The following is a 72,089-nucleotide window of genomic DNA, read 5'->3' as shown; positions in this document are numbered from 1 at the left end:
ATATTGTTCTCAATATCAAAAACTTGCTTTAAACCTAGATTTAAAAGTCGACAGTTTTATAACGAAATCTATCGACGCTACTCCAATATCGACAATTTTAAACTCAACGAAAACTGGTCTAACGAAATTATCACGATCCATCAATGACTTCACAATTGTTCTCTACAATTTTATCCAATCTCGAATCTTTAAAACGTTTAAAAAAATTGCTTTCGAGAGAGTTATTTTACAATCGAATCCAAACATTTCTCTCTTTTGCCTTAAAATACATCAACGCTCAGAATCGAAGCTTATCTTACCAAACTCAACGTCGAAAGATTCATTTTCCTAGATTTAATCAAAAAATTGCTCCCACGAAAATTTTATTCTCGAATTTTTATTCTTCAGAGTTGCAAAGATTCGAGGCTCGTATGTAAACGCAAGATCGAGGAAGAAGAATTTGGCGCGCGCGATTCGAAAAAAGTAGGAAGCCATCGAGAAGAAATTCAAGAAAGAAAGAAAGAAAGAAAGAAAGAAAGAAAAAAAAGAACGAGCGAGGAAGCAGAGTGTGGAGATTCGAGATTTGAATCCGGGTATTCGCGAGATAGCGACACGAGGAGTGATAAGGCACGCTTCCCGAGTCCCTCGGGAAGAGCCTTTTCCTTCTGTCTGCTTCTGAATATGATTTCTTCTCTGTATCCGGGATACAGAGGCAATAGTCGCCTTACCTCCTCCTTCTTCCTCTAATAGATTCTTACCCCAACGATTCGCTCGTAATCACCAGCTTACAACGGTTCCTCCCTCTTGGCTTATCGCCATTTCCACGATTCTCCACGTTGCTCTGGAAAGAAACTACTATATACGAAAAATAGTACAGTAATTAATACTCTATTGCAATCGAAGGGAATATACCAAAAAAAAAAAAAAAGAAAAAAAAGTACAATAACAAACGATAAATAAAGAATATCTCTCTTTTTCTCTTACGAAATAAAAAAATTTTTATTTCGTAAGAGAAAGAGAGAGATATTTAAAGTCTATATACGCGAGCGTATAAAATATTTGTACGAGAGGAAGAAAAATAGTATGGAAGGAGTGGAGAAAGGGGGGAGGTCCGACACGAGTTGACACGAGCACGCGACCAACAAAAAACTCGACCGAGTGCTCCTACTCTTAATTATCTTGTTAGTCGTGCCCACTACTTCTCCAAGCCAGCCACCCAATTCTCTCCTCTTTCACACTTAACACGAGATCCATTTCCAATCGAGATCGATTCTTTCCTTTATTCGTATCGATACCATTGCTTGGTGTCATTTTTTACACAGAGGAATTTTAATTATCAACGAGTTTATCGAACAGTTATCGAACAGTGTATATTTTATACACGCTTACGGAAAAATATCGAAGTGGAGAAGAATTTTAACCGATGAGCGAGCAATATGGGTATTCCGTCGTCTTTTAAAACGCGTAACAACAAGGTCCGCATGTCGAAATAGCCGCGTTATTAAACGATTGCCTCAATTCAAAGGCAAATTAACGGACAACGGGCTTAAGTCGACTGCTTGCTAACATGCAAACGGCCCCGTCCAATTGAGGACCACCCAAACTGCCCCTTTTATCTCGAGACGATTCGTATCCCGATCCTATTCATCGACCGTTCCAGAATGAGCGGCCACTTGGCAACCGGGCCATTCCCTCTCCCTCTCCCACTCCCTCCCTTCTTCCCTCTCTTTCTTTCTCTCTTTTCGATTTCGAAACACGAAGTCGAGCCGTTTATGCGATATTTCGAATTGTTTTCCATATATGTACGATTAGAAGATTTTGTAGATGATCATAGGGATAGTATAGGAATAGTTATAAAGAGGTTTCAGAATTATCTGGATTTTTTCAATCAAGAAAATTATATATATAGTTTTCTTTAATAATAACATGCAATCTTTTTTATATCGCATAACCTAACATATCAGTTTGTATCTCGATTCAAATTTTATATACTTAGATCGGAATCATCGTACATATTATTAATTACGATGTGTATAATGAGTAATATGTTAAATATGTGTCGATATTTAAAATAATAGACGATAAATAAGAAATTTAATAGAAATGACTCGAATATTACTTTCTCTAATTCATGTATCTCGGTAATCGTTACGAAAAAATCCTTTTGATCCGAAAGGATGGGTGGAAGGGGAAAAGTGGAAAAGTGGAAAGTGCTGGTAAGACGGCGGCTCAGGCAAGACAGAGGCAACTATAAGGCGCGTTACGATTATGAGGGTGTTTAACGCGCGTTCACTCGACTCGAATTATTCTCACGAGGTCGATAAACCTTCCTTGAGAATGGTTGGTTTAATTAAAAGAGCCACGCATGCGGGATCGACCTAAAAACGATCGACATACTTGGACATTTTGGACGACGGATAAATATGCAAACTGGTAACTTTTAACCTAACCTAAAAATGATCTTGACTTCACGCGTATTGGACGACCAATAACCTCGATATCCGCGAATTCTTTCCTCTGAATAAAAGTGATCTAACCTAAAAAATATTTCTTTCTTTCCTCTTTATGTATAAACGATTCGTTTATTATTTTTGATATTTTTATCGGTGTATTAATAGTGTTTCGTTGTTTTTTAACAGATTTATTATTTTTAATTAATGTTATATAAGAATGTTAACCTTAAGAATTTGAATATATGGCGCAGATATGGCGAAAGTTTAACATCTCTTTCGGTGACAAACTGCCTTCGAAGCGAGAATCTAACGAAATCGAAGACGATTTTAGGAGTATTCCCGTGTAACCTGCCAAAGGTTCGAGGATTCGTCTCGACTCTGCCAACTCCCCAGAGCTCGTTCTTCTTTTACTTTTCCCAAATAAAACGACAGCTAATCGATAGTCCGTCAAGTTCCCTTCTTTTTGTCTTCTATTTTAGACGATGATTTTTCTTTTTTTTTTTCCTTCCTTCCTTTTTTTTATTCACCCGCAAAGATTTTCTTTCATTTTTCCAAAATTTTCGTAAATCTTAATTAAATCGTCGCTCTTCTCGATTTTTTAAATTTATTTTCATCGTTCATTTAACTTTATAAAACTGTTTTCTTTCTTTCTTTTTTTTTTTTAATCAACATATTTTCAATCGGATAATGCGAAAAAAATTCTTACGTATCGCATCAATTTTTTTTTAAGTATCGTTATCTGCCAAAATCTAATTCAAAAAAATTCTATTTAAATATAATATTTCTTTATTTATCATAAATTACTTTACAAATTCATCTAATTCAAAAAATTCCATCAACTATTCTATCCAAGCATAATATATTTCTCTGCATAATATTCATCAGACTTTACCTTCTTATAAACACAGAAAATCAACACTGTGTAATATATTCAAAATATCATACGCTCGACGAGTCATCAGATTTTGCTTTATCATCGATCAAGGATTAGCTTTCACCCGAAGAGAATCAATCTATATTGGAAAATCTACATTCACCTGCCATTTACTTTATCAAAGATCACCTTCAATCAACCGAGGAGGGGAGGGGAGGAGAGGAAAATCAGTGGTGCGCGAAAATCGACGACAGGGGTGTACAACGCATACACGGAAAGGAGGCACGAGGAGGAAGACAGGAGGAGGAGGAGAAGAAGAAGAAGAAGAAGAAGCAAATGGCAAGAGGAGCGAGAAAGGTGAAAGAAGGCGAAGGAAAGGTTGGCCGGCGGTGGCAAGGCGGAGCGTGGAGGTGGCGGGGGCGGAGCGAGGCGAGTTTCAGAGGCGTGATGTATCGACGGAATTTCAAAGTAAAAAAGACACGAGGTTCAGGAGACGAGGTACACGTCTTCCTTGTGGAGAAATTGCACGGGATACTTCGGCCGAACGTGAGTGTGTCTCCGCACCCTTCTGGTATTATTCCCCCAGCTGCTCCTTTTCACTCCGACCTTCGTCTTCCTTTTTCCTTTTTTCGCTTTCGAAATCGATTTTCGTGATCGCTCGTGAAGTAAATCGATCGTGGTCGATTGTCGTTATATCGTGGGAGGGAGGAGAGTAAGAGAAGTAAGAGTGGGGGAGAAGTGGGAATGAGATTACGATGCGCGCCATCTATTGGAACAGAGGAATCGAAGGAGTGAAAATGTGAACAGAGAGAGAGTGGAAAAAATTGTAAATGATTTATCGGTGACGAATAATGTGATCGAAAAAAATGGGACGAGGATCAAAGGTAAAAGGTGGATAGTGAATCGAATTATCGAACGAAAATGGCGAAGAGTGAGGTAATTTTCCTTCTCTTCGCGCGAGAGAAAGAGAGATAAAGGGACAGGATGCATAATCAACGGTGGAGAATCACTACGATTTAAGGAATTTTCGAAATTTGGATCGATGATAATCGATGCAAGAGAGAGAGAGAGAGATGAGAGTAGCGATGCATAATCCATCGGAAGGGATGAGAAATCGACGGTGAAGGGTGTGATGGCGCGCGGAGCAAGTGGAGAGAAGCGTAAGGGTAAGGGAGGATGAGGGTGAAGGAAGGAGAATGGGGACGAGAACCGCGATCCATCAAGAAGACACAAGGGTTTGGGGTGATGTATCCGAGGATAGGTTGACCTCTGCGCCGGACACTATAAAATCACTCTTAAACATTCCTTCCTAAAGCGATCGTGAGCTTTGGAACGAAACTGGACTGGACTGCCTCCTCTCCAATTTTCGAATTTTTCCTCCATCCTTTACGATCAATTTATTATCCGCGATCGCGAGATAATTAAATTGGAAAACTGTGGATGAGCTAGGAAAGTGTCGTAACGCTCGAAACTTTTGTTGTTGATGTTTGGAAATGCTCAAATATACGAGGAAAATACGAAAAAAATGTATCGCGATATAGTTATTAATAATTTTTTCTTAACGATGAAAATTATAAATGAAGGTTATGAAAACTATTTATCGATCGTAAGAAATATCGTAACTCGAAGTTCGTTAAACTTATCATTATGAAAGATAAGAAACGCGCGAAATGATAATCTAACTAAATTATACACATATTGTATACACATATTATAAATTAATAAATACATACTCTACACGATTACATATGTATCATCGAAATTAACTAAGCTATCATCCAAACATATTAATCATAACCATACTTGCTTAAAACTTACGAGTCTACCTACCATTATCGAGCGAAGCTTTGTGTATCCACAAAGAAAACCACCTCTCCTCCTTACCGACACGCGTGGCAAAAGCGTGGATCTCGTATACGGCGAACGAAATATCGGATGGCGTTCCGTTGTATCGTTCTCGTCTCATTGAAAACGCCGCCACCGGCCACCCTCCTCCCGGCGAAATGTCACGAAACGTCGGAAATTGGAAAGCTTATTCATATTTTTTCGATAGACGATAATGCGGCGGATCGGCCACTTTCATTCCATCGCATACGCATGTAATACGCGTGGGATGAGGGCAGGATGGGTATTTCCTTCTCCCCTCCCCGCGATCCGTCGATTCCATTCGCGAAACAGCGTACGCTTTCCATCAACCTTGCAACGTGTATCGAAGTAACGGAAACGGAAGGCGGATCGAGGTGTTTCGCCGGCGAGGTTCGACGAGACAATGGCGAACGATCAACGATTTCCCCTTGTTTTGTTCTCCTTGCTCTTGCTTCCCCTTCCAAAATAGAAACATTAATGGATGTTTACGCGTGGAACGCGTGTCTGTAGAGAGAGAGAGAGAGAGAGAGAGAGAACGGGAATTCGTACGTTTACAATTTTCGAAATAATTTTTATTGAGTAAAATAAATATTTTATACGTATTTTTTTTTTTTTTTTTTTTCTATTGAAAATTCAATACCGATAATAACCAATTATTTTGTACGTAATTTTTCTGTACCTATATACACGATAGATTTGTACAACAGAATATTATTTTATAACATTGAATGGAATAATTCGATAGATGAAATTTATATTTACAAAAATTTTTTTTCTTTAGAAATAAAACGAATGTTATCTATATATCTTTTAATTTATTTTATCGTTCTCTCTTATTCAAAGTAAACGATCTGATTGACAATAATAAACGAGGATAAGTGAGAAGAAGTGGATGTTTCTTTTTCATTTTTGTTTCTTTTTTTTTTCGTGCAACCAAAACACGAGCGAATTTCGATGACGCAGCGATGGATGGGTCGCGCTGTGTACGGAAAAAGGGTCGTAGGAAGGGAACGCGGACACGAATGCGATTATACGTGGGCGTAGAACGAGCATTGGAAATTAGACACACGTTTCATTTCCTGAAGCGACTGCGATTTCCGTCGTGGCTTCAAATATTGGAAATATCGCGCCTCGTTCAATTTCAACCGCGAGATCATCGATTCCAACCGATTTTATTGACGAGTCTGAAAAACGTTGACCAGAAACGTTGTTGGTTCGATCCGACTCGTCTCGATTCAATAAAATATAAGTGATTTAAATAAGTATGTGTATATATATATATCATTAATATTAAGATTTTATTTTACCAATTCCTGATGCAAATAATTCATTTTAACGATGATATGAAATTTGTTTTTTCCAGGAAGAGATCTTTCAAGATTTGAGAAAAATAATGGAAGATTTCGCCAGATTTCTCATCGTTATATTACTTGAAATTATTTTTGTAGATAAGAAAATATTTTGGTGCAAGTTTCTGTACCAAACAGCATAAAGTTTCTTCACTCATCTCGATTCAATAAAATGTAAGTGATTTATATAGTGTATATATATATATATCATTAATATTAAGATTTTATTTTAATTGGCCAATTCCTGATGCAAATAATTTTTACCAATTATAAGTTTATTCTTTCCAGGAAGAGATCTTTGAAGATTTGAGAAAAATAATTGAAGATTTCTCATCGTTATATTACTTGAAATTATTTTTGTAGATAAGAAAATATTTTGTTTGGTGCAAGTTTCTGTATCAAACGGCATAAAAAGACACTCTAGTCAATACAATCTCCCTCTTATACATTATACATTCTCGCTTACTTTCGAAAACGTAGATAATCGCAATCTTACTCAAAACCCTCTCTTTCCCTCGTCGAAATAGAAAAAGAAAGGAAAAAAAAAAAAAAATCACAGAGAAGGTCAGTGAAACGTCAAATTCAGACAGTGGGCTAAAAGAGGCGCTCGATCGGGGTCGAAGAGGAGGGTTGTTCGAGCAACCGCGGAAAAGTAGAGGAATCGACGGTGCACTTTATCGATGCCATAAAGACTAATATAATCCGGAGAAGGAGAAAGAGAGGGCGAGACGCGATAGACCGAACGAGGGAACTCGCACGAACGCACCAAACCGGGCTGTTTTTTACACGAAGTGGCTTTTTGCGGACGACAGGGCATTTAAGGGAATTGCTCCCCAGCGCCTTAGCTCGATCGCAACGCACCCCGCCACGCCACAGTGCCCACACCGTATGTATTATCCCGATTCTGATTCTTTGCTCCTTGTGTCAATCGGGAAAAATCGTTTCTTTCATTTGTTGCGAATTATTAATTTTTTTTAAATATCGATTCATATATAAATAGTATCATTAGTATCATTGAAAATCATCTAATCCTGAATTTTGATTCGTTCGTTTCTCTCGTTGCGAATTCACGATGAATGATGTATTATTGATCAATTGTTTTCTTAGATTATCAATGCGAGGAAATGTTATATAAAATCTATTTTTAATTCAATTTTAAATTTTAGTCAAATCATTTTGGTTAAAATCATTCCTTGAATCGAAAAAGAAGTTTCTTTCATTGTATTCTCTCATTGTTTCTTTCATGTATTTAAAATGATGGATCATTAATTAATTAATCGATACACGTACGTAGTTAATTAATAAATTTATCAATGTTCTCATCAAATTGCTGCTAGTAACATTTAACTAGCGAAAAATATTTCTAGATTATTTCACACTTTTAAAAGACATCGATTATTACGTATTAAAATTATCTGGAACAAAATAATTAACAATTAAAATACAAATAAATATATATAATTACAAAAAACGCGCACATTATCAGAAAAAAGAAAAATCAACTTTACCCTATTTAACTTACAAAATTATTACCATCTTTAACGTTAACTTTAACTTCAAGTTAACGTCTCTCGTGTCACCGGCCTTAGCCCAAATCTTGCGCTCCCCTTTGAGAGCACCATCAGCATCGGCCGTGACGTCGCTATTCACTTCCGTTTCGCTCTCGGCAGTCGATATCGCCCGCTCCATCGCAACTCCTTTGTACCTCTTCTCCAACTTTGAGCCGCTTCCTCCTCCTTCCCCCTCCACTCTCTCCCCGCCCCTCCATCGCTCCATCCGATGCGCGCCGCGCGAATGCAACCCGACAAGGCCACCGCGACCGTATCCGTTTTTCCGCGGCTATTTTCACCCTCGTTTCGCGCTATTTCTCCCTTCCCCACGACCACTTGCAGCACGATGATACAAGAGAACGAAAGAAGAAAGTGGCGTATGTTCGCGGCCTGTTCTTCGCGCGAAAACGAGCCCTTATCGCAAATGACTGCTTCCGCCGAGTACCGCCATTTAGAGAGAGGTTCGCGCAACCCGAGTGCCTAATCCAGACGGTTAATGGCAAGGAACATCGGGGACAAAGACTGTGTGCTACCCGTTTTCTAAAACTGTGTGCAATTGTGATCGCTTGTATCTGGTAAGTCGATGTTCGCGGTGCATCTTGAAACGAGTGTTTTGGTCTTCTTCTTCTTTTCCTTCTTGGAAATCGGTGGTTGGATGGTCATGGTTACGCCTGAAATGAAAAGAGATCGTTATTGATATTTCTGGTTAATGGGAAAAGTAGGTTAAGTAAGTTGAGTAAAGTGTTGATTATTCTGTGCATCTTGAATTTAGTTTTAATGGGTCGTGGCACTTATTCTGTGCATATTCAATTGAGATAGATAAAGAGATTTTTTTTATAAAGCTTCTTAATAGATAACACTTATTTATCGTGATAATATATTATATGTAATATATATTATTGTGATATAATATATATTTTGAATCCAGAAAAAATGGATATTGCTAATATTTTTAATCTAGATGACTATTTTTATCTATATTTCCATGTATTTATTTCTACACTTTTGGAAATTGGAATTATTTGTATAAAATTTCTCTGTATGAATTCTCTGTATACGGATAAATAAATTGGATTAAAACAAATAATCTACATATCCATCTATGATAATGATATTAAACTTTGTTATAAATAATTTCAATGTTAAGATACAAAGATAGATATATAGAATACAACATTTTAGAGGATTGAAATATCGTAACTCATTACATTATTTACAAAAAAAAAAAGAAAAGAAAATACATACGTTATATATCTTTCTGAAAGTTAATTGAAACAACGCGTGGCCAACACGAAATCTTTCTTCCACTCTTTTTCCAAACGATTCCATGGGCTCGAGCAGCGTCATTCCACGCGAATGACGAGAGTAGTTTTAATTGAAACAGATAGAGCGATCAGCGAGTAGCGGTTAAACGGCGTGTGCGTCGCGTAACCGACCCTCCGACGAAAGGGCTAGGCGTCGTGCCTGGGGGATGTCTCTCGCGCGGGTATACCCTTTCGTGGGATTATTCGGTGGGTAATGTATGGCAAACATAAATCACGGTGTACGGACGGGCGTACATACTACGCGAAACTCTCTGTCGACGATGATCCGCTCGCCGCGGTTCGGTTAAACTAATTGCCGGACCTGTGTCCGCCGTTGATTCGTTCCTACGTATCCGTGTCCTTAGCTCTGGTTTCCAAGTCTCTTCTTTCTCCTCTCTCGTGTCTTAATTGTAAATGATCGAAGAGAGTGTTCTTATCCGTTCTTGATTACACCTGGTGGGATTAGATTATTTTAATCGATTGGGGTACAGATTCATTTGGATAAAAGAAACGTGATATAATTTTTAAATTTACCAAGTAAAAGGAATGTATAAATTAAAAGAAGTAATTATATTAAAAATTATGTGTTCCAGAATAGATATGGTAATTCAAATTCATGCTGCATTCAAATAATTGATTGTTTGAATAAGAAAATAAATTCGAATAATCTACCTTGTTCCACTTTAAAAAAAATTTCACATTTACAATACATTATTTTTTAGTGCGATTAGCACCATTTACAATTTATATATATATACACTATTTATTTTTATTAGCATTCGAGAAAAAAATATATCAGCTTACGTGATTAAAATTTTCCAGTATTCTAAATTTTTTAATTAAAATATCTTCGTGAACGGTAAATAAAAATTAAAAATAATATACCGAAAGCTTTAAAATCTCTTTAATTTCTCGAATCTAAAAAAAAAAAAAAAATATTAGTATAATTTTAATTGTCAAAAGTTTAAAATTTAAAATAATAGTAGTAATAAGAGTTATATGGTGTGTACATACCTCAGAGATATATCAAAAAAGAATGGACGAAGACGGATAAAGGACGTGGCTATTGGAAAGAAAAGAGAGTCGTTATGGCGCGTGATAGTCGTTAGTCGAGGGTGTAATTCTAATTACGTAGGGTATCCCGTTCCAGATTTACGAGGTCAGCCATACATGTGTACGAATCACTTACACGCCATTTCCACGTAGTCCTGCGACTTTTCTCCCGTGCTTCGCCACTCCATTTACATATGAATTAAACTATTACGCCCCATACGGGAGCTGTACCAACCCGCTCTCTTCCGCTTATTTCTACCGACCTGTTCTCCTGGGTCCATTGTCCATCAACCGTTATCCGTAATCCATCACAGCCAACTTCGGTTCATTTCTTTTCCGCTCTTCATTCCGCTCTCTTTAATTAATATAATTCTATCTGAAATGTCGAAATACTTTTTTTTTTATTTCTTATATTAATTTTGTTATACGATAATTTTATTATTTATTGTCGAAAGAATTATGATTTGTGATAGAAATAGAATAAAAAATTGATAGAAATGTTGTTGAAAAAGGAAATTAAAGAAATGCTGGCGATATACTTATTTTGAAAGATATAATAGAGACATGTAACAATCGTAGGCCATTGACCAATCCGTCGACACGATTGACACTTTTTGTCCACCTTCTATCTGTTCGGGGCTGTCCGATGCTGCAAAGGCAGAAACCAGCTACCCTTTATTTTCTACCGAAGCGTGACTGGCCGAACCACCCCTTTGACTTTAGCCTTGATAAGTATAAACCGGTCCCGTTAATGGAAAGCACTTGAATATTTCATCTTCTACTCCCGTCGTGACCCAAGCCGACGTGCAGACCGCGCAATCCGTTAAAGCTTCATAAGCGACTGAAAATTTGCCAAATGTAACAATGAGAACGAAGAAAGAAAAACATTCTCGATGAGGAGATAATAATTTAACGGCTAAGAATAGATTTTTAAGAAATAAAAATTTTAAGAAAGAGTATTTATCTTGTAAATGATTACGATAGATAATTCTTGAAATTTTTAGCCTCAAATATATTTGTATGTGCTAAGCATCTCTATTTTCCAATCGATAATAGTAAAACTTTCAAAAATTATCATTAAGAGTTATTTTGCATTAATAGACTAGATCAGAAATGAAATTTATCACAGTGTTTTACTTTCAAATATATTAGTATCCTTAAATATAACGATGAAGACGAAAATTTCAATTTTCGAGATGCTTCACCAACGAATATAAAAAGAAAAATCGAGGAAAGACGTAGATAAGAAAGAAAAAGCTCGCGTCAAAACTAGACGAAACTAGAGAAACGAAAACGAGCATACAGAGATGACCTCGTCCATTCTATGGGTTAAAATCGATAGCTGGTACGGTCCTGGCCAAGTTTGGTGGAAAACACTCGTGCTCTGTTTAATATTGCAGGGCAAAGCTAATGCGTGCCGGTCTCGTTAATGCCAACCCTTCTACCATAGACTTGATTTCGTCGCTGCGACAAAGTCATCCGCTTTCCGGCTCTTTCTTTCTTTTTCGATTGCGAATTAGATTACCACATACATTCTTTCATGAAATCATATTCTCTAAACGAAATTTTGCAAAATTCACTCGTGAGTCATATTTGTATTTATATTTATATTTACTTTATATACCTAAAAAGATAGAAAAATTAAAGATTAAAAATTAAAAGAAAAGATGAATACGAAATTTGTTGCAAATGAGATCGAATTTTAAAAATAGATTCTATTTTCTTTAATTTATAATAAATTATAATACTATGGTATTGAATTTATAGTTGAAAAAAATTCTTGAAAGAGTTAAAATAAAAATTTGCTTTATTCAAACAATCACGCAAAATACTATACTTTTAACACTTTGTCTCTTTTTCCAAATCATATACATTTTATAAATTTTCATTTCCTATATTCAGATTCCGTGAGAATAAAAATAAACGCATAAATACTCATAATTCTAATCGAATATTTAAGTTTTATTTTTATTAAATAAAAATTCATTTTTCGAATATTACACTTAATAAACAACTTTCAATATTTTGCATCTTCTTCCAAATCTCTTTTTACAAATATTTCAAATTCCACGAAAATAAATTTCCACAAATATTCGCAATTCTATTAACACGATATATTATATTACATTTCACAAGAAAGAAAAGAAAAAAATGAAACAATCAAGGAGGTTAGGAGATGCGTGCCGCGTAAAAAGACAGGCAGTTAACCGTTCGTTAACTCGGCCGATCAAAATGTTGGTAGCTGTGGTTGGACCCTTTTGGATGGGAGTGTCGGTAACCACTCCATGCGGTATCGTACTAATTGCAGCCGCGGATGCCGGTTACTGCTCCACGGGGTTAATCCTCAGCAGCGTAAGAACGTGAACGAAATGTGTACAGTCGACCACGAACGACCGTTTTTCGACGATTGCTACGCCTTTGCGGTCAAAGAATTGCGGTAAACTCGGCTGTGGAGACGCTTACGTACCAGCCGTTAGCACTGTTACAAGATTCACGGTAATTACGTGTGATTAATGTCACCAATTAAAGAAACTCGGTGGAAACGTTTGTACCGATCTCTTTTTTCTGTTTCTTTTTCGTTGTACCTCTTGCCCGATTCTCGTCTCGGTTCGTTAATTACTCGTTTCCTTCCTTCCTCTCTTTCTCCATTTCATGCTTCTTTATGAGAGAAAGAAATTTTTCTTAGTTGGTTATGATTTAATTGGTAAATAGAATGAAATATTAGGATTTGGTGTATTGTGCAATCAAGCAATCTTGGAAATAAAAATGATTTGACGAATTTTTATCTTTTTCTCGTCGTGTGTCAATGTGTAAATAGAAATTCATATTTTTCGATGGAAAAATAACAGCTAAGATTATAACTTTATATAAAAATCAAAATCAACTTGTGAAAAATATAATTCTTCCGCAGAAACACAAAATTTATATAAAAAAATATATTTATAATAATTTAACCTAACCTGATTTTCATTTCATCAATTTTTTCTATGAATATGATGTTAAATATTCTTCATCCTAATTAGTAGATAGATTTCTATCTTTTTATTAAAGAACACATTATTGATCACAAATATTCAATGGATAAATCGTGAAAATTGTTCACACTGTATCAATTCTTTCCACAGGAAGCACTTGCTGGTCGATTTCACCGCAACAATGCAAACGTAATAGAATACTTTTTTATTAACTTAACCTAATCTAACCTAATGTAACCTAATCTCCACTTCATTAATTGAAAGTTAAACGAAATAATTTTTTTTTGTACGAATACGATGCTGAATTTTCTTCATCCTAATTAATAGATAAATTTCTAATCTATCTTTTTATCAAAGAATATATCACTGATCACAAACATTCGATGGACGAATCGTCAAGATTGTTCACACTGTGTCAAACTCCATATGACAGGAAACACTTGTTGGTTGATTCCACCGCAACAATGCGAACATAATAGGATACTTTCAAAAGCAATTCTCTCCCTTCCCGGGAGAATTTTCCTTCAGATTCAAGTTCCGCATCGTCCTCGAAAATTTATGCGCGTTTTCGAGGGGGACGAGGAAGGGTGGGGGACCACGCGAGTCAGCCTATCGCTTACACGTTATTTATTTCCCAAAATTTGAAAATTATACCGCATTTAATTCACCATCCTTCCCTCCCTCGCCTCCTCTCCCTCGGTCTCCCGTTTACTACCCCCGTGTTTTATTCATGTCGCAATAAATAAGGAACAAAAGAGTAGTTTGTGAAAAATGCCAACAGGACTATGCGACTTTACATCTTTCCCTCTCTTTTCTTCAATTTTTTTCCCCGATATAAGTCAAAAATCGTTGTTTTAATCGATCGAAATTTTTCGGTTTATGTATATTTTTTTTTTTTTTTTTGTATTGCAGGTTTAATTAATTATCCGAATTTTCCAGCCAATGTTCTCATTTTGTTCTATGGATATTATTAAGAATATTGATAGATTTAGAAAATATTGTTAGAATTATATAAATATTATCATTATTAAAATTATATAATAAATTTTGTCACAAAAATTGTAACTGAAATTATTTTTAACTTAAAATAATTTTAATTGAGAAGACAAATGGAAAAAAGATACATGTCATAAAAAAATGGAAAAAATGGAAAAAAGATATATGTATCAATTTGTTTTTTTATAATATTATTTTTTTTATTTATTCATTTTCTGCGTAATATTATATTTCACTGAATAGAAATGTGATTCTTTATGAACACAAAATTTCCTTATAAATTTTTGAAAGCGTGATACGTATTTGTTTTCTACGAGAATTGATTATAATTAATATAAATATATATTTTTTTTTCTTGATTTAATCATTCAATTTAATCCTTTTGATTTTTCTTTCCATTTCATTTAATTCCGCCATTGCTTTTAAATTTCCAATTCGAGTTCAGCTTCGGCTCGATTTTCTATCTCCATAGATAGCTTAAATAATAGATTTTACAACACGATGCTCAACACGCTCGTAAATATCGTAAGTTCGTGGGTGATTACCGCCAATGAAATATGCATGAATGTCCGTAGCTTAATGTATATAACTACACATCTACTTACCATATAGTAGCTCTTATTTCTATAATTAAAATATTCTATCCGCCATTTCGAAACGTCAAAGAAATCTCTGAAATAAATGAATAATAAATTAAATTATTTCTCTAGATTTCCACAAAATTCTAATTTGACTTAAATACATGTAGAACTTTCAATATTGCAACATATCTTGCAATGATAAAATATAGATAAGAAAATAAAATAGAAAATAATAACAATTAATTGAATTATAATAATATATTCAATTGTTATTAAAAAAATGTTAATATTTTATGAAAAAAATAAAACATATTAATCAATATCAAACGACTCTTCCCTAACCTAATCAATTGACAATATGTCACAATATTCATATATCTAAAATCTGTTCTTTTTTACTATAGAAGTCAATAATTTAACAAAGCTATACATTTTTCATATATAAATATACAATGTGATAAAAAATAATTAATTTTCAATTACATCTGTTAACAATTTAGAAGTGACTATTAAAATTTTTTTCGTTCGTTATTATCAACTTACTAAACGACAACTTTTTAATTTTTTCACGACACGTGTAATTAGAACATTCATTTCGTGAACGACTATCGGTGAAATCGGTATTATCGTTGGATGTATCAAGTAGAAAAATAAGATGTAAGGGATGGGTGGTCGCAGGGGGCCAAGGGACAGGGGTTATTAATTTTTGGAGTGCACGGTCTCTTTCGCGGTGAAATGGCGGGTCGAAAACGGGGTAGAAGATAGAAGGAACAGGCCTTGGCAGATGGCACCCGAGGGGATATCCTTGTCCAGGATATCAAGGGTTACCCATCACCACCGCGCGCAAGTAAAGGGTAACTGATTCTAATCGCGCGCCCTCCGCGCTCTAACCTACTACGTTACTATGATGAATGGGCGAAGCGCCTCGTGACTACCGAATGCCTGGCCAATGTGGCCCCAGATATTAAAATCCGCGTGATCGATCTACGTCCTAGGTAACTACTACTTACTTAGGTCCTACATTGCCTCGACGCGCATACCAACCACACCGATTTATAAGATACTTTAATCCAATCTTTGAATTTGCTTTGTCCATACGTTCGGCTGATGAGATTTATATCATTGTATTGCAAAGATGATCTGAAAGAATTAATAATTTGCAGTTTCTGAATCATAAGAAAAATTATTGTTGTAAATTGTATATTTCTAATTTGAAATTTTTATACGAGGATCTTATGAAGTATATATGAAGTATAACAAATGAGCAAAATTCACTCGACATGTAAACAGAACAAGTCTTGTCAAATTTTTCGTTTCATTAAATCATCCTTATAAGTAGGATTATCTATGATACGATCCATTCTTTCGAATGCTTTACAAACGAACATTTCAGCATAATGTTAATCTACGATAATTGTCAATCAATTATTCGTCATTATTATTTTCACTGTCTGATATTGTCTGTTTTCACTGTTTTCGAATTTTTTAGAAAAAAATTTTTTAAACAAACATTTTAGCAATCACAAAGTTCGCCAATGATAATTACCAATGCACTCACAATTATTATCGCTAGTATTATTATTTTACGTATTTCCCGTCGAATGAGTCGGGAAAACAATGATTTCCCGATGAAAAAATTAACCCAGTCGGTTATATAGCGTCTACCGGAAACCAGAATCAGATATGGAATTGCGAACCATTTTAATACGGTCGCCTCGTAATTCATGGGACGCCGCATTTTTATTGGTATGCGCCGATCGAGATAACGATCTAAATTGAATCGGATACGCCATGTTTCGTTTTCATAAACACGCCACACGCACCCACGAAACCCAAACCACCAAATCCAATATTTTTACGTCATTCTCCTACTGCCAAAATCAACTTCGAAAAGTCCCCGATAACACCGCGTCGACGCATTTCCGACAACTCGTGAAACGATCCATGTGAAACTTTGAAATCACTAAATACCCTCCAAATATATGCGATTTTCTCTTGATGATACGTGTACGAGATCTGACACACGATAAAATTCGTGAATTTTTCCTAGTAATATTATTATTTCATTTGTTGTTAGATGTCACTGTAGTCATCTTCAAATTATTACGCTTATTAAGAATGCACCAATACTTTATTTATTATTATACATTGTTGATTTTCATTATGGTCACATTTACATTAATATTTTTTATTGGGAAGTTATCGATATTTTAAAAATAGTTTTGTGAAATAATCTTTATAACAATTTTCATTATTTTTATTGTCATTATAATATTTCAATATAATTATTTTTTTTTACTAACAAAAATTCCATTTGTAATTATAATGAAACCAATGATATCAAAAATACTTTAAAGATTATTTCCAAAATCATTTCTAAAATTTTTTAGAAACATAGGTAAAGCATTATTACCAATTATTTTTTTACTAATTAATAGAAAAAAAACATTTTAGTAATAAGTTAATATTAATCAATATCAAGAAAAATACGATTGTAATTTTGGTTCCACAAATGATGAAAATAGTCATAATCTACTTCAGTTCATAAACTGGTCAAATACATATCAATGAGTGGAATTCTATACTCATAAAATTAAGGAGAAAAATAAGTATAAGTATAATAGAATAATAATATATAAGTATAATAAGTATAATAAGAATAAGTTCAAAGAGTTTCAAATTTTATTATCGAATCTCGTACAGTTCACCAGTGATCGACGATCATCGAAACGAGCTTTCGTAGCTCCTTAAACCAACCGGAAAGATAACCGTGGATAGCATCTGCTAACGACGCGATCCAAAAGAGGAATCGACCGATGAAAACGATCTCCCCCTTCTTCTCGAAACGCGACAGACAATTCTACTTGGGATAAAATCGGTCGAAATCCTCTAAGGGCCACCATCGACGCGGTGGCCGAAGGAAGGGGAGATGATTCAGAGATATCGCCGCGACATAAAACCCTTAAGGTTCAAATTTGCATGTTACAACCTACGTACCCCACCTCATGGATTTTCCCTAGCGGTAGACTTTCGACTTGGACCACTTCGACACTCCTGCCACTGTCCGCCTTCGTCACATCCCTGAGCTTAGCCTTATCCCTGCTATTTTGAATGTAAGATACGCGCGCGCCTTTTCGTACTTTCTTCCTTTTCTTTCCATCTCTTCTCTTCCTCTTGGATTTTCTGCTCGTCTTCATCCCCTATTCTTTTAATCCTATTCCTTTATCGGCATCATAGTTCTAAGCATTCTCTTTTCGTATACCAGTTTGAGGTTTTGTTCCTTTTTTAAATGATATTGTGCAGTCTAACTCTTTAAGTTTTGAAAGTACATCGAAATTCAATCTCAAATTAATAATTAAATTTTGTTTACAAAAAATACGGCTTCTTTTGTTTTATAATTATAAGATATATTTGATTAAAATTTTTTTTCAATGAAAAAATTTATGATAATTTTCTTTTACATTTCAGTAATTTCCATTAGATAAAGTATTATTAACTTAAATACTTAAATAAATTCTCTCGATATTATTCATATTTTTTTTTCACAGTTCTACCATATATTTCAGTAGAATATAAAATGTCTCATATGCTACATTGAATAATTTTAAAGCACTTAAAAATGGATTTTTTATAATCTTTTTAAAATTACAAATATATAAATAATTTTCTAGTTTTTTAATTTCTCTATTTCTTATATTATTAAAACTTTGCATTTCCATTTTTATATATATATATAATAATATGTGTACATATGCATATAAAATTATTACAAATAATTTATACAATATTCTTTTGCTTTTTATATTAAAAATTTGCACTTTGCTTACATATTTATATTTAATATATTTACGTTTAAATTTATATTTACACACTTATTTGCAAAATTATCGCAAAAAAATATCAAGTGTATAAATATCTTTTTTTACCCTTTGCACCTCCAATAACAGACAGAAACGATAACTATTTGTAAAGGGCACCCCTTTTGTTTACGCAGACAGCGTTAAATCACGAGTCGCGAAGCACGGTTAAAGGCGATGGCGAACGCGTATACGCCATTCGTCGTCACTAAGTTCGCGAAGAGAACCGATACTCTGAACCCCGGTTACACCGATGTTACGTGCTAACGTAAATTAAAGGACGTCGCCGTAGTTGCCTCCACAGCCAAACAAACTTGCCGGATCTCCCCTGTTTACCTACACCTCGTCAAATTGAACCGAGCTGCCTCTCTTTCGACTACTCCTCCATGTCTCTCCATCCACATCTTCCGATGTCTCTGCAACTTTGTTACCATCTTTTGATTTTGCGTAATATATTCATAAGTATACGTACCTTTCTCGTTCTTTGCTCAAATATACTGATCTTCGATTTATCAAAAAATCGATCTTAATTCGATCTTCAATAATAACTTTTCTTTAAATTATGATCAAATTTGGAGATCACTCCAATAGTAAGTTTTTCTTAAAACGCAATGACCAAAATGCAATTTTTGGAATAGCTCAGTTTTTGTAATAGAAATTGTAATACATATTATCTGAAATTAAAAAATAGTAATTAGTTTAATTTCTTATTTATTATAAATATATATTTGAAATTTTGAAATATAGTGATTAGTATAAATGATATTGATTATTTTAAAGTTGAAATTTCATGATTCTTAATGAAATGCATATACATCAAATTACAAACGTTATATGCAAAATATATCTTCGAATTTATTTCTCCTTTTTCCAAGATGTCACTCTCACTTTCGTTTGTTACTCGTCCTCGAATCTGACCGCTTCTTTCGATTCATTTTCGTCGACGAAATTTCCACTAGAGATGGTTGAAACAAAGATGAAAAAAGATAGAAAGGATGAGAAAAAAGGACGAGTATATCGTTTCGCAGGCTATCGATTCCGATGCGGTGAAACGACTCCCGGGAATGACGAACGGCCGTGCGTGCCACTCGAGGACAAAAGTTTCGTATTCCCGCGGTATTCGTCGCCCGTTATTTATTTCGACAGCGTATTATTGTTGTTGTTTATTATCTGAACTTCGGTACATTTAACTCACCATCGTTCCACCAAAGGGGGCAATACGAGAGATGCGCATTCCCAACCAGAGGAATCTTTCCATCCGTTGAGAAGTTAGATGAAGGGATGAAATAGAATTCGATTGTCTCTCCCTTTGTATATATATATATATATCGTACTGTATTCTAAAAGTTAATATTCTTTTTTTATTCAAACATTAATAATTGTGTGCATATTATATTTCGCTGTTATTGATTCAAAATCATTTTTAAAAATACCAGGCTTACCATAATATTGTGTATAATTATTAATTAAATATTGTGATTTTTAATAAATTTATATATAAATAAAAATATAATGTGAACATTATATTTAATAAAATCAAATCTGATCAAATTTTTCGAGTTGTGCCATTAACAATGCAAACATAGAACCACGTTCGATTTTTTAACATTGATTTTTTTACTATCTTTCTGAAATGATGAAAGTAAATAAAAAGATTATACAATGATAATTAAATATAATAAATATTAATATTTATTCGTAAGTTTGGTTAGAAATAAAAGACAAACCACTTCTTAAAGTTAATAGTACATAGATTCATTCACATATCATATATTTTAAGAAATGGACTTGTCTTTTATTTTTAAGCAAACTTGCAAGTAAATATTGATATTATCATGTTTAATAATTAAAATTAATTTAATTTTGTTCTCAGAATTATTTGATTCGAAATAAAGTTTACATTTACATAACTTGAGATACTGATTTAAAAGGATACAAATGTATAATATAAATAAGGAAGACAAGTTTGCTTAATTTAGGTTAGGTTTATCATATGATTCTATTTGAGTTTTTTTAAAAAAATGAGAAAAAGAAAAAAAATATATCGATTCTATACTTTATTTTTAAATATATAAAAATATATTCTATAAATATATCACTGCTTGACATTAATAAAAATATAATTCAAAATATAAATTATAGAGGCTAAATTTACATTTTTGAACATATCAAATATAAATCTTATTAATTATTATTATTAATAATTATTGTATATAATTATTAATTAATTATTGTGGTTTTTCATAAATTTATATAAAAATAGAAATTATATTCAATAAAAACAAATATGAAATTCTTTGAATTATGCCATTATTAATATCAAGCAGTGATGTAAACAAATTCATATTCAATAAGTAGTACATACCGGCATATCTCTCATTTAGTTTTGTTTCTCACGACAGATTTAACCACGATCTTTAGCTCGAGTTAAATCGATCACAGTGTTATGTTTGTACGATTATTATCATATACACGATTCAAGTAGATGCAACTCGCGATCGAATCGTTTCGCTACAGTGTACACATAGTGGCAATCGTGCAAACAGGTGGTGCGTACGATTTACGCTCGTAGCCAATGCTTTGCCCGAATGCTCGCGTGTGAACGCGTCCTGATTTTCGACCGTGCATCTGCCTTGCGATAACTATCGATCCTGTGCGACTCATCGATTGTTCCGCGATCGTTTCAGTTGCACGTTAGGTTGACAACGAGCGATATACCAGATGGACATGGCCGCGAATCGACTTCAGTTTTGTTTTGTTCCACTGTGCCGCTTATCGGATTTCCTGTTCAAATATCTTTCGTTGCATCGCGTTGATCGTTAGCCACTTCCGGAATATGTAAATGAATGATCGAGATTCGTCAGTTCGTTTGAATTTTTCTTTTACTTTTGTGACATTTGTATGAAGATTGAAAAGTATATGATAGTTTAGAATCTATAGACATAAATTACGTGATAGAACAGTGTCTTTTTTGTGATAATTATATGACAGGTGTTACTAAATTTGATATAAATACAATTATAAATATAAAATTGAAATAAAAAATTTTTTCACTCTTTAAATATTATAATGTACATTTTATTTTGAATATTTTATTATGCATTTTAGATTTTTGAACATTTAAATTTTTCATAAATGCATAAATATCCGCACTCTAGTGATAATAATAAAATGAATAGATTAAAACTAAAAAAATAAGAAGATAATAATCCATACGTCAATAAATAAATAATTTCTTTTAAACGATAAAAAATATAAAGAAATTTTTCGAACATAACAATATTCACTTGTAAATTTATTCAAAAATAAGAGATACATTTCTTAAAATATATTATACATGGTGCTATCGATAATCTAACAGATTAATTATATTAATTAAATTAATTAAATTAGGTTAGATTAATAAAAAAATGTATATAAATCTACGAATCACTGTACATACATAGAAACATCATTAAAAATAATATGCTCAATAAAATATTTCAAAATCATCGAAATCGATGAAGATATTATTCCGTAAACATCAGAAATCACGAAACATCGAAATGATTCCTTAATAACCTTTCTTCAATACAACTTAGTGATTGTAATTTGTGCATTTCTAGGTAAGGTTTCTCCATGTTTCACGAGAAATACGCATACGTACGATATCGTGCAGACGAGTACAACCACGATCCGTACAATCGAAGGAGGAAGGGGTCGGAACAGCGAGATTTACCCCAGAGCCCCGGGCAACCGCAACCCCCCGAGCGATTTCGATTATCGATAGCACTCGTTTTAAAACAGCCTGTGTGTCGATTCGTCGGTCTCCAACGCTAGCCCTCCGTCCCCCCTTTCCGCCGAGCAAAACCCACCCCGGTTCTTTTTATTCCCTTCTCGTTGACGGACGCGACGCGACGCGACGCGATTGTCACATTCAGAGGGGGTGCAGTGGCCGTGGTCCACCCCGCAGATGCTATTCCAGATTCGTTCGATCGGCTTTCCGATTCGCGGCTTCCGATTCTCGGTTACTCGTTCGTAAACACCTGCGGCTATACCCTCTAAACCCAACAGTATCGTTCTCGCTCTCTTTTACTTCGTTTCGTTTCGTTAGCAGGCTTGTCTGCTGTTCGCCTCGCTCGCGTATTGGCGTTTCGAATTCTTTGCATTTATGACTGTCTATTCTATTATTCCACTTCGTTTTGTTCCAGTAATTTTTCCTTCTATGCTTGGAGAGAAGAGGGATTGCTTTCGTGATTGCCTAATAAGATTGGAAAAAATATAAATTATTTAATTATATTTGGGAATAGACGTATCATTTTTTTATCTTTGTAAATAATCAAATTTAGAAATGGAATAAAAGATGCACGGATTTATAAATAACCTAATACAATAGTTCTCAAAAAGAAATTTTTAATAAACGATTTTAATATATCACATAACAGACGTCGTCTCACTTTTGTTGGGTAAATAGTGTTGTGAAATCTCAGAAACTCGTTCAAAAATATTATCAAGTTTAAATCTTCTAATATAAATTAGAATATAGTAATGTTTATGTTGTATACTTTTTGATATCTTATTCAAAGCACGTGTTTAGAACTTATATCAAATATACAGAAATCTTCCGAAATCCACGATGCCAGTTATAGGTTAAACAGGTTATTTGTTCCAATATAATTACATTGCCATTATATTCTACAAATATATTAAAATTCTTCCATTTCAAATTAAAATAATCATTTATTATAACAATTAATTATAACAATTAAAACAATTTCGCTAATATTAATTTCTTTAATCTTTTTCCTTGTCACGTATAGGTTAAGTTGTTAAGAATATTACAAGTCACAATTCCAAAAGGTTAGAAGAGATCGAGATCTAATAAAATCGAAGAGAGTGCAGCGATACTGGTGATCTTGGCTGGATATCGTTCCATTAGTGGCCGGGTCGACAATAGACCCTTAGGAGGCGATAAGGCGAGCGACTTTTCGACAGGGTGGTGAAGCGTTCGCGTCCCATCTCGTCTTTTCCCGTTTAGTTCTCGTTTGCTCTCGAGGGAACGATCGCTCATCTCTCGAAACACCGTTTGTTCACCGTGCGGTCATACACCCTCCATCTCCGACACGTAATCTTCGCTATTCCGTGTCAACTATCTCGCATCGATCATACCACTGATACTATTAAATTCCTCTTTCCCGTTGAAAAAAATGTCGTCGAACCGTCTTATCTTATCACCTCTATAACGAAAGGATCGTCAGATACGTTTAGACAAAAAGAAGTTGAATGTAGTCATAGAAGATGTTCATGTGTTTTATTGTTATTCTATAAAATATTTTATGTGAAATATCGTCAATATGTAATAAATTATAGAGAAATTTTGTTATTAATGGAATATTGTAAGTGAAACAAAATTTTAAACTATAAAATACGAAAAATATTTAAAAATTTTGAAACTTGATTTCATGTATTCAATTCAATTCAAATTTTCATTAAAATTACATTCTTCATAATAGGTAAATTTTTTTATAAAATAATGAAATCCTTCTGAAGATTATTTTAATTGATTAATTAATTTTATTTTAATTACAATAAAATTAAAAATAAATAAAATAGTGCTTACTTAAATAATCATCCTGTGATTTGTTCGCAAACTTGTTCACATCAAAAGAACACAATTTTTTACAAAAATTATCTAATTACTTATTTTAATCACGACAAGTTACCTGAACGAAACTAAAATTAGAAAACAATCCAAAACTTCGCTCCTTTTTATCAATATCTATCTTTATATGTAACAACACGTAATATAGAATTTCTTTTCACATATATACACTACACTCAAATTGAATCGCTCTTTAACTTTTCTACTTCAACCGCTTCTCCTCACTTTTTCTCTTTCTCTCTCCCTCTCTCGATTTTCCTCAACTTGGAAAAAAGAAAAATCTCCCTGTCGCTAACTTTTTACCACGGACGATTTCCCGCATAAGAAATATGAATTGTTAATAGGAGGTAAAAGCAATTTTGTGTTGCTTCACGTAACGGAGCATCGATATATTCTCAGCAGAGTGTATTCGTCCCGCGGCAAATCGAGTCAAGTCGGTTCAAGCGGACTATGTAAATCGGGCCGATATCCCATCTCAACCACGATCCGCATACATTAGTTTTTATTTCGTTTCGCTCTTCCCTTCCTTAAGTGGTCATTTTCATAAAAAGGCCCGCTCAAACTTGCTTCCTCTCCTCTTTCTCGACAGGTTAAAGATCGTGACGAGCCACCTACTTTTAATAATAATATTGAAACGTATAAATAAGAATTATTCGCCAAGAAAGATCCTTATGCTTCAAGGAAAATACGACTTGCTCGTGGCAAAATATATTGGTGAATATTTATATACAAAAAGTATCGATAATTTTTTAATACGTTATTAAGATCATCGCTTTGAATAATATTGTGAAATTAAATAAATTTTTAACATTAAGTCTAATTTTATCCTAAATTAAAATTAAATAAAAATTCATTTAACTATCAGTCGATTTAATTAATCTATTTAATCTATTTAATCAATTGTTTATAAGAATAAAACTAACCTGATTTAATCTTAGTTATTTTTGTAAATAATTTAACGAACAACGATCACCAAGTAAAATCTTAGTATTAAAAAAATTTCCCAAATATCCGAAATTCTAAATTCTAAATAGTTAACAAATTTCGTAAGCAATCTTTTTCCCGTTAACTTCACACAATTTCAATTAAATGTGAAAAGCAAGTCTCACGCGAAATATTCAAAAGCACGATCGAAATTATCGACCGCAAGCGATTTAGTCCTGATCGGTGGTTGCCCTCCCCAGGACTCGACCCTTCCGGAGGGAGTTTTGTATGCGGATCTAATTACTTCCGGTCGGTCGTTCGCGCCGCTCGATACACATATATCCGGAATATCACGAGTCGAATCTGCGCGGAGGACGTCCCACACATCTGCTCAAGTCCTTTAATATTTTTCTCTCTCTCTCTCTCTCTCTCTCTCTCTCATACGCACACACAAGCATCGCATTAACACATCGCGTTTCGCGCACTTCTCACTTTCGAAACGTGTAGTGGCGTAGCTTCGAGCCTCGTCAAATTGAACGCTCGATCGGTAAAAGCTCGACGAAACGAGATTCGAGATGGGTGGTTCGACAATGAGGAGAGTAATGCTCGCGCTAGAGAGGAGCAAAACTGGTGAGTACCGAGTTAGGAATGCTTTGAACTTGCCGCAGCTTTGTCGCGTATCTCTTACACCCTACGTTCCATACTCGACGGTATTGCATCCCACCGTTTAATATTTCCAAAGTGCTTCGAGGAAAATCGACTGAATCACTGAAATAGATAGCGGATGATGTTTTTTTGGCTCGCTTCACCCTGATCCTGATTAGATTGCAAATATGTAATAATTTAGGAATGGAAATACTCGAAATTTTTCTAAAAATTCTAACTATATTTAGAATATATTTCTCGAAGCCTTATTATGGAATATTGCAACAATAGATGATTTTGAGAATAAAACTCTCGAGAATTGCTAGTATTTTTTCGCAAGTAGAAATTATTTATATTAAAGTGATTGATTAATTTTTTTCACTTTTGATCATCTTACTTACTCGTACTTTTTCAAGATTAAATTATTAGTCGTAAATTCGACACGTTTCTTTCATTTTTCGTTTCTTGCGAGGAGTGATGGAGAGAAGATGGCGAGACGGAGAAAGTTGATAAACGAAGGCGAGGAGAGGATAGTAATATAGTTGAAGAATCCCCGCGTTGCTTTGACGCTCGTCACTCTTCGGGATTACGGTTAAGACCAAGGTGGTGGTCGTTCAACTTTCCTCGTCTCTCGTCGCTTTCTAAGCGCAGTCGCCTGTAAAAAATGCAAAGCTCGCTTTTTATTTAGTCAAAGCCGAAGTAGAACGCGCTCGAGTACCGTCAAGCTTTGATCTTTTCGAACGTCTTTTTTTTTTTTTTGAATCTACCAACTACTTTTTCTAGATCGAATAAATAAATATACAGGAAAAGATATAAAAAGTTCGATTTCGTATTTTTCCGCCATTATCCTTCTCCAATACAGTTGGCCAGTAGCAAAAGTTCATTACTTAATCCATTATTCACAAACTTTTTTCTTCAAAAATTTTCTTCTATATAATTCTATATAATCATTGCAATTCTATGTAATTCTCTATAATTAATCTCAAGTAAAATATTTCCAAATAAAATTTTCTTACAAAAAAATTCATATTGGTGAGAACTCACTGATAACGAGATATAAATACACGCGTAACCTGATAAAACATAAAAATAAAATTCAATATATCATAATAATAAATTAATCAATCGGACATTAACGAAAATTTCCAAATTGTTTGTGAACAACAAGATATAATTAAAGCTATAAACTCAACAGTGACGCAACTTGATGGAACAAAAATAAAATTTGAATATCGCAGCAGCAGATAACGGATGAATCGGGGCATTGACAAAATTTCGTTCCAACAAACGAAACTCGTATAGATATAATTCCATCTCCTATCGTATTCTCAACTCGTTTTCTAAACACAAATGGACCAACGATCCTTTTGTGCCCGTGAAGCCGAGAGATAAGCGGTCATTTTTCACGGATATATATAAATGCAGGTTATTAATACGTTCGTATTACAGGGCACATAGAGGAGGTAATTAGTCGATGGTTCATCAGTCACTCTGGCACATAAGAGCCGTGCATCCCTGACGCATCGTTCCGAAGCAAAAAAGTGTTGATCCTTTCCTTGAGAGCAGCAACGACCCGCAGGATGCATTAAGGAACTAATGAAACGTCGGATCGGAACGTATCCTCCTTGAGAGAATCTTCTGGGAGGAGGTTTCTGGAGAGAAGGATGCCGAGTGTGACGATCTCTGTCGATAGTTAATCGCCTTGCTCGAGGTAGATCGATTATTCAAATTCATTGCCTCGATTCGGCCTTTTATAGGTGGTAATTGGCGTTTCAACGAGATGCACCTGAAAATAAAAAAGGAATTAGTACGAAAAAAAAATTAAAAATTAAAAATTAAAGAAGATGTGAAATTCTCCAATTGAAGAATTAAGTGTTTTTGTTCCCTTTTTTTTTCTTTTTTATATAAAAATAAATTTCTTTCGAGTTTTCAAAAGTTGTTACAAATTGGATCTGTATCTTTCTTAATGCAGGCACTTTAATTCAGGATAATCGGTAAGGACCCACTACTGGTAATAACGAAGATAAAGACACACCCTTACTACTCCCTAGTGTCGCTTTGATATCATTTTCCCTTTTGTTCCTCCTCAGCAACCTGGAAATGAACTCGACGAAAATATCAAACTTAAAAGAAAGAATTTTCTATATACATAGATATTACTATGTAAGTACATTACATATATCTATTTTATTAGTTTCATTTAAAATTTTCGCTACGAAATGGAAATTTGTTATAAATCGTATTACGACGATAATTTGTTAAAATGAAAATTTCTCCTTTCTTCCATAATACATCTTAAACTCTGTACTTTTATTTTTTTTAATAATTATGATTTTTACAATCAATGGCGTATGTAAGTACTGCTGCATCTGCAAAAAAAAATGAAAAAATATTTTCAAATATTTTGAATATTTAAAAATCAAAAAATAATAAGTGCTAATAAAAATAAATAAATATCATAAATCATAAAATTATTAATACTGATAATATATAAATGGAAAATTATAATCAAAAATTGATCCAACACGGAACGTGAAATGTTCATGAAAAATTCGAAACTATCGAATTCAAACGATTACGTGTGAAGAACGCGTCTAAAAAAAGAAGAGAAAAAAGATGAAAGAGTTGTATTTCACTGTCCAACCTATCACCTCGATCGTTTCGACCGATTTGGCGAAAGGAGGAACGTTGCCTCGCTTGTGCCGGCGTGGAAAGGTGAGCTTCCACCTTTCCATTTGATGGGGGTGGTTTCTCGGTGATAAAGTGCAAGGAGAATCGCGCACGAGGTCACACCGACCGGCATCCCCATTGGCAGCCCAGTTTCAAGCTAGAATCGTGATTGGTCGAAGGTCGTGGGTCGCCTCACCTACCCTCTATCCAACGTGACCTCCCACGCGAACCCGCGAGATAACTACTACCCTTCCACCTTTTCCGGGTTTCGCTCGCCGCTCACAGCACACCGGTTCGTCCTTTCCCAGTTCCAACCTTTCTATCCTATCATCTTCCAAGTAATCGTGGCCGTAACTACTATCTTATATCATCTTCTTTTAACCCTCTTCTTTTAACCTTGGCCGACAATGTCATCGAGATTTGCAGAGAAAGGTCTTTGAAAGCTGTTTACTCTGATTATCGGCTGGATAATTGGGTAAATGGTATTATTTGGTTGTTGCGCATGAAATGGCCCATTTCAGTAATCTGTAAAATCATTCAGAAGTAAATGATTAAATGTATTGGAAAATATTGATATTGATTTCTATTATAATAATTTGATTCTTTATAAAATTAATAAATATGATATATATATATATATTTTTATAATGTAATATTTTCGTTATTTCAATCAATTTTTAATAATCTTATTTTGTGTATGTCAATTTAAAACTTAAAATTAAATAAAATATAATTAAATGTACTGTTAATAAAGTAACACATACAAAAATTAATGCCTATATAATAATTGATTCTTTACAAAAAGTAGAAGATTCTTTAAAAAAGTAGAAAATATAAAATAACATTTTATCCTTATAAAGAATATCTAAAAAAAATAGCATTTAAATAATCGAAGATGATACTTGAGATAATTTTAAATAACTTTTTTCTTTATAAAAATTTTTGTTTCGACTTTGTTACGAAGTTATTAATAACAAAAAACAATGATCAATCACAAAGTATGTAAAGTTTAGTTTGTTTAGTTTATGTCATTCGTCATTTCAATCCATTCTTGATAATCCTATTTAATCAATTAAAAACTACATGAATATATATTAAATATTATTTTATTATAAAGAAACAAATTGAAAAATGAATTCTAATCTAACCTAATTTATCTTAACCTAACTTAATATTTTGAATTCGATTATTTTTTACAAATTCAATATAAATCATAACTATAATATTCATTTATCTAATGATTTATAGATAATTATATATATACTTTACATTTACAAATTTTACATTTATCAAATTTATTCAAATCTCTATTATCTATGATAAAAAATTTCCAACATTGACTCTTCGTAAAGAGATTAACGAAGCAATAAATGGATTTCTCGTATTAAATGAGGAAGGACGAGGAGAAGAGAATCAACACGTTTGAAAAAGGATCAAGCGGTGCATTATTGAGGATGGTTTGATAATTAATTAGAGTGGCAGCGGCGGCAATGTAAACAGACATTCAGTCGGCGAAGCGGTAGATTCAGTTCGGCCGACTGGAAGATTTCGGTGTATTCGGTTTGGTCTTTGGGGCAAACATAATCGACGTCGATGCGTTCTCCCTTGAGAATCGTCAACGTCGATGTCTCGACATAGTTGGCGACGAAATGGACGCGCAAATCTGTTCGAGAGAGAAGCTAAGTTTCTCTCGATCATCGCCAAAAGTTGTCGGTTCTCCGCGATGAAATAATTGCACAGATGGTCGTTCGATTTCTCTATTTGCGTTATGATTGGTCATTTTCAAACATATATTTGTATATATATCTAATGTATACGCAATATTTAATATTTGATCACACTAGCAGAATAGATCGATTCTGTCGTTTGAAAATTTTCTGCCAACTATTTCTTTGCGACCAATTAATATTAATTTCCATTAGTACTATCAATATTTAAAAGTAAATATGCGTACGCAAATATCATTTACAAATGAATGTCAGAATGGAATTTCAAATGGAGGATCGAAAAATAGTTTAATAAAAATAGTAATTTAATTAAAGATAATATTAATTAATTTTTCCTTTTCCTTTATATTTCTTTATCTTTTATATTCCTCTATTTATATTATTTATCTATTATAATTTATCTATTTACATTTCACCTTTTAATTACTTACAATAAATAACGAAACATAAATTTTATGAAATATGTTTATCCTCAATAAGTGGCTTTAAAATATTGAAAGATTTTAATAGTTAGAGGTTAACATTATTCTATATTTAATAATTTCATAGTTACCAATTCAAAGTATAATATATATTTTGATTAATCGTTGAACATTCTCGATGAAGGAATTTAGAAATTCAAATCGCGTAGAATTTCGATTTATAGGAATATGTCGTAGTAATATATTACACGTAAATACATACGAAACGAAGCTGGACAGTTTATATCGTATATGGGTTGGTAAACCACAAGTAGATTCCCTTTCACTCTGCGGTTTTCTCGCGCATGCGGGAAAGCATGATATTTCACGGGAAGATATTTTATTTTAGAAGCGGAAGGATATACGATTTAGGATATATAGATGGCGGAAGTGGCACGATATGTCTTCATGTTGCGGTCTCTCAATCACGATATTTTGTTTAACTAACACTATACGTATTCATTCAGTGTTTGAAAATACAAATCCATCATATATCTACAATATTATATTATATAAGAAAAATATGTATATGAAATTTGTGTATGAAATTCATTAAATTGTATAAAGTCTAATATGTTAACTTTTTAATTGGATATCCACTCATAATATTGGCAATAAAAAAAATTATTTAAAACCTATAAAACCAATAAAATTGTCAATAATCAATCACATTATATTATATTAAAATCGCTTATTGATAATAACCATATTTTATGTTTATTAACAATAATTGTTGCTTATTGAATATTCTTAATAATTGTGACTATATCAAATTTTATGAACAAATAATTATTATACAGATATTATTAATTTTTATTATAATTTTATCTAATCTAATTTAATTTAATTTAATTAGATTTTATAAGAATATTTTAAATTAATAAAATTCTAGTGTAATTTTTCTTTAAATTATTGGATTCTATAAATGTTAACGATTTCAAAATTTTAATCAATGTTCCTCTAATTCGTCGATTTTCGGTATCGAGTTAAACATGAAAATGATCGGTGGACGTGTTAATGGAATCAGTTGAAAGGTAATCCATTTTCACAAGACAAGAAGCAGGTCGTAGCGATGCGCTGGTAATTGCGTTAGAGTAATTACGTTATATACCTATGTGCGAATAGCACTTTTCCAAATAACAGTAAATGGTATCAAGCACGGTCTGATCAATACGAAGAATATATGACATCATATGAGAAAATTATTATTATACAGATTTTCAAATTGCTAAACAATTATGAAATTTAATGTAATATTACTTCGATTTAATAATTCTTATAATCATAAAGCATTCTAAATCTTTTTTTTTTTTTTTAAACTTGTCAGAATAAAATTTAGAAAAATTGAAAAAATCTTACATTTTTGTAATCTATACGAAATTATATTCATAAAATTATATTTATATATTTATCAAAATAAAATTTAAAAAAAGTGGAAGAATTTTATATTTTTCTATAATATAGAAAAAATGAAGTACCTACTGGTATATTTGTTCGTGTCGCGTAATTCGACAAAAGACAAAACTTGAACATGAGAGTAACTGGAAAACAGACTGCATGTTTTAAGTGCCACTTGTGTAACGTAGAAGGCTAATAGAAGAAGTCATGCAGTGTCATTGTTGGTAGACAATATCACAGATGGTTAAGTTTCTCCACACGTATACTTGTGATTCATTGAAAACCATTGAAAACCAGTACTCAACATATCTTCCATCCTGCATTCTCTATATTATTTTATTTCCATAATATTTGCAACGTGTCAAACTTTTTTTTTTTATAAATATCATTTTACTGTGCTCTTCTAAAATCGATTCATATTTGTAAAATTTTAATCAAACAAAAACTAATTTCATGCAATAAAAAAGAATCAAATAAACTTATTAAAACTTATCAAAATAGTAATAATCTTAGCCAATTTGCGAGGACAATCCTTATATGGGTAAAATATATGCTAATTATAGTTAGCACTAAGTATGTTAAAATTGTTTACCTATTTTATTATGTTATTAATGTTACTTACTTAACCTTGTATGCTCAATTTGCTCAATACACGTTATATTGCGTTTCCAATTTAATTTTATTTCCTTCTATACTTTTTTTTTTTTATCTTAAAGCACAATGTTAATTACTAATTATAGATAATAAAATTTTATTCTTTTTCATCTATTTATAGAAATCGTAATTATTCGAATAAACATTAAATTTATTTCATTCAAGTAAAAGGAATAACAAGGTATATAATTTATTCATCTTTACACATAGATGATAATGATTGATAATGAACAATAAAAAAATATCATGCAATAGATATTCGATTCATTCACAACCATTTACTTCTTGAAAGATGAAAAATATATGTATTTACAATATATAATACGAATATATGTATTTTATACTATATATTATTATTAACGAATTATCGTTTACGTATACTACATATGTATGGAAATTTCCATTAAATTTCGATGTTAAATCATATCACAATATATTGATCACACAGCGACATATGTATTTTCTTATCATAATATTATTCATAAGTTTTACAATAAAATGATAAATGAACATCACACGCATTGAATATAAAAATTTAAAGATTATTAGTGACGATTGTATAGTTAATATTTTAAAAATAAAACGCAAACTATACTACGCAGCATTCTCATTACAATACACACAGTTTGTATAATTGAATCATAAAAAAAACAAAATCTACGTATGCATATTTACATCAATGTCAAATGTTAAAATAGATTGGCAATTTATGCCTACGCGTGCCTGCCGCGTGTATGCAACACAATATATGTCAAAAAATATATACATGCACAAAACGCATAATTAAACACGCATATTAAGCGTGAATTATTCATCGTTAACCTTAAAAATCCACAAAACATTTCATGTTTTGTAAATATATCCAATAAAAATGTCATTTAAAGACATAAATGTATTATCAAATCTTCTACCTTTCATATTAATAATGAATATATCGCTTATTTTTCGTTAAATTAATTCTCGTATACATATATCACTGGATCATGTCATAATTCCCTTTCGTTCGTTTTCATTTTTACTTTTCTAATTGCAATGTATCATAACTTTGACAACATTCTGGCCCGACTTCGAAGTCTCGAAAGCTTGAACAGTGTCTTCTAATTTATAATTGTGCGTTATCAATGGTTTTACGTCTATTTTTCGGGAAGCCAAGAGATCCAATGCGTCGGCATAACTGAAGAAAAATAGAATGGAAAATATTATTTAAAATTATATTCATTGATATAATTGATATGAATGTGACAACATATTGAATATTGGATACAAAGAAATATTCTTACGTTATTCTATTATCTCCATGTCGCTTTAAAAATTTAAATAGAGTACTGAAATTACTAAAAATGTATCTTTAGTAATTTTTCCTTTCTTAAACAAATCTCGTTAAACAAACGACAGGCGAGAATGTATTATATGATGACTGACACATGAATGTTACTTACGTGCATAGCATTTAATAAAGTAAATTAAAAATTTAAATTAGTATGAATCAACAATGAGATTGGAACAAAGATATATCTCTTCTTTTATTTATAAGAAATGGAAAAAAAAAAACTTAATACGTACTCGTTTGCGTATCGAAATACACCTCTAATATCAACTTCTCTTATGAGTGCATTTATCAATGGAACTCGAACTTCTGGTGGGCCCATTCCTACTAAAACAGCTACTCCGCCGGATTTAGTCGCCTAAAAATTATATAGTTAAAATATAATAAATATATTTTATTTAATTAATAACTCGTACAATAAAATAATTCTTATATTTTTTGAATTTTTTGAAAAAAAAAACTTACGAAAATTGCTAAGCGTATCGAAGACTCAGCTCCACAAGCATCGATCGTCTTGTCCGGTTCTTCTCCAAAAAGTTCGATAATTTTTTGCACAGTCTTTTCCTCCATATCATCTTTTTTTATCAATAACGTTTCGTTAGCACCGAGTTGTTTTGCAAGATCTAATCTACTTTGCATCAGATCTAAAAAAGGGAAAGATAGATTCGTATTTTTAGATTGTGAATATCTATATATAATATCTATATTGATAACTATATAATAAATTTTAATCGTTTTATTGGACTTATTAATGTTTAAATCCAATTTAAACAACTAATAAAATAATCTTATTATTTATTTATTTATTTATCTATATATCTCATTGGAATTGAACAATGGTTTTTAATTTTACTTAATAATTTTTAATATTTATTTATTTTAATAAATAATTATTTTAATAAAGATTGAACATCCTCTCTAATTAATTTTTTTAATTTCCCACCCATAGAAATAAATCATTTTAATATTACAAAAAGGAATCACAACTCAAAAAGTATTGAGATAAAAATAGGAGTGAGATAAAAAAAAACATACCGGTGATAACAATTTTACTAGCTCCCATAGCTTTTGCTACTAATAACGATACCAAACCGATAGGTCCGGCTCCCAAAATTAAAACTTTTGAACCGATGCCAATGTTCGCACGTTTGCAAGCATGAACACCGACCGACAACGGTTCCAACAGTGCTCCTTCAGCCAATGACACGTGATCCGGTAATCTGTGATGTAAACCAATAATTTTCACGGTTAGAAACGTTTTCTTCGTGTATAAATTAAATTCGTCGTATTGCGCATGACGGAGAAAGAGAAGGGAGGAAAGTGAAAGACGTTGACTTACTTGAAGCAAAAATCAGCGGCATGTTTGTAGAAACGTCTCAGGCTACCATGTACTGGAGGAGTAGCGCAAAATACCATTTCTTTGCACAAGTTGTAACGTCCTTCCTTACAAAACTTGCAATATCTACAGGATACTCCAGGTTCGATGGCCACTCTGTCTCCGACCTTATATGTTAAAATTAAAACATTATAAAATTATTATTGTAATTAAATATGTAGTCTCGTGATATAGAATTCCAAAATGAATAAAAAGAGATATAATGTATTTATATTTCATACGAATAATTATTTAATTAAATTTAATAGATGTAGTAGAAGCAATAAACAATATATGTCATATTTATCATACTATCTCCAAATTATCTAAATAATTTTTATTTCGTGAATAATACTATTGCCATATAAGTATGATAATTTTTATCATATTTATTTCAATTAGAATATATATCTCACTAAATTTTTTTATCGTATCTATGTGATAAAAAATTTTATAAAGATTATTTTACCCATGCAACGAATAATTGCAAAGTATAATCTTATATACATATAGATAATTATATAAGTAGAGCATATATTGATATCGAAACCAATAATAATTTCTCGATTTTACATTACAATATCTTAGATGCAAAATAACTATTTCGAAATCATGTAATGATACATAGATTGAGAATTTATATATTTATTATGGAAAATTTTAATTTTTAATCAAAACAAAAATCTACTAGGATACACGTGATATAGAAAAAGTCATAAAATAAATCTTATGATATTTGAATGAATAAAACGAATTTGTTTCTTCAATTACGTTAATAAAAATTTGATTTTAAATTAAAAAAATCTAATGACAACATATAATAAACGTGCATACCTTCAAATTTTTTACATTCTTTCCAAGTTTGACAACCACTCCGGAAGACTCGTGGCCCATTATCATAGGTTCACGCACTACAAAATCACCGATTCTTCCGTTCACCAAATAATGAACGTCGGACCCGCAAATTCCAACGCAGCCCATTTGAATGAGCACCTCTGAAAAAGAACCAATTGTTGAAAAATTATATCTACATCACAATTTCTTCGATCTAAGTTGCTTATGAAAATAAATGTTATTAATGATAATTTTAATAAAAATTTTATCTTTTATTATTAAAAATCTTATTTCATGATATGACGAAGAGAACAATTGAAGTAAATATTCGTTTTTTCTTATATCCTTATATATTATCATTGAACGAAACTGAAAGCAGCTTACCATCCTGGCTTGGTTCCTCGATCGGAGTTTGTTCCTAAAATTAAAGAAAAAAAAAAATGATAAAGTTACAAAAAATAGTTATAAAAATATATAAATATATAAAAATATAAAGTTATAAAGTTATAAAAATTAAATATATAACATATATAACGATAACATATATAACGTATATAACGATAACATATCTATATATCATATTTTCATAAGAAAGTTTAAGTTTTGAAGTGTTTTTCATGAAATAGAATTAAGATGCTTATCATATATATGTTTAATTAAGTATCTATTTTAATAAAATGCGTCATAAGAGATTAGATATGAATATTATAACATAATTTCATTAAAATTTCATTTTCCTAATTCTGTTTTTTTTTTTTTTTTTAATAATAAATCTAATCGACAATAATTTATCTAATAATATATAAATACATATAATTATATTCGATAAAAATAAATAAGGAATAAATATTATATTTCCATTTAAATTGTAATAAAATTTTTATTTCTAGATATAAGATATAAGATTAAAAGGAATTGAGAACACTTGAAATTTCTTCTTCGAAATCCAAAAAATTTTGAATTCTCGAATCGCGAGAATCTTTTCTCTAGAGAGAGAGAAAAAAGAAGAGAGAAAATTTTGCAAAAAAAAATTTTAACAAATCTAGAAATCAGATTTTCACCCATCTATGAGGCAACATAACATCAGAATAGACGCCTGTTCTATATGGGTAACGCGGAACAGATTGGTAATCGCAAATAACCAGAGAAGGAATAATGACGAAAATGGCGAACTCTGTCAACCTTGCAAGTACCGATGTACACCGACGTCCCGTCTCTGACGTTCTAAATGTTAATCGTATTAACGGCAATTTCAATTGATAGGACAGGAAACAAAGGAGTTAAGCTAAATCGCCTCTTCAAAACACGCCGTGAATTCGTCTCGTAATATCGTTTACGTTTCTCTCTTTTTTCATTCCTGTGTTCCCGTGTTTTCTTTTCTTTTCTTTTCTTTTTTTTTTCCCATTAACCGTAACTAAGGTGAACTGTAATGTAAACGGCGCATTTTTATAATCATCGAAAGAAAAGATAACATATGAGAAGAAGAGATCAAAATATTTTCATTAATAACAAATATTTCATTAATAAATTTTATATAAACAAGTCGTAATTATATCTATGATTATGACAATTATTTATTCTTATTTCTTAAGGAAATATATGTACAGATACGTACAGTTGATTGCAGAAGTATTTCACTTTCGTCGTCCTGTTCTTCAACAAAAAATTTATCTTTACATTACAATTTTATCTTAAAACGATAGTAAAATAGAATAAAATAGTAAATGTTTATCAAACATTAAATTTCAAGTCTCTTTCTTAATGACACGATATAATTTTTTACGTAAGACTGTATCAAATAATGCGGTCAAATACTTTCATCATCAACTGTATATGCATATGTATGTAAGTACTTTATTCCGAGTCGTATATCGCACTTTATGCTTCAGAGACGCGTTAAAATCGATTTATCATATAAAAAGATGTTTATCATCGGGATGAAAAAGTTGAAAACAGGGATGATATAAAAATTTGCAATACTGACCAGTCTAATATCGTTGATACCGTAAAGGATAGCTGTCAAATTGTCCTTGGCCATGCTAAGATATCGCGTTTGGGCAATACAGAAACAAAAACACTTTACAGAAGTGGTCTCCCGGTATCAGGAATATTTAACAGAGAAGCACTGAAATGAAACTCGAACTAGAAAAGAAGAGCTCGCGCGACTTTATATATAAGCAGTCTCTCGCGATCGCCACATACGAGCTACCTTATCATCCGTACCCTGTAATCATTTTTATTTTTACAGAAAAAAATATCGATGTGTCTCGGCAAATTTTCACAATACTTTTATTTCATTTCGCATTTTTATTGAAAAATCTTTCCCCTTTCTTTTTCCTTTTTTTCTTTTTTTTTTTCGAAAATTTACATACAAAACATTCAATACTCGATCTTTCATTTGAAACTATTTCTTTTCGAATCGAATGACCCGGAAACGAAAACTCGAATCAGTTTTCGTCAATTCAGTTCAAAGTTCAAGATCGTTGATTACAAAATAATATGTTTATGATAATTGAATGTTATGCGCTTGGAAAAATTTTTTCTCAAAAAACCTCCACTGAAACATCCTGCAACATGTTTATTATCTTTAAGATATCACAATGTTTGTAAATATTTTATTTTTATTTAATTATTTATTTATTCATTTGTTTTCTTGTTCATTTTTACGAACATATGTATAAATATAATATTAATTAAAGTATATACTAGCAAAATTAAATCTTATTATATGAAATATCTAGAAATACAATTTATAATGAAAATGAACGATGTATATTCACTTTTGTTGATATATTGATATTAATTTTAATTCCCAAGAATTTATTGAAATAATTATAAATATTGATTTTTAAATATAAATAAAATTAATATTTATCTGATATTTTTAAGTAATTTTCAATTTTTGTATTCAAAAAATTAAAATACATTTTATCTGTTAAATTTCGTATAAATGCTATATTCTTTTCTTAAAATGATATATTTCTTTTAATCCTATTATTATATGAATAAAATTATCAAATAAAGCTTTGCTAAGAATAGAAACAAATATACAGTCAAATATTTATATATAGCTGAATATTTACAGAAATAAAATTAATTATACAGTAATTTTAAAGTTTACTTTGTAAGATTTCAATAAAAACATAACTTCATAAACATAATAAAAATATGAAAATATTTATTACAATTTTTCTCTTTTCCTTTTTTTTTTCTTTTTCTCAAATTAGTTTATACATATACATATATGTATATGTACATCTCTTAACACTCAATCGAAACGAATTGCCGGTTATTAATATTATTTATAGATTATAAATAATATTAATTATAAATAAAAATATATAATATAAATAAATAAATTTTTTATAAATAAAATCTAGATATAATATTATATATTAACATATAAAGACATATAAAAACACAATAACTGCTACAGAAAAATCATAATCTATTCTATAGCGATTATTAATCGAATAAGAAAGAATCTATTATATGTATAAAATATCATAAATATCGATATCATACATATGATTGAATGTATTTATGAAAATAATTAATATTCTAATTTTTATTTTAAGTTTGTTCTATTAATATATATTAATTTATATATAATTATGTGATTCGTTATATTAAAAATTATTATTATATTATATTATATTTGTAATAGATTTACATAATCAGAGAGAGAAAATATAATTATGTGATTCGTTATATTAAGAATAATTATTATTAACTACTATATTAATTACTATAACAGATTTATATAATCAGAGAGAGAAAAAAAGAATGCATCTAAATATAATCATACAAATCTATATAAGTTACTCACTAAAATCTTCGTATATCTCTTATGTAAATTTATATATATTTAATATATCTATATGCTTTATTATATACGAGATGTTATATAAAAAAAAAAACATTATCAAGAATTAATACATCCCACATTTGATAAATTTATAATATTACTAAATATATTAAATAATTTAAATTTCATTTATTCTTATTTTATTTTCCTTTTCTTTTATTATCTTTGCGTTAAATTTATATATATATATATATAAATAATCATTGAATCAAATTATATATTTTAAATAAAAATTTACAATATATAAAATTATATTTATAAAATATTAATTTTATAAATATTTAAATTATAAATTATAATTTAACAAATTTTGGGAAGAAAAAAGCTTACTGTTAATATAAAAATGATTGAATCTTTATTAATATATTAATATGTATTATTTTTTGTTGTTTTATTTTCTTTTCTTTTTATTATTTCTTTTTTTTCCATCAAATAAATTATCTATAATGAATAATGATCATATAAAAGTGATTATTATTATGATTTTTATTCCCAACCCCATATTCCTGTCGATTGTTTAATTGTATCCCTGTTCTCCCTTCTAATTCTAGTTACTGCATTTGCCTCTCCTTTCACAAGAATTCTTCTAGATTGCTCTCTTTTTTCACGTTTCTGTAAAGCTGTTTTCACTTTTTTTTTAATAATTTCAGGAGCAATTGTGGCAGCAGTAGTAGTACTATACATACTTTTGGAATCATTTAATTTTTCTATTTCTACATGTTCATCATCTGAATTAAATGTTTCTGTAGTAAAAAATGAATTCGTTTCTTCATTATTTGTCACATTTAAATTATGCGAATTTGGATTTATCATATTTTCATTTGAATTATATATATCGATATTTTTAACACCTTCTGTTATAATACGATTTTCTGCAGATGATACAAATAAATTTCTCTCTTCATTTGTTATCGCATTTACAAATGTTTCCTCTGATGTACATGCAAATTCACTTCTCATAGAATTCTCGACTTGAAGTCTTAAATTATTAATTTCACTATTATTTATACTTCTATTTTCTTCATCCATATTCTCTTTATATTCTTCCTCAATTTCTTCATCTTCAATTTCAATCATTCCCATTTCTCTCAAAAGATCCTTCTCCATTTGTTTTGTAAGACCACTGGCTTTAATTTCCACATCTATACAATCTTCTCTTCTAAACATAAATTTAATTACATAATTTAAATCAAAAACTTGCATTACTAATATTTGCTTTTAAATTTTTATTATCACTTACAAAATATCTTCAAATATTGGGTATAATTCGCTTTCATAACCAAAACGTCTTTTAAAAAAGTCACGAACACAATTTACATCTCTTTCGAAATAAAATTTAGCATCTACATGCTCAGTGGAAATCATTTGTGGAAAATCAATAAGAACTGCTTTTCCACTGTTTGTTATCATAATATTAAATTCATTAAAATCTCCATGAATAACACCATGATTTCCAAGTTTTACAATCATATTCATTAATTCATCATATAATGATTCAACATCATCTATCTTATATACACCACATCTAGAACATTAACATAATTCATAAAAATATTGAATAATGTAATATTAAAAATATAAAAATATAAAAATTTTATTATTAAAAAATATATAATAATATATAAAATATATAATATATAATAATAATTTCAATTACAGAGGTCCACCTTCAACCAGCTCCATAATAACACAATGTCTATTAAGATCAATTGGTTCAGGTACCGGAAATCCTCTATCAAAAAGTGCTTTCATATATGCATATTCTCTTGTTGCTGATATTCTAGATAGATATAACCATGATGCTGATTTTCTGTGTTGATGATAATCTCTTTTACCTTTAATATTTCTGAAACAAGTTCTTCCTAATCTATGTAGTTTCAAGCATACTTGATTTCCATTATCATTTGCAACTATATATATATTAGATTCTTTTCCCACTCCAATTTGATTACCAAAAGAATTAATAGTACCTCTTTGTGCCAAAACCTTCAAAGCTAAATAATCATAACCAGTATTTGTTAAACGATAACCATCATCTAGAAAGATAAATACTTTATTATTATTGTTTTTTTATTATATATTAATTATAAATTATATTATTTAAACATAAAATAATATATTATTTAAATTTTCAACTAACAATGTTTTCCACGTTCATAACTGAGAAGTTTATGCTTGCATAGTTCTTTCAATAACTTATGCACACCGCCATAACGTAAATTTGCTATTTGAGCAGCTAATGATGCAGGAACAAGTTCATGATTCTTCATTCCCATTTCAATCTACAATAATAAATTATTCTATAATAAAATTTTAAAAATTATAAAGAATATTATAATATAAAATACATTTTATGTTAAAAATAATAAAAAATTTGATAACATATATGAATCTATTATCGAAACGTAAAATTTCAAAATTTTTATATAACCTTATACAGTATTGCATGTACATAAAATAAAAATTATGTTTCAAAATATATTTTTAATTTAATCACATATAATTAATAATAAATAATTACCGCTGTTAAAACTCGAAAATCATCTCGAGTTAAATATCGTAAAATTGTTACATTTAATTTTCCCATGTTTATTTCAGACAATAACTTGCTCCATGAATTCACGAACCATGGATAGAAGATTTATCAGATGCTAGACATACACGTAACTAACCTCTATATATTTAAATATTTATCGTCAAAATATATTTATATGTAAAAATTGAATATAATTTATTATTTTATCCAAAATTAATTAATATAATTTAATTTACATATTAAAATTAATAATATATTATCAATTCAAAATATAAAAATTATTAAACAATAAATTTAAATATTATATTTAATTAAAAAATTATTTATTTATAAATCAAACATGTACAAAAATTATTTTTACTATTATGTTAATTTATGTATATAATTTTTTATTATGTTAATATTATTTATCATATTAATAGATTATTAATAAAATCTTTTTAACATTTATGTATTTTTAAACAGAAGAAATAAATATTTAACTATAGGACAAGATTAAATTATAAGTGAATAAAAATAAAAAATTATTTTATTTTAAAATTTATTAAATAAATTAGTAATGAATAATATTAATATTACTATATAATTTAAAATATTAATATATAATAATAATATTTTAAATTTGAAAGAAAATGATTAATTAAATATCGTATGAAAGTTCAGTTAATCAAATAGTAAAACAAAAATTTATGATTGTTACATCCAAATATTAATATTAAAAATACATTTGAACATACATAGAAATATAAAATGAATTTTTTAAAACAATAAAAAAATTGTAATAGTAATATTTGTACAATACAGAAAATAATAAATGATTGCATGTTGCATAAAACAAAGTATTAATTCAAAGATTTTCTAAATTAACATTATAAATCAAGATCTTAATTTCAGATCTTAAATTCAGATTCAATGATAAATTTATGAAATTTATTATTAATATTTGAAAAAAAAACAAAATAAAAAATAATTATCAAAAGTACATATATTTCTACAAATTGATTATATTTAAAAACAGTAATCAATCGAACTGTTTGTAACATCGAACATAAATCAATTGTACAATAGAATTTTCGAAATTTTCATAAACAAGCTTATTACTAACTTGTATCAATTCATTTATTTATTATTTTTGTAACTTAACGTGATATTTAAACAATTAATTACAAACGCAGAGATCAACATAAAAAGTCATAGTTTATGGAACATTCCATTTCATTCATTGAAATTATTTTTTTGTAATGAAATAACTCAGCATTGAGAAGTTTAAAAAAAACATACATTACAGAATATAGATATTTAACATATAATTTTATATAAATTGCTATTAAAGTTTATTATAATTCACTATTATGTTATATATCATATAAAAAACAACTTATTGTCGCAGATTTTCCAATAGTAAAAAATTAACAATTCAGTTTATTTTTAATTCATATACATCCAAGAATCTCTCGTATGTATATAAAATTTAAATGTTGAAGAATCAATTTTATTTTAATAGTACATGTACAATTCAACTAACATTTATTTATTAATTAATTATTCATTATATATGTTATACATTTATTTCAAATTTAATAATAATATAATTTGAATAAGATTCTTTCATTTTTTAGTTCCATAAACTTTGTATAATTACATTTGAATGCTAGCTAATTAAAAACAATATCCGATTTCACACATATTTAATTCACTCTTATTGAAATAAGCTAAATGTTTTTTTTTATCATGGATATATCGCATATACAATTAATTTACGTAAAAGTTGACGCATTGAATACAAATATTATTATTCTATATTATTTTCAACATTGGACACATTTAAAGAGGAAGACCCTAAGAGAAAAATTATATAAGTAAAAATTACGCACAACAACATAGTTTAAAATCGCACCATTGATTTCTATGTTGTATCAGTGTCCCATATTCAAATATTATTATACAATATCATAATGCACACGCATATTGCCACAAAGATGAATATCTTTGAAGTTTATTCGTTATTATTTTTCCATAGTTTAATTAAATTTTTATAAGTATTATCTACTAAATTAATTGTCACATTTTAAGAAGTAATAATATATGTATATTTTAAAGCATTAAGAAATACCTTAGAAAAAAAAAAAAAGGAAAATACAAATTAAAAACTAGAAAAAAAAGAAAAAAATGTAAATGTTAATTCTATTCAATAATATGTATTTAACTTAATCAATAAATCATCTTGTATTCGTAACATAACTATTCTAATATACAAATTGAGTACATCTTACATCTCTGTTTTTCAGTCATTAATAATATATATCGTTTTACAAAATTATTTTTATTTGAATTAATAAATCGCACAAATGATCTAATTAAAATAAACAAAGTTTATACTAGAACAACGTTAGAAAATAACTAATAAAATTAGAAAGAAAATCCTATTTATTTCCATGTTATTATAAATCCATTATTTTATAAATGTTAGTAACAACATATCGGACAAATATATGTAATAATAAAGATGCATAACATTATTATCAGACTTTATATTAAAATAAAGCAATTAAAAAAATAATCAATTTCAAATAGTATGGAGTCAATGCAATTTAATTTCAATTTATATCTTCAATGTGTAATGTAACACAATTCTATGATATTATCATAGATTTTTGATATAGAGTACATAGATATGATTACATGTAACGTAAGCATTTCTAATAAATATATTTCTAATATAAATGTTAGTAAATATCGTACAAAACTTAAGGACGATATTGTTTCCAATATACATACAACAATAGACATTAAACTAATTACATATACTTGTTTCATTATTGTATACAATACAATTTTTATAATGTTATATTTTAGAAATTAAGTATTTGAAAAATGATTTTATAGAACAAATATACTATAGAATAAAAACATTATTTGATATATACTTTTTAGTTATAAGAATAATTCAAGAAAAATTTCAAATATTTTTTATACAAAAAGTTCGATGTACATGCTACATATTAATCATAAGAGCTACAACTACACTTACCGGTAAGATATTTTTAAAAATATGTGATTCATTTTATCAATTTAAAATATTATTAATCACGCATGGATTTATCTTCAGTAAAAATCAAATTTTGTTCATCACCAAATATTGATCCATCGTCCGATAATTCGTTTGTATTAATTATTAATTCTTCTTTCCTTTTATCTCGAACTTTTTTATGTGATCGTTTAATAGAAGTTTCCCCTAATAATTTGATATAACTTTTTGTCTTTAAACAATTTGGTGGTGTTACAGTTGCATTTTTCGAATTATTATTTGCAGAACTCTGATTATCATCAACAAGATTTGTCGAATCTTTTATTTCTGTATTATTATTACTAATCGGTTTTTCATGTATTGATTTATTTATTACATCATCTACAGTAACAAAATCATTCGAAAAATCTGATAGATTATCTGTTTCATTTATAATATTTTCCATAGACGTTTCATGTCTTTCATTTACATAATGGTCATTTCTGATTAAAGTGAAATCTTTTCTTGAGATATTTCCACGTTTATTTTTTTTATGAGATTTTTTAATGGAATCTAAATTAGGATATAATTCTGTAGTTGACATATTTCTTGGAGTCAATCTGCCTGTTATATCATTATCTGAATCATATACTTCTTTCGTATTTTCATTGTTAATATTATTATCGAGTTTTACTGTTGTAATATTATTTTCTTTTATTTTTGCGCAAAAATTTGAAAAGTTTGGTACTGGCGTTAAACATCGCGAAAAACTAATATTACCATCTTCTGAATATTCATTTTTTTCAGGTGATAAATCATAAAAACATAAATATTCTTTACAAGCAATAGAAGCAATTGATGATCTTTTCCTTTTAAGAGGAGTGAAAATTTTAAATTCTTCTTTAGATATATCCAATTCTTGTAATTCAGAATCATATGACATATTCATTTCACAATTCAACGATAGATCTTGTGACTTCTGTTTTTTATTTGGAGATAATTTATCCAATGATATATTTGAGTTCTCAGATGAGATTAAAGAAGTAGAATCTCCGATATTTGTGATAACATCCAAATTTGAAGAAAAATCTTCCATTCTATATTTACATTCGGATGTATCATCAACATTAAATGTTTTATATTTATTATTAATATCTAAATCCATATCATTATTAAAATATTCTTGTCGTTTTAAAAATCCAGATAATATTTTATTATGTTTATCCTTTTTATGAGATTTTTTAACAGAATTAAATTGTGACAATAAAAGTCTACTAGAATTCACTTTTTCAGGAGTAGATGATCGCTCTTCTTTTGTATTATGATAATTTGTTTCAATGGATATTATATTTTTTTCAGTATTTTCAAAATTTTTCCAACATTTTATATTTTCTTGTTCTTCTGTTGTTTCGAGTTTATTTTGTAAAACTTTCGGACTGAACAATTTTCTTTTATTATCATCCTTAATTTTTTTATGAGATTTTTTTATAGAATCTTTAACAATATTTTGTAAAATATTTATAGAATTCTCAGGAGTAACCGATGTTTGCGATTCTAATACAATTTCTTTTACTGATTCTGGAGTTACTGATCTACTATCATTTGTTACATTGATATTTTGATTAGATAAATTATTTGCATCAATATTGCTAAAATTTTGAAATAATTCATTTTCATTTTCAAGTTTCGAAAGACATTTCATATTTTTTTCTAATTTTACTTCAAAATTATCTGTTTTAGGTATGACGTTAGTGTAATTTAATGTCCAATCTGATATTTTAGATTCTTTTAAAACATTATTCTGTTTTTCTTCGGTATAGTCAAAAAGTGAACCAGTGTCTGACATATCACCTTCAGAATGACTTAATATTAATTCATTAATATTTTCATTAATAGATTGATTTATATCTGATTTAAAATCTTGTAATGGATCAATATATTTTTCATGTTGAGTTAATAGAAGATTATTTTTATCCTGAAGTATAGTTTCATCATTTACAAAATTATTTGATGTGCAACGTTCATTTCGTCTTGATGATCTTTCCTATACATAACATTATAGTATAAAAATTAATAATCATCAAATTAATGTAGATAACAATATTTAACTATTTAATCTCTATTTAATTTCTAAATGATATCTTTTCTTTTCTTTCAAATTTTCTATTTTACTTTAAAAACTCAAAATTTTTATACAATTTTTATAAAATAGATTTAATTTCTTTAGTAATAAAAACAATGAAAAATTTTACTTGGAAAAACTAACATAGCAAATTATTTTATTTAAAAAAAAAAATATGAAAAATATTAATTAAGATAAAAGTTTATTAAATTTTATTTGCTTACCTTCTTATGACTTCTTTTAATTGCACTCATGCTTTCTGGAATTATACAGACTAAATTTTTAGGTGTACATGATCTACTTTCATCATTATCATGAAATTCATGAAATAAGTTTCTTGAAGTATTCATGGGAATATTATTTGTATATTTTGATCTACCTTTGATACGTTTTAATGACTGTGAATTAGGTGTTGCATTAACATAAACAATATTATCAATAGTTTCTTTCAATTGATTGCGTAATAATGGTGTAAAACTTGCTGAACATAATGATTTTTTAGTTGACTTTGTATTAGGTGTAGAATAATGTAGAATTTCATGTTCTTTTGTACTTGATTGTGAGGGTGTTTCATTTTGATTTTCATCAATAGAATCAGAAGATGAAAATAATAAACTACTATTTGTAGAAATATTAGGATTATCATCAAGATTTAAGAATTTTCTAGAAGCAGATAAAGGAGAATTAAAATTAAGGCTCACAGATTTTCGTATACCTTTTTTTATGCACCGAAAACTTTTTGGACTTGGAGTTAAATTAAAATTCAATGATTTTCTAATTTTTGTTTTTCCATAATAAGAGGGACTGCTATTAAAATTTAAAGCTCTCATTATCTTAGCAGATCTAGATAAATGTTTATCTTCTTCAAAAGAACTGCTTTCTGAACTGGAATTACAAGTACTTCCATCAAAATTCAAAGATCTGCTTATTCTATATTTAATAAAATGTTTACTTTTATGTGGAACTGATCTACTACATGTTACATATCTCTGTTTATATGAAATTTTTTTATCTTTTGGAGGACTCCATGCAATGTAACATTTTTGATTTAGTTCACCATTATGAATAACATAATCTTCTTTATTTTTATCAATATTCATTTTTGTAGTAGTTGTACAATCATCAAACATAGTTTTATTCAATATGTTTTAAACATAAAGATTATTATGTAAATATATATGGAAAATATTTTTTTCATTCACAACCCCATATGATTGTAAATTTTTATTTTTATATATATGTAAATAAATTGTAATAATTACTAAAAAAATATTATAATATTAAATCGATATTCAAATTATATCATAGCTTTACTATATGAATGACTTACTTAATTTTTTTTCAAATTATATATAATTTCCATTCTATTTCACTGCAAACAAAACAAAAAATTAAATATTAAAATGATATAAAATAAATCTATCTTATAAAATATTAAAAGACATACATTTTTATATGTTTTATGCATCTCTTATAATTTATCCGTAATTTAATATTCAAAATCTTGATTTCTCATATTTAATAAAAATAAATTTCATTAAATTCACGAAATTTTTATATATTAAAATATATTATAAAATTTTTAGAAATTTTTAAAATAGTTAATATATAATACTTATGTAGTATATTTGCACATATTTGCATTATTATCCTAGATATTTTATGTATGTGATGTGTATGTAATTCGCGTTCCTACAAGACAATACATACGATATAATGCATGCATGCAAATGCACATTAGATATAATTTTGATTTATAATATAATATACATAATTAACTGTATATTATACTTACGAAATAAATAAAATATAATATAATACTTACAATTTAAGTAATGTTTGCCCAAAATAATATAAACTGGCTATCTTCATATGGAAAATTCAACCATAAAGTACAGATCAATTCTTCCTTTATTATATTCTTTTTTTCCTCTTTAATATCAAGTTATACTATATACTAAAATCCAAAATTTTATTTATTTGATTATACATATATATATATATAAAAGACGATTTTAATTATTAGGCACTCAATTTAATACAAAACCTAGTATGGCTTCGCATGACTTCTTTAAGCATTTTGATATGTCGATATAGTGTACAGAATAGATGGCGTTATATATTTCTTCTTAAATATTGTTTCCTCAAATATTAAATTTTTTTACACAGAAATTTATTTTATATTGTAATTTTTTTAATTACATATTAATAAAAGTATTGATAATGAAAAAAAAATTATAAAATTTTTAATATATAAAAGATTTTTATCGTAGTAAACTTTGCAAATTAAAAAATATATGCATACTATTGCATACATAATTATAATTATATACAAACATAAGTGAATTTATTTATAGTTTTATTATTTTTTTTATCTTATTTTTTCTTTTCCACAAAATTCTAAATTAAACAAATTTTAATAAAATATCCATAAAAATAAAAAATATATTTAATTTTGTTATCACTCTGATTTCTCTTTCATATATATATATATATATATATAATTAAATATATAAAAAAATATATAATAAACATATTATATTTTTATTTATTATTATATCTATAAATATATAAATATCTCTCTCTCTCTCTCTCTATATATATATATATATACATATATAATCAAATTTTCAAATTTATAAGACATTAAAAAATAATTTTGATTTGATTGAATATTAAACTATTTTCATAGTATTAAAATATAAATAAATATTGTTTAATGTTTATAAAAGAATCAGTTATTATCTTTTTTTTAATAATAGAATTATTATAAAATGAAATTTGTTTTATAAAATTTATAACATTAAATTTTCTTTACCATAACCTCAATATATATATACATAACATTTTATATATATTTTATATATTTTATATATATAACATGAAAATAACATGAAAATTGTATAATAACAATTTTTATAAAAAAACATATCTTTGTAATTATATTATTCTAATAAGTTAAAATTATAAATATACAAAATATCACAAACATAGAAAGTATTAATAAATTACAAAATCTAATTAATTTTTTTTAATAAAACTATTTACATTTACATCAATTTTTTTTTAAAAATATGATTTAGTCCAAAAATTATCAATAATTATTATTAAAACTGTACAATGAGATCGTAATCATGGAAAAATGTAAAATAATATATTAAAACATTTTTAATGAAAATTTAAACATGTCTAACATGAAAACTGACGATGTACTCAGCATTCGTTCGTTGAACAGAAATAGCAAATGGATCTGTTGGATGAAAGGTAAATGCAACTAAACGTCTTGCAGCTGTAGGTGTGGTACGACCTAACATTCCCGCATACATTCGAAATTTTAGAAGACCAGAATCACGAGCATAAAACCTTTAAAATAATGCGACAATATTAAATAATAGCAATATCTATTATCTATATTAATATGTCAAAAATTTATATAAAAATAGTTTTAACAATTCATAGTTTTAACATTTTTCTTACTAAATATTTCTTTCTAAATATTTATGATTTTAATAAATAATTGTTGTAAATATAAAAAATTAAATGAAAATTATACCGTATAGGATGCTCGCCGCAAGCTTTAGGACGCTCCATCATAGATACCCATTTATCATCATAACAAAATAAAGACAAATCCAGATATGGGGAACTAGAATAAGATTGAGCGCATATTGGCAATTGAGCAAGTAATCTTTTTGTAGCTTCAGTAACACCACCATATCTGGCACTTATTATTGTTTGTTTAAATCTCTGTTGTAACAATCTAAATAAAATTATAAATTAATATGATTAATTATTAAGATCATTATTTTTTTCATTAATATTTTTAAGAATGAAATTGAGAATTGAGAATAAAATATATTTCATTTTGCAAAAGGTCCCAAAATTATACGACAAACATGTATGTGTTTTTTTGTATATATGCAAAAAGAATAATTTAATTTTTCACACATATTTTAAATATTTATATAATTTGAAAAAGATTTTCAAATTATAAAATAATAAAATACCTTTTGATATATTTTTTATTTTACTTCATAATATTGGGACATATATTAAAATAATGCGATAAAATTATTATTATTATATTTTCATGAATATTATACCTTGCATATATATTGTTAGATGGAGAACACATATATTGACAATCGCCATTCATTCTAGCATTCCTAAAGAAATCACTGAAATTTTCAAATTGTGTTAATAATTGGGTAGATGTGTTATCATATGCAGCTAATATTTTGGCAGTAACCATATCATAGACTACTAAAAGTGCAGGTTGTACATTAGGTTCATTTGCTTGAAGAGTTGCTACTTCTTCACTTGCAAATCTTACAAGAATATGATTTGTATCTAATAATTGCATTTTCCACATTCGTAATGCATTTAACTGAAATATTTATTAAAATCATTTAAAATATTACTGATAAATTTACAATATTTAAAAATATTATAAGAAATATATTTTACATACTTGGTCAAAATATTGATAAAAACGTCTTAATTCATATGGATCCTTTGTTGTATCACTAATATATGCTGCTCTTTTATATAAATAAACTAACAATTTATGTTTGAGACAGTTTATTGTAACATCTCTAAATGGGCGACAGTTTACTCCAGGACATGCACTTCTAACCAAATAAGCATCATCTTCTAAACAAAATCTATTTCAAACCAAAATTAATTATTAATAGTATAAAAACTATTATTGAAACAAATTTAAAATAAAAAATATCTTTTCAAATAAGTGGTACCTTCCTATTGTTCTAACATTGATAAACATTCCATCAAGAATTTGAAATATATGAATGGTTTGATGCTGTACTGATAATACTGCCAATATATCTTTATAAAGATAGAGACCTATATAAATAATAATGTTTATTGAATGAATCTAAATAAATAAAATAAACATATATTCATGAATTTACCTTGATTATGAGATAAATATATTTTATCTACTTTAAAATGTCTAGTATCACATAATTTTCCTCCATGTAAATCGACAAGATGTAAACTGTAATCTTCAAGTGGTGATCTAGGATTTGGAGTCAGTGCTTCATTGTTAGAATAAATCTTAAAGAATAAAATTTAATATTATATATAAAATATAATAATATTATATATAATATATAATAATAAATTATGTATAATATAAAATAATAAATTAAGAATAAAAGTTATTATCCAACATCTTACTTGATAAAAATGTGGTCTCAATTCATCTGGAATATGAGCAGCTGAACCAACAATTACATACCGACCATCATCTGTAAATAAACTACATTCTCTATTCAATTGTTCATTACTTTGAACCACATTAACAATCCATTTAGCCTATAAATATCACAATATTATTTATTATCATAATATATTTTATTATTGTTCTTAAAAATCATTCATAACTCAATTTTTATATTAAAAAATTACAAATAATATAGTATACCTTAAAAAATCTATTAAAAATGTTTCTTCTAATTTGGAAACTGCATTCATCATTCTTATGACCAATATATTCACCTTCTGAATTTGCTAATAAATCAGCAGCTGCAGATGCACCACGATATTCATAAACTTCTATAGAAGTTTGATCAGAACTAAATGCTATTAAATAATGACCATCAGGACTAAATTTTCTAAGAAAACATGGAGGTTTCTCCACATTCATAACAGTGAAATTTGGAAATACATTTTGATAAAATTGTCTAGCACAATGTACATGTGTCCCTGGATAAGGACAACCAAATGTTTCTCGACGCTTTAAACGTAATATTATATTCTGTGGACCTATTTTACGAGGTTTAATAGGGCAAGGTTCTGTCACGTATTCAATCTTTGCCTCCTTTTCTGCCATTCCTTTATAAATTTGGAATATATCAAAATATTCATTTCACTTAATATATACGAACTTGTAAACTGTATTCATTTAAATGTTTTATTCTTCTTCTTAATAGAAATAAATTCAAATATTTGTTTCTTGGTTATGTTTCATATTTCACTCAATGACGTTTAATTTTAAAATCTAAATTAATTTTATATTATTAACGAAAAATTCTATTCCTTATATTATTAATATTATTAATTATTTGATTAAAATTTAAATATTTGGTATCAATATAAATTTTCTTCCAATTTTCTGTAAAAAAACAATTTGTTATAACAGTTTAAATATATTTTGCACTTAAATCTGAGTATTATCTGTTTATTTTCTAACAGTCCAACTTGTATAACCATAACCTAATTTAAAATTTAAAATATATATTTTTTTCTTCTTTTTGTTTTTATTACTATATTTAATAATCACTTTATAATTACATAACATTTTAAAAGAATTATTTTATTATTACANTATGTGAATACTGATTAATTTATATGAATTACATAAATTTAAGATAGATACCAATCTATAATAATTATATCTTTTATAATTATTTGTCATAAAAAAACATGAAAAGAAAAATTCATAAAAAAATTTTAAATTTCGATTTTTATTTTTTAATACAATATTGTATTAAGTTCTTTAAATATGAATTTTTACATTAAATATTTCAATGATTTTTCATATCTTTTTACATAATTAATAATAATTCTTTTCAAAAATATTTATATAACTTCTACATTTTCAATTATATACAAAATATTTTTGAAAATTTTCTAACTATTATTAATACTATTGTTGTTATTATTATCACTATAAACAATATTTTTGTTATTTGTTAAAAATCAAATTTAAATTAAAAATTTTCTAAACAAAAACCATTTATTTATTATCAAGCTTGTTTACAATTATTTTGCAATTAAGTAATATTTAATTATGTAAATTGAATACAATCTTCTTTTTTTTAGTTACAATCTTTCATTTTTCCCACTCATTATATTTAAAAACAGACAATACAAAAAATTAATGATTTTTTGTATTTTGTTATACATATCACGGAAACAAATTAAATTTCACTGATCTATAAGAACAACAACATTAAAGTTTATTACATACTATATAATATGGCAAATCGAAATAGTGTTTGTTTATTCATATTGCAGATAATTATTACCTGAATTGTATACTATATTGGAATCTATAAAGTTTAACATGATACGTAATCGTATCTAAATGCTATTCACATTATCTACCATATTATTATATCTAATATATTTTAATTACCAACTGTGAATTATGGACGATCAAATTTGCATCTGTACCAAACCTGTAGAAATTTGAATATAAATAAACAATACTATACTAATAGTTGATATATTTATGTATGATTTTATGATAAAAAGAGAATAGCATAAATTATATAGCGTAATATACAACCATTTTAAGAAAAATAAAATACAACTTCAAACACAAATATTATAGCTCATTTACCTTCCTATTTTTCATAATTTTCATTGGATTATTTTCGTAATTTTGTTTAACTAATCTTGTTTTATAGCTTATTCTTGTATACTTTATGCATCAGTACTATATATAACTAAATTGAATATTTATTAATAGTCAAAATAAAATATGAGTGACACCTTATAAAGCAATATTGATGCGAACATCAAGAAAACTATGTAAATAAGAATAATGTGACTAATTTTTTAACAATTTTTAAACTCAAAGAAATATGATATAATTAAATGACATCAAAAATTAAAATTATATAAATGAAAAAAGTATGCTGAGTAGAAATTTGATACTCTAATCACGTGCATAAATGTTCAGTTAAACTGTACATAATTAAAACCACTAATATTTGTTCTATTATTTTTATGTATAACACACTTCCTACGCTTAAATTATGTTACAGTGTATTTTTTTTTCTTTTTGTAAACATCATTGTGTTATGTTAAATTTATTAAACATCCAAATTTAAATTTTTATAAAGAAACATACATTCTCTTCTTATATAAATTTTGGACAAGTTTGTTTAGAAAATTCCATGAATTGCATGTTTTTGCAAATTATAAAATTATGTCTGGGCGCGCGCATAAATAAATATATACATATATATAGCAATAAGGATTATTTCAACTATAAATACGCACGTCTTTCTTTAACTTTTAATATTCATATTTCATTATAATTCAAGCAAAGCAACACATGCAAGTTGTAATTTGATACTGCATTATTTTTTGTGTGATTCATATTACATCATGGATTAAAGTATAAAGCTTGAAATTTATATTAGTATCGAGATACAATATTGATGAAGTATATATGAGCATCGCTCAAATGAACAGTGCCAGAAAACAAATTTGAAAAAAGTGAAAAATAGATGCGTGTTGTGTGTGTATATTTGTGTGTCCTGCTAGATAGAGAAAATAATAAGTCGTGATAATCAATCTCAAATCTCACTCGACGAGTTACTACTGGAATTATTACCACTCGAGGATGAAGTTGATGATGTTCTAGTATTGTTCGATTCATTGGTTGCTCTAAAAACACATAAATATATTTATGAATTCTTTCTATATCTTTATAGAATGAATATTTAAATCTTTATATTATTTTTAAATAGAAAATATAAAATGTATATAAATGATGCACATAAGTTACCTAAAGAGAGCGACTAAGCTACGTCCTACGGTATTATCCTGATGTACTTCGGTTGAATTCTGACTTCCCAAATGCTGTCTACAAATAGGGCAAGTACCATGCTAAACAATGAAATAAAGAAAAGTATCATGGAATATTAATATTGGCAAGAAACAGTTGTGTAATTTTAAATTAAAATTCATTTCTTTATGTATTTTTTTATTTACCAATTCTAACCATGGTACAATGCATGGTGCATGATATAGATGTAAACAAGGAAGTTGCTTAACTGGTTCAGAAAGTTTGAAATCTTCCCAACAAACGGAACATTGAAGTTTACTATCTATATAGATAATTTAATAAAAATTTGATACTAATAATGTTTAGTTTAATTTTATTTTTTATTAATTATAATATATATTTTTTACTTACCAACATGATATTGATTCACAGTTACAGTTGGTATTTCATCAATTTGTTTTCTTGGTAAAGGAGGTGGTCCAGTTCCATCAATTTGATTTAATAATTGTGTTACAATTGCATCTAAGCCATCTTGACCCCAAACATAATCTCCAGGATTTCCCAAGAACAGTCTAATATTGAATCTACATTATTGTGCTTTATTTTAGTAATACCAAATATAAATAAAATATAATGACTTTTATCCTGTGTGAACAAGCGTTCTTCTTCTTTTGCTATTGTTTCATTTTTTATATATATATTTTTATTTATATATCTATATAAGTAAAATTAATTTTTTATCTAGTATTTATAATATTCTTTAATTTACAATTCATTGTTTTTTGAATAAATGATTATTATTGTACAATGTAATAGTATATTTTAGACATTAAAATTTTGCAAAAAAGAAATAAATTATCATAATAATTTTATCAAAATATCATTAATATTTCTAATGTTTTTATAATATTTTCTTAAATTGTTTTTATTTATTCTAATCTAATTATTTTCATTTTTTAACACAATAAATATATTATATGTATAATTATTATATATATGTGATTATTATATATAATGAAATAATATATAATTTTTTCATAATATGAAATCAATCAATTTTATATTATTTTAAAAAAATAAATGAATACATATATATATACAAGCACGTATATATGCATATATGCACAATACATGCGAGTATATAATATGTATTATTTTCATCTACAAATTTATATGCTTAAACATATACATTTTAATTATAGGATTTTCAATAATGTTAAAATAATAAGAAATAAATGCTAAAGACATAAAGTGTCTTGTAACAGTATAAATTGAATAGGTACATCATTATGATTCTACTATAAAAAAATAAGTAGAAAATATAAAATAAAATTTTTTTATTTAAAGCTTCTTTTTGAGTAAAACAAATAGACAAATTTTCAAATATAATTAAAATTGATTATTTTTTGATTATGATATATATATATATATATATATATAAACTATAAATATATTAATTTTACATATGTAAAAATAAGCAAAAAAATGTAGAATAAAATTTTATTGTTTAACTTTTAGAGACTGAACATATAGTCAAGAAGTCATTTAATCAATGAATTTTCAAATTCAATTTTCTCAAACTAATTTTTAAATGAAAAAAATTTATTTTACATTTTTTATTTTCATATGCAAAATAATCATCTATCAATAATTCATTCATATTTAATCTAGAAATAGCCAATTTTAACTGTACCTTTCAAACTGAATGATTTGAATATTTTTCAAACTGTTTTAATTTTAATTTTTTGAAAATAATGCTTAAAATAGAAAAATTTTATTCTATATTCTAATTTTTTCAGAACTATTTTTTATTTATACTATATAGTTAAGACTCATTGTATATTAAATATTATTTTTTTAATAAATAAATAAATATATTTTAAATAAAAAATTGAAATTAATATTAAAAATTTGATTTTAATGTCATTAAAATTCTTATTAAGAATATATACCATAACATTTTTTTATATAACAAACAAAAGAATTTGTAAATAAATTAGAAATTAAAATATGCTTCTAAATTCACTCAGGATAATATTTAACATAAATAAAATTCATAAACCAAAACGACATACATATAATAATTTTTTATTATTTAAATTCATTTAATATTTCTTACTTGTTAAGAAATATTGAAATAATATAAAATTGAATACATTCAAATTTGCATCCATTTAAATATTTTTAAAAACTTAAAATTTATAAAATAAAATATAATGCATGATGAATGATATAAATAAATAAAAGGATTATATGCAAAAATAGTTAAAAAAAAAATTAAATTTTGTAAAAAAACTTTATTTATAGATCAAATTTGAAAAATTTTTAAATATAAATATAATTGATAATTTTTAATATTATTAATATGAATTAATTAATATGAATATATATTATATTAAAATAAAAAATATAGAATAAAATTTTTTATTACAAAATTAATTTTTGAGAATATTGAAAATTCATTGATTTTAGAAACATCTGATTTCTTTTCTTCTTGTATATTTTCAATTTAAATTTTTTCAAAAATGAAAATGACAAAATTTTATTCTATTTTTTATTTATTTTCATTTTAATTTCTTACAGATAATTTATTTATTTCTAATTAGGAATATTCATTTAGTCAATTTCATTTATATTTGAAAATATTTTAAATTTGAGTTAAAAAAGTTTTGAATGAAAAAATATATTTTTTTTCTATTCATTTTTGCATATAAAATCACTCTTATATATTCCATCCATCTTAAGTCATTTATATAAATAATGAATTTATGATAAATATTGTACATACACAGGTAGTTGTGCAGCTTGTGCTACCCCTTCTGAGAGATTAAGTATAAAATCTTGTATGAAGTTCTCTACAGACACAGGAACTACTTCCTGTCTTCCACGACTGCTGTTCAACATAGAAATAATCAAGTAGGAATTATTTATTAGATGAATGTTTTATATAAAAGAAGCAGATGTCCAAATACTTATATATAAAATTAATATAAACACATGCAATGGAAATAAATATATTTAAGTTAAAAAACAATAGAAATATTTTAATCTATATTTTATTTTTATATATATTTTAATCTATATTTTAATTTTTATATATATATACTATATATAAAATTTTAAGTTTTTAAAAATATTTAAATTACATACCTATTAGAGCGACGTGTATCTTGGGCATTACGTGACCAATGAACTCGTCTTCTACCAGCAGGACCATTATTTCTGCTAGAACTAACTGGTGTTTCAAACTGATTGGAAAATTCCATTTCATATTCTCCCCTCAGAGGAACATCTGCATAGCGTTCCCAAAGCTACATAATAAATATTTAATAAAAATAAAAATAAAATATCTAGGAATGTAATAAAATTAAAAAACAGAAGAGTATTAAGATTTAACAACATTATTTATATCATCTATAACACAATTGCTTATAATACTATTTACTATTATAGTTATTATTACATCATCTATGAAAATTGTTATTTACATCATCTATGTCACTATTGATGTGCATTCCAGATCCACTATCACTGCTATCACTTTCCAATTCCTCTATGAAACCACTTGAGCATCTTGGGCATGTGTAATCCTAAAAAAGGATTAAACAATATTGAATTATGTATATACAAATATTATTATGTATATACAAATATATTTTAATAATTCTATATTCTTATAACAAACATTATATACATTTTTATAAATTTAAGATATAGAATATATCTTAAAATTTCTAAAGAATTTTCATACATCGAAAAACCTGAAAATTTAATCAATCAATACATATCAAATTGTTTTTGTATTTATTTCCTCCAAAATATCATTTCATTAAAACAATATATTATATAATATTTAACAATAAAGCATTTATTAAACAATTTCTGAAAAAAGTAAATTATGAATATTATATATAGATTTTCATAAAAATGAGAAAAAATAAGAAATTTAAGAAAGTAAATATAAAAGCATTTAAAATATACAGATTCTTCCACGTAATTAAATTTCATATTTCAAAATAACGTTATTTTTTCATAATATTTGAATATTAACTGTTTTTAATATAAACATATAATAATGAAAGTAAAAATTTTTAATTTGAAAATAGTAATATTTATACGATTTTCTATATGGAACGAGGCAAAAAGAAAAGAATTTTTACGCGATACAAAATGACAGCACAAAATACAAAATTTGCGATTTTATATTGTTACATTTATTAGTATAAATATTAATGTATAAAAAAATGGATAAATATACTTACAGGTAATAAACGTTCAATTTCGATACTGCATTTGTGACAAAAAAATCGGGACATTGCCCCGTCTACAACGGCTTCCGCCATCTTTTACGTGTCCTCTTTGCTCCTCTTGCCTATTTCTGACTATCGTGATGGATCGTAATCCGTCACAATTCTTGGTGTACTTGATTACGTTTTAAGCGAATGCCGAAACAGAACTGGAAAACTACTGATTTTAAATGATACCTTTACGTAGCACGAGATGGCGTTTGATTAAATTAATTAATTGCGTACCAAACACTCATTATTGCGTTCTTTGGTTTTACTTTTTTATTTTTTAGCTTTCACCGAAATTAAAATATTTTTTCTTCTCTTGTCAATTATTAATTTTATACATTAATTCTTTATGACTTTATCTTTTATTTTCACTTGTAAACTATATTCACTTGTAACACATGAAAATATTTTCCGAGTATAATTTGAAGGAATAATTTGATTGCTAAAAAATAAATAATATTTTTTTTCTTACGTCTATGAAATTAAATTTTTTTATATTTCACAACAAAAAATATATCAAATATATGTAAATAATTACTTTATCGATCGTTAAATATGTATACCCATATTGTTCATTTATTTCAAATATTACATATGTACCTTAATGGAAAAAATATGTATTGAAGGTTAGGCATGTCTGCGCATGTGTGTACACGCGAGTGTTTTATGTAAGTAATCCTTTTCGAAGTAACGTATTCTGTAAAAAATACCTATGCTTATTTTATTTAAGTTGCTTAAAAAAAAAGAATATTAATAAAAAATGTACTATAACAACATAGCTCTTAATAAAATACGATTGATATGTACAAATTTTGAGAGAAAATTTAAATATATAAAATTATTATCTAGTTATTATCTAGTATATTATATCTAAATGGTGTCACGCTGATGTATAATATATGCATGATGATATCATACAAAATTTTCGAATTTCATGTGTATGTACATATTTTTATTTATATATATTTTTATACCAAATTTTTATACTAAATTTTATATATTATTCAAATTTGAAAATCTTTTATATATGTCTTTATAAAATTATAAAATTTAAAAATAATAAAATATTACATGTAATAATATAATATCCAATTTTAGAAATGTTATATTTATTAAATTATATATTATTATATTGTAAAATTTTGATACCAAATTATATTAAAATTTTTTATTAATCTAAAGTATCTTTTTAATCAGCAAATTTTATCTTTTAAATTACCTATATACAGAGATACAATAATTCAATGAAGTAAATAAATTAATGTAAAATTATATATGTATATGTATATACAGGGTGTTATAAAGTGAGAGTTCTATCTCGTTTCGCCCTAATTCTGCTTCGCTTTTAAGAGAAACTTGAATTATTTATAATTTAATAAATAATTCTGAACTGACATTTTTGTAAACCAACTTTTATATTTATGATCTCTAAAATCGACCTTCCAAAGATATCCCATATTAATTAATAATTAATTAATAATAAATATATTAACACCTTGTATATATAACAAAAAGTAGTTAACGAATAATTTATGTAAAGTACTGATTTATTACAATTAAATGATAACTTAATGACACAAATATTTTAATACAACTTATATCATTTTATAACACTTACAGTAAGTAAGCAATAAAGATATTATTCTAAATCTATTTAGATAAATATATTACAATATTTTGATCATTTGATAAACAATTAAATAATTCAAATTTTTGTACCATTTGAACTACAACAAGAGTCTTGAATCTTGAACATTTCTCAAATATATTTTAAGTCCAGCTTGTACCTTTTTTCATCAAGTGACTGTATACATATAGAAAGTGATTTATTATATAATGAACACATTTTTTTCAAGAATGCAATATAGTCGAATTTAATGAACACACGAATTACGATTACGAGAAGAGAGATTTTGATTTTTACAGAATTTGTTTACAGGTGGATACGTATATCTGCATAGCTTTCAAATACTTTTGTATACTTTTGTTTTTTTAAAAATGTAATATTATTTGTAAAGTGCTGGTTTTACAACTGTATTTTATTTCTACATTATTAATTATGTAAAATCATATCATATCTGTTTTATTTAAATTTAATTAAAAAATTAATTATTATCCATGAATNATATTATATATATATTATATATAATATATATATATAAGGAAATGAATAATTGTTTTTCTCACAAAAAAGTTTGGATATATTTTTATTTAAAATTACAACAAATGATTGTTATAAAATATTACGTTTCACGTAATCATTTTGTATTCTTTTTTTTTGTTTTTCTTTTGCATTTAATTATCTCAGTATATCTAATAATTACCAAAGATAATTCATAATTTAGTATGTTAGTTCGATGTTTATCATTTTTTTTTTCATGATTTCTCTATTAATTGATTTCATAATTTCAAAAAATAATTATAATAGAAAATTGTATTTATTATATTAATATTTTTAATAATAACTCTAATAATTATAAAAACATTTTCAAATTTGTGCATTAAATATTAAATAATTTTAACTATTTTTTGTATTGGTATCTATATGTACGCAGAAAAATTCGTTTATATTTCAAAATTTCATAAAAAAATAGTAACAAAAATTTTAATTACATTTAAATAATAACATGGAATAATTTATATAAAAAAATATGTTTTAAATTCCAAGTAAAATTTACGAATTCGTTATCAAATTCATTAACTATAATGTAATAATTTTAATATTAAAAATATGCATAATTAATTTTCATTAAATTATAAGAACTTTGAATAAATTAGATTTAATTTTTAACATATATTGTATTTATATATGTATATACTATATATAATATGTATATATATATATATATATATATATATATACATATACATATACATATATATATATATATATATATATATATAGCTTATATCATAGAATACAGTTTGATGCAGAATCATTTATAATATTGTAGAGAACACAGTAGAATGAATAATTTGAAATCCTTGGTATTATGAAAGACGCAATAGAAGATTATACTTAAAAAGAACTTTTATTTTTTTTAATTATTTCCAATATTACTTTCCATATACTAATACTACGATCTCTTTTATTATCTGACATTTTCTCAAATACTTATCGATAATATTATGGTGAAAAAAATTAAAAAACACTTCAAACAGATTTATTTTTTTTTTTTTTGTATTAATTCTATACTTGAAATTTTAATAAATGTTATAAATTAAATATTAGGGAAATAATTTTTATTTTATCAATATTTATCTTATACACATAATTCATTCAAATTATGAAGTTCGTAGCAAAAAAATCGTAGATTTTTAAAGATATATAAACACCTTAAATATAATGTATATCTTCACTAGACTGAACACATCAAAGGGTAATCAACGAGAAAGATGATTGCATAGTTCGATGAGACGAATGTAATTATAACAAAAATATTGCCCCAATAAATAATTTAATACTTTTAAATTTTTGATTTTACAGAATTCATTTTCTGTTTAGAATTATTTTTATTTATTTATTAAATTATAAAATTATTTATATATATATAATTAGTAATTATAAAATTAAAATTAGCTAGCTCTTTTTTTCTATTTTTCTTTACTATTTATAATTATTCAATTATTATACAATTTATAATCAATAATTAAAAATTCTTAATTTTTAATTTTAATCAATTTATTAAATTCCTAAATTCTTATTAATAAAAAAAATTTTTTCTTATTTTATTATTATTATTTTTATTCTATTTTGAAAATATTTTTTTCTTGAAATTATTTGAATGCTATGAATTAAATTATTTAAATGCTATGATTGTTAATATTACTCCTCATATATATATTATAAAAATTATGCTGTTACATAAAGTACATAAATATAATGTTTTATATAATAAAATAAAACTTTTATTTTCTGAAGCAAATTTTTATCATTATTACATTCATCCTTTTAAACTTATCCAATATTTTCTCAATTAGTTATATTTTCATATATCTTTATATTATATTTTTAACAGCAGCAAAGCAGCAAAATGAACTATGTATTTATTCACTTAACATAAGATAATAATTATTCAATTATTAAACAAAATCAACTAATAATAATTGTTAATTATTTTTTATATTTCTATACCTATTCCTAACCTTTTGGAGTACAAATAGTAATTATATTAAGATAAGATAATAATTATTTAATTATTAAAGAAAATCAACTAATAATAATTGTTAATTATTTTTTATATTTCTATACCTATTCCTAACCCTTTGGAGTACAAATAGTAATTATATTATATTATATAATATATATAATAGTATTATATTATATTATAATGTATAATATAATATATACTCTATATATAATTACTCTATATATAATAATACTCTATATATAATAAAATAAATAATATCTAAATTTAGATTAAAATTTATAAAAATAATTATGATTGAAAATAATTGTATTTTTAGTATTTTGTAGTAAAATTGATTAATTAATTTATAAATCAAAATATTTTATAAATATAATATATAATAATAATATATAATATAATATAAATTATAATAATATAATTAAAATTACCCTCAAATAATAAAATACATATTACGTTTGTGATTATTAGAAAATACATTATCAATAATTATCAATAATTAATCATACTAGAACTTTATAGAATATTCATACTAGTAAAAAAATAAATAATATATTGCGAATAAAATAAAAATATAAAATAAAATAAAATAAAAATATATTACAAATAGGATTTTATATATTTTTAATTTGATTAAAAATTGAAATATGATATTTTGATATTATTAATTATAATCAGTCTAATTCTTAAATTCTATTCATAAACAAATATTAGAATTGCTGAAAATTACGCACTTTAGAAAATCAATATCATTTTATATTTTGTTTTATATATATATATATATATTAAAAAATTATCAATCAAAAATAACAATTTTAGTCATTATATTTACTGAAAATATCAAATATTTTATTATTATCATGCAAAATTTTTCTTTTTACTCTATACAAAATAAGATTGTATAGTTTTGAATAAATAAGATTGTATTGTTTAAAAATGTTTTTTCTTATATCAGAATTTTAAAATCAGTCAAAAAAAATTTTATTATATGCAATTATATGCAAATAAACTATTTGAATATAAAATCTGAATAGTTATAAACTTTTCACTGAAAATCTTAAATAGATTATGAAAAAACTTTTATATATATAAAAAATAAATATAATCAAAATCTTAATTTATGTTTAAAATCTTACGTGCGTACAACATGAATAATTATATCATGCATTGTACTATAAAAAAAAAACAAAACTTTTATATTATAGATAAAAAGAAATATAACATATACATGCATGTATAATATAACTATATATACTAAGGCTGATTCACACTATTTAGACTAATAGATCTGTTTCAAGCATGCATATATATATTGTGTGTGTATATATATATATATATATATATATATATATATAATCACGAAAACATTTTAATTATTTAACATAATGCATATTTATTTGTTTTATATTAAAAGAACTAAGAAATAATAAATATATCAAAAATTAACTGAAACGAATATATTTATATAATTTTGATATAAATTGTAAATGTGTGGCGGTTGTACTTAATAGTGATATGTATTTTTAAAAGATTTCAAAACATATATTTGTGCATTGCACGTTGTACGATAGATATACATGATAAGCGTTCGAATCTCAATTTTAAAACGACTCGAAATTTTTCAGTACTGAAAATTCTAATCACTTCGAACGTGATTTGATATTTAAATTTAAAAGTCTTTCAAATTTCGAAAGTTTTCATAAGTTTAAGAATATTGATGATTGTTTAGTATTTTATAATATGCAAAATATTGAATAACCATTGAAATTTTAATATTTTAAAAATTATTAAGATTTTTAAAATTTTTTACAATTAATCGAAACTTTAAAAATTAAAACTCAAATTTTAAGAACTGAATTATGTTCAATATAATTTAAATTTATAATATAATTTAAATTTAATAATTTAAATTTTTCGCCACTTATATATTCAAAGCAATTTGAAATATCAGAAAATATTAATATATAACAACTATATTTTTAATTATTTTTGTTAAAATATGAGAATAAAATGAAAATTAATATAAAAATAATATTTATAATTCATTTAAAATATTATATTCAAATAATACAGTTGAATAAAAATTTCTATACAAAATAAAAAAACTCAAATAAAAAAAAAAAATTATAACAAACTTTATAAATTTAATAGTAATATAAATACTAATATAATATATGTACATATAATGACATATAAATATTTCAAAAATTTATCAAATTGTTATTGAGAAACTTACCTTCATATTTTATCCTATAGTCACATTTTGTTTATGTTATTGAATGATAAACATTAAAATCATTTTACCAAATAAGTAAATCAATGATTACTAATCAAATAATAAAAGATAAATATAATGTATATAGTGTGAACCAATCTGTTCTTTATATTTTATTGCGTTATTCAGTACCTAGAAATATATATATATATATATACTATATTATTCAACTCCGCAGGGATTAAAGGATAAAAATTGTATTTTTAACAATAATTTTGATTAAATTCTAATAAATGATATGCATTGAACATAGTTAAAAAAAATTTTAAAAATATAAATTGTTATTTTGCTCCTTAGCTGTTGTTTTTTTAACTTAAATATCGAAATTATATATAATAAATATATTTAAATTTTGCTCTCATAGTTTAATAACATATAAAGAAAAACCATGAGAGCAAAAATATGACTCATCTTTTTCATCATAAATCATACATAGAATATGTGAACAATTTATACACAGTGAATAAGATAGAAAAAATTTCATTTGTATAGTAAAATTTGACAATGTAACATTGTTTAACAATAACTGGTGTTCTGCAACGCAATAAAATATGAACATTGTTCATTTGTCATAATACTGAATTTTGATCATTGATAGTATATTATAAATCATCTTAATAATTATATGATATATGGGAAACATATAACTGCAATTAATTTTCATCTGAAGATTCTGTAGAACTTTGTGGCATAGGGTTGAACCAATTTTCTCGAACGCCGGTGCTCCTAAATATAAAGAAATGTCGGTAAATTATATCCTATAGATATCATCAGTATCATGAATTTTATAAAAAAATTACATTCATTTTCTTTAGTTTATTAATTTTTAAAAACATTTTATTTTATATTAAGAAGATAATATAAAAAAAAGATTAATTATTAAAAAATGAAAATAAAATAAATAATAATAAATAATAAAATAAATAATAAAAAAAATAAAAAAACAGAAAATAAATCTTTTTTACTCTACTATACTATACTATAATATAATATACTATAATATTTATATTCATAATTTTTATAATTTTATATGACATTTTAATAAATAATTTTAATGTGATGAAATATTAACAAAAGAGAAGAATAACTTGTTTTTTATAATTACCTTGTTCGTTGACGGGTACTTATAGGCAGTGTGAGTGAAGTTCTATAATATTGAGGGGTAGTATTTGAAGCTGTTTCATCTGGTCTTCTATGTAATGTCATAGTTTCATGAGGAGAAGTAATCAATTCATCTTCGTTATCTAAATAATAACGAGAACCTGTTGCGCTTTTACAATTTTCACATTCGCTTCTATAATCGTCTGTATCATCGTGAAGAGTAGAAAGAGCTTGCATGCTACAAGTGCATGCTACTGATTCAAAGCTTCCTTCTTCATTAATATCATTAGCTATATTCAATGGTGGCTGAAATGCATGAAAATTATTATATAACATACGTTTAAAAAATTAAATTTTATAATATTTTGAATATAAAAATACAATATCAACACTACATTTTGTACTACACCTTAAAATCATGAGATTTTATATCTATTTTATGATCCAAAGGTTGTCTTTCAATTTGTTGCAATCCTGAAGAAGATGCAGGAGAAGGCTGTATTTGTATATCTTCAGAAAATGTATTTGCATTTTCTCTTGTATTTTCTAATTTAATCATAGCATTTTGTTGCGTGGAATGTGGTAAATTCGGAGTCGTAAGATCGGTTGTTATTGTAGGTCGTAAAAATTCCTTCTGAGTGCAATCATTTATAATATCTTGTAACTTTGCACCAGTACGAGTTGTCAAAGTTCTAGGAATTGTACGATGAGCAGTTACACTAGAATTTGGTAAAGTTGCAGATATTGTAAATGCTCCAGTTTGACGAGGGAGAGTAGTATGTGTTTGATAACTTTTTGGAATAGTAGATTGCATATTAGGTAAAGGTTGCACAGTTACATTAGGACGCTGATTAACAAAGTTTGGAATTCCAATGGGAGTAGGTAAATTCTCATAAGTACTTGTTCCCATTGTAAAACTCGTCGTTGAAGTTCCTACACTAACACTTGGAGATAATGTTTCATTTTGATTCGATTGATGATAACTAGAATATATATTTGGATTTGATATTGGTCTACTTGGTGTTGAGATTAAGCCACTTTGATCTGTTATACCATTGTCACAAATTAATGTCGATGAATTACCATTTATGCCACTTTGCGTACTCCCTACTAATGATATACTTGTACGACTATTAGTATTTGGTAAATAGGTATTTGGAAAACTTAGTTGTGGAAGTGTTTGTGGATTCATTGATAAAAGAGCTTGTTCTGCTCGTGCTGCTGCTACTGCCTCTTCATAAGGTGGTGGAGCTTCGCCACGAGGAAAGTAATTATTAGGTGGTTTCCATAATGGGTAACTAGCTCCACATGGAATGTCATCCATAGGAACACCATGTGATAATCCATCTCGGTCTAAATATCCCATACTACCTAAATTTCTTTGGTCCTCTGCTAACTGTCTGTTCTGCCTTCCTGCCACACAAACTTTTACAAAATAATCAATACTTTTTATCTATTATTCTAAGAAAAAAAACAATTGACAAATTGTAAAATACCTCGTATCTTTCTTTGGCGTAATCGATGTATTAAAAAAAATAATAAACTTAATGACAATACAGCTGTTACAAAGCTAGCAACAGATCGTAGTCCTATATCATAATTTGTAGTAGCATCAGTGGTATTGCTACCAATCCCATCAGTTTTATCATTTGGTATAGATAATAATGTATCATCCAAACAAATATATTGACAACAAATATGCCGGGAAGATTTACAATATTCCTGTTTGATATATATGAATTATGAATAAATTTTTAATCACATAGAAAAAAAATAATATAAAATGCAAAGCAATATAATTATTTTAGCATTTGAAATACCTCTGCATACTTGCAAACAAGTGCTTTACACCATTTTGGATTGCCATTATCACATACACATAATGTACAAGGTTCTGGACCAGGAATGTATATAAAAGTATTTTCATAAGATCGTCCTTGTTGATCTTTGCAGGTAACACCACTTTCTGCATGAATAACTGTAATAATAATATTTGTAAAAATATTTATAAAAACCTGTTATTTATTTATTTACTTGATTGTTAAACAATGAAAATATAAGAAATTAAATTTATAAATTAAATATTTATTTAATAATATATATGAATTTATCTATAATTTATTTTATAATTAATAATTATTATATTGATTATATATATATATATATATATATATAAAAATATAATTTATATAATAAATTTATATAATACGAATAAAAAAATAGCACGCACATATCGTTTGAAGTCATCAAATAAGCGGCAATACATGCGTCATATATGCACCTTACGTCAATCGGACAAACTACTAAGTAGAAACAGTTAAAAATTGCCGCCTAATATAAATATTGAAAGTAAAAAAAGAAGAAAAAAAATAAATTTATTATTAGTTTGAATATGCGTTTTAAATGTGTATGTAAATATACAAAATGATAAAAAGAATTAATTGATGTAAAGAATAAAGACAAAATTTAAAACTTTTAAATGATAACAAATAATATCTCATTCATTTATTGAATTATAGATGTATAGCTTTAAATTAGGGTTAATCAGGATTAATCGAACTTAATCAAATCTGTGGAATAAAAAGTTCTGATAATCTGTAACAAAAATAAAAAAATTGACTAAAAAAAGAAAAAATAATAGAAATAAAAAAGCATTTGACTAAAACAATAGAAAGATCGGTATTATAAAGAAAAAAGTTTCATATTTTACTTACCATTAAAAAATAGAATAAACGCGTAAACTGCATAACCAAGAAGGTTACTACCACTGTATTTCATTCTGCGTTTGTTATCTCATCATAATCATAATTATTCGGCACAGTGTAGTAACAAAGTGAAGATATCCTTGAAAGTTTCAAATGGTATTTCGTTCCGTTGAGTTGCTCTCGTTGATTTCCAACATTTTTCATGACACAATTCAAATTAGCATCTTGTACTAAACACCTGTATCACGGGTTGCTTATACAGGAGCAACAGTTATTTTCACACACCCGCATATCTTAGAAACACTTCTTTTACTTCCAAGTATCCCCTTGTGCAGTATGCGTTCTCTCAAATAGGCACACCAACTTGCATCTACTTTGCACCGACTCCCGACACCCGGAATGATCGATTAGTAAACGGAGCAGCTATCGGTGTCGAGCACTGATATCGTAACTACCGCCATCTTCGAGTTGCTGTTGTAGTTTGTAGGAGTAGGAATCATCATTATTTTGGTGCCTCAGTCACCAGCATGTTTTCTAGTGACTTTACCCACTGTAGTCGAATTACCTCGTTTACGCAAATATTCTTCGATTCTCTGTCACTTTATCATATATATTATTCTCTTTTCCTTTCTTTTTCCTCTTCTCGCTTTCTTTCATTTTTTTTTCTTTTTTAAATTCTTATTCATATTGTTGTTTGATTTCATATTATATTCATATTATATTTCATATTATATTTCGTATTATATATGCATTAATTCAAATGCGAGATACATCGAACGAGATGAAAATCTATATTTCTGAAACAAAACAGACCTCTTTCTCTAACCTCTCATTTAACCTATCATATTTAACGGTCCCAAGTAAAATGTAATACAAATTTCAAGTACATCTAACTCAATACTCCCTCTTCAAACATCAAACAAAGATTCAAGATCAAAGCGTATAAAGAGATAATAATAAAAATATAAAATATCGTAACGGTTTGCATTTTCGA

The 72,089-nt window shown here is 27.1% G+C and overlaps 7 protein-coding genes and 1 long non-coding RNA gene across 20 annotated transcripts in view; 1 reads left to right on the top strand and 7 right to left on the bottom strand.

Annotated features, from left to right (window-relative positions):
• Positions 1-25,325: 25,325 nt before the first annotated feature.
• Positions 25,326-32,465, bottom strand: LOC122718659. 6 transcript variants are annotated; one of them, XR_006347439.1, is made up of 4 exons: positions 30,998-31,128; positions 28,699-29,242; positions 26,449-28,416; positions 25,326-26,170 (listed from the first exon to the last, which is right to left on the bottom strand). It is a non-coding gene; the product is annotated as an uncharacterized LOC122718659 (long non-coding RNA). The 6 variants fall into 6 exon arrangements; XR_006347440.1 differs by having other exon boundaries at positions 25,326-26,702; positions 27,495-28,416; XR_006347436.1 differs by having other exon boundaries at positions 25,326-27,833; positions 28,083-28,416.
• A 622-nt stretch (positions 32,466-33,087) lies between these two features.
• On the bottom strand, positions 33,088-38,633 carry LOC122718957 (sorbitol dehydrogenase-like). The gene is made up of 8 exons (XM_043944403.1): positions 38,478-38,633; positions 36,878-36,911; positions 36,494-36,654; positions 35,624-35,787; positions 35,320-35,504; positions 34,750-34,928; positions 34,521-34,642; positions 33,088-34,131 (listed from the first exon to the last, which is right to left on the bottom strand). The coding sequence occupies exons 1-8, from the start codon at positions 38,529-38,531 to the stop codon at positions 33,981-33,983; spliced, it is 1,050 nt and encodes a 349-aa protein (XP_043800338.1). The 5' UTR covers positions 38,532-38,633; the 3' UTR covers positions 33,088-33,980.
• Positions 38,634-40,733: 2,100 nt separating this feature from the next.
• LOC122718802 (serine/threonine-protein kinase rio2) lies at positions 40,734-42,994 on the bottom strand. Its single transcript, XM_043944141.1, has 5 exons — positions 42,883-42,994; positions 42,502-42,643; positions 42,019-42,397; positions 41,602-41,886; positions 40,734-41,520 (listed from the first exon to the last, which is right to left on the bottom strand). Exons 1-5 carry the CDS (start codon positions 42,946-42,948, stop codon positions 40,848-40,850), a joined length of 1,545 nt encoding a protein of 514 aa, XP_043800076.1. The 5' UTR covers positions 42,949-42,994; the 3' UTR covers positions 40,734-40,847.
• A 2,480-nt stretch (positions 42,995-45,474) lies between these two features.
• Positions 45,475-50,200, bottom strand: LOC122719004 (protein PFF0380w-like). Of its 3 annotated transcripts, XM_043944509.1 has the most exons (5): positions 50,074-50,200; positions 49,852-49,983; positions 49,357-49,398; positions 48,251-49,287; positions 45,475-47,948 (listed from the first exon to the last, which is right to left on the bottom strand). In XM_043944509.1, the coding sequence occupies exons 4-5, from the start codon at positions 49,154-49,156 to the stop codon at positions 45,981-45,983; spliced, it is 2,874 nt and encodes a 957-aa protein (XP_043800444.1). In that variant the 5' UTR covers positions 49,157-49,287; positions 49,357-49,398; positions 49,852-49,983; positions 50,074-50,200; the 3' UTR covers positions 45,475-45,980. The 3 variants fall into 3 exon arrangements, 2 of the variants coding, with proteins under 2 accessions (XP_043800444.1, XP_043800443.1); XM_043944508.1 differs by lacking the exon at positions 50,074-50,200 and having other exon boundaries at positions 49,852-50,062; XR_006347492.1 differs by lacking the exons at positions 45,475-47,948; positions 48,251-49,287; positions 49,357-49,398; positions 50,074-50,200 and adding an exon at positions 49,572-49,718 and having other exon boundaries at positions 49,852-50,062.
• Positions 50,201-51,081: 881 nt separating this feature from the next.
• Positions 51,082-54,157, bottom strand: LOC122719005 (DET1 homolog). The gene is made up of 8 exons (XM_043944510.1): positions 53,473-54,157; positions 53,226-53,363; positions 52,958-53,102; positions 52,781-52,889; positions 52,498-52,690; positions 52,130-52,413; positions 51,580-51,786; positions 51,082-51,389 (listed from the first exon to the last, which is right to left on the bottom strand). Exons 1-8 carry the CDS (start codon positions 53,878-53,880, stop codon positions 51,206-51,208), a joined length of 1,668 nt encoding a protein of 555 aa, XP_043800445.1. The 5' UTR covers positions 53,881-54,157; the 3' UTR covers positions 51,082-51,205.
• Positions 54,158-55,693: 1,536 nt separating this feature from the next.
• Positions 55,694-61,542, bottom strand: LOC122718705 (E3 ubiquitin-protein ligase RNF126). 5 transcript variants are annotated; one of them, XM_043943974.1, is made up of 10 exons: positions 61,405-61,542; positions 61,104-61,308; positions 60,834-61,035; positions 60,060-60,161; positions 59,722-59,882; positions 59,360-59,464; positions 56,983-57,155; positions 56,778-56,893; positions 56,572-56,672; positions 55,694-56,450 (listed from the first exon to the last, which is right to left on the bottom strand). In XM_043943974.1, the coding sequence occupies exons 3-10, from the start codon at positions 60,912-60,914 to the stop codon at positions 56,360-56,362; spliced, it is 930 nt and encodes a 309-aa protein (XP_043799909.1). In that variant the 5' UTR covers positions 60,915-61,035; positions 61,104-61,308; positions 61,405-61,542; the 3' UTR covers positions 55,694-56,359. The 5 variants fall into 5 exon arrangements, with proteins under 5 accessions (XP_043799909.1, XP_043799908.1, XP_043799911.1 ...); XM_043943973.1 differs by having other exon boundaries at positions 60,834-61,027; XM_043943976.1 differs by having other exon boundaries at positions 56,983-57,143; positions 60,834-61,308.
• A 6,325-nt stretch (positions 61,543-67,867) lies between these two features.
• On the bottom strand, positions 67,868-71,556 carry LOC122718750. 2 transcript variants are annotated; one of them, XM_043944055.1, is made up of 6 exons: positions 71,105-71,556; positions 70,211-70,368; positions 69,887-70,112; positions 68,800-69,803; positions 68,395-68,696; positions 67,868-68,015 (listed from the first exon to the last, which is right to left on the bottom strand). In XM_043944055.1, the coding sequence occupies exons 1-6, from the start codon at positions 71,166-71,168 to the stop codon at positions 67,943-67,945; spliced, it is 1,827 nt and encodes a 608-aa protein (XP_043799990.1). In that variant the 5' UTR covers positions 71,169-71,556; the 3' UTR covers positions 67,868-67,942. The 2 variants fall into 2 exon arrangements, with proteins under 2 accessions (XP_043799990.1, XP_043799989.1); XM_043944054.1 differs by having other exon boundaries at positions 68,800-69,815; positions 71,105-71,554.
• A 237-nt stretch (positions 71,557-71,793) lies between these two features.
• The window catches only part of LOC122718787 (probable serine/threonine-protein kinase kinX), a 4,292-nt gene continuing 3,996 nt past the window's right edge, over positions 71,794-72,089 (top strand). Inside the window, exon 1 of the mRNA XM_043944119.1 lies at positions 71,794-72,089. This exon is cut by the window's right edge and continues 43 nt beyond it. The gene's annotated coding sequence lies outside the window, so the exon portion shown is untranslated.

The sequence above is a fragment of the Apis laboriosa genome, unplaced genomic scaffold (assembly GCF_014066325.1).
Source record: "Apis laboriosa isolate Shangri-la unplaced genomic scaffold, ASM1406632v1 scaffold68_cov148, whole genome shotgun sequence".
In the NCBI taxonomy this organism is placed as follows: Eukaryota; Metazoa; Arthropoda; class Insecta; order Hymenoptera; family Apidae; genus Apis; species Apis laboriosa.
The sequence above is the reverse complement of the archived record's forward strand: the minus strand, read 5'-3'. Positions and strand labels throughout refer to the sequence as shown.

Coding starts and splice junctions, on each gene's coding strand:
- LOC122718750 (XM_043944054.1), bottom strand. CDS start 71,168: ATGAAATACAGTGGTAGTAACCTTCTTGGTTATGCAGTTTACGCGTTT. Junction 69,816..69,886: donor ACGCCAAAGAAAGATACGAG/GTATTTTACAAT, acceptor ATTTTGTAAAAG/TTTGTGTGGCAGGAAGGCAG. Junction 68,016..68,394: donor AGTACCCGTCAACGAACAAG/GTAATTATAAAA, acceptor CTTTATATTTAG/GAGCACCGGCGTTCGAGAAA.
- LOC122718957 (XM_043944403.1), bottom strand. CDS start 38,531: ATGGCCAAGGACAATTTGACAGCTATCCTTTACGGTATCAACGATATT. Junction 35,505..35,623: donor GCCGCTGATTTTTGCTTCAA/GTAAGTCAACGT, acceptor TTTACATCACAG/ATTACCGGATCACGTGTCAT. Junction 34,643..34,749: donor CGATACGCTTAGCAATTTTC/GTAAGTTTTTTT, acceptor TATAATTTTTAG/GCGACTAAATCCGGCGGAGT.
- LOC122719005 (XM_043944510.1), bottom strand. CDS start 53,880: ATGGCAGAAAAGGAGGCAAAGATTGAATACGTGACAGAACCTTGCCCT. Junction 53,364..53,472: donor TTTTTAATAGATTTTTTAAG/GTATACTATATT, acceptor TGATATTTATAG/GCTAAATGGATTGTTAATGT. Junction 51,390..51,579: donor TGCGGCGAGCATCCTATACG/GTATAATTTTCA, acceptor ATTATTTTAAAG/GTTTTATGCTCGTGATTCTG.
- LOC122718802 (XM_043944141.1), bottom strand. CDS start 42,948: ATGGGAAAATTAAATGTAACAATTTTACGATATTTAACTCGAGATGAT. Junction 42,644..42,882: donor ATTTTCGAGTTTTAACAGCG/GTAATTATTTAT, acceptor TTATTATTGTAG/ATTGAAATGGGAATGAAGAA. Junction 42,398..42,501: donor TTATGAACGTGGAAAACATT/GTTAGTTGAAAA, acceptor TTATCTTTCTAG/ATGATGGTTATCGTTTAACA.
- LOC122719004 (XM_043944509.1), bottom strand. CDS start 49,156: ATGTTTGATGATTGTACAACTACTACAAAAATGAATATTGATAAAAAT. Junction 47,949..48,250: donor TTAAAAGAAGTCATAAGAAG/GTAAGCAAATAA, acceptor TGTTATGTATAG/GAAAGATCATCAAGACGAAA.
- LOC122718705 (XM_043943974.1), bottom strand. CDS start 60,914: ATGGCGGAAGCCGTTGTAGACGGGGCAATGTCCCGATTTTTTTGTCAC. Junction 59,883..60,059: donor TCAATAGTGACATAGATGAT/GTAAATAACAAT, acceptor TTTATTATGTAG/CTTTGGGAACGCTATGCAGA. Junction 57,156..59,359: donor CAAGCTGCACAACTACCTGT/GTATGTACAATA, acceptor ACAATAATGTAG/ATTCAATATTAGACTGTTCT.